General features: G+C 48.7%; 2 protein-coding genes across 3 annotated transcripts in view; one reads left to right on the top strand and one right to left on the bottom strand.

Moving 5' to 3' along the window:
- Nucleotides 1-11,506: 11,506 nt before the first annotated feature.
- On the bottom strand, nucleotides 11,507-57,875 carry IFT43 (intraflagellar transport 43). Of its 2 annotated transcripts, XM_080595634.1 has the most exons (10): nucleotides 56,509-57,875; nucleotides 56,307-56,396; nucleotides 49,869-49,898; nucleotides 40,458-40,525; nucleotides 27,888-27,920; nucleotides 27,444-27,490; nucleotides 14,460-14,532; nucleotides 12,932-13,007; nucleotides 12,529-12,591; nucleotides 11,507-11,756 (listed from the first exon to the last, which is right to left on the bottom strand). In XM_080595634.1, exons 1-10 carry the CDS (start codon nucleotides 56,551-56,553, stop codon nucleotides 11,646-11,648), a joined length of 636 nt encoding a protein of 211 aa, XP_080451760.1. In that variant the 5' UTR covers nucleotides 56,554-57,875; the 3' UTR covers nucleotides 11,507-11,645. The 2 variants fall into 2 exon arrangements, with proteins under 2 accessions (XP_080451760.1, XP_080451761.1); XM_080595635.1 differs by lacking the exon at nucleotides 49,869-49,898 and having other exon boundaries at nucleotides 56,509-56,776.
- A 3,367-nt stretch (nucleotides 57,876-61,242) lies between these two features.
- TGFB3 (transforming growth factor beta 3) overlaps nucleotides 61,243-70,774 on the top strand; it is a 13,884-nt gene continuing 4,352 nt past the window's right edge. Inside the window, exons 1-4 of the mRNA XM_080595611.1 lie at nucleotides 61,243-62,095; nucleotides 67,560-67,723; nucleotides 69,100-69,229; nucleotides 70,749-70,774. The exon at nucleotides 70,749-70,774 is cut by the window's right edge and continues 82 nt beyond it. Of these exons, the coding sequence (XP_080451737.1) occupies nucleotides 61,372-62,095; nucleotides 67,560-67,723; nucleotides 69,100-69,229; nucleotides 70,749-70,774 (1,044 nt within the window). The 5' untranslated portion in view covers nucleotides 61,243-61,371. The remainder of the gene's footprint in view (nucleotides 62,096-67,559; nucleotides 67,724-69,099; nucleotides 69,230-70,748) is intronic.

Raw genomic sequence — 70,774 nt, 5'->3', positions numbered from 1 at the left:
TCAGCACATGCCCTCCGATCCTCAGTGCACAGCCGGACCCACCAAGCAGGAGCCAGCACCTGGGCCTATAAATCCTCAACCTACCCATAAAAACAGAACTTGGGCATCCACTTGGGTGCAGCCTCGAGCAGTAGTCCTCTCCTCCTGGCTGCCAGCGTACGGCACCGGCTTGGCCACACAAGGAGCCCAGGGCCAGCAGCACTGCTGCCACCCGTGCCACCCCAAGGGAGCGGGAGCGGGGCCGCGTCCCCACCGGGCTCCCGGCCTCCGTGGGGAGGCTGCGAGGCAGAGCGCGGGCGAGGAGGGGGAGAGGGCTGCCTCACGTCTCCTCTCCCTTTGTACGTACCTCCCGGTACGATTATTAAACGCAAATTACAAACGATGTGACCCAAGCGATCTTTATTTCTTCTTTCACCAAGTGGTGCCTGCGGGGTCCTGATTCTGAATTCCGTTTCAATTACCGATGCCATTTTAACACAAAGCGGCTTCTGTCTGCAATTACCAGCACCGACGGCAGCGCAGAGACAGCTCGGGTGGCAGAACACAAAAGCCTGGCATCTTCCGCCTGTTTAGAAACTTTCATTTGCTGTGATTAAAGGCAGGAGGCGCGGGAGGTGTCTGTACGCAGCAGCGTGCTGTCGGCTGCAGCGCTCCTTCGCGGTGAAGTCCCTGAGAAACCAACCCTCAGCGCTCACCTCCACCAGTCGCTTGAATTGCTTGCTAGGAAGGACTTCAGCTGATGTTGCAGCCGATGTTATGCAGAGGGACTGGTGGCGTTAACCCCATCGTGCCTTAACTTAGCGAGCAAACTCTCTGCTTTCAATGCTGGTAAAGCCAAGCAGCCTGAGTGGCGGAGCAGAGGCGCCAGTACGGGCTGGGGAGCAGGTCGGTGTAAAGATGAGTATTTTTCCTTTACGCTGGCAATCTCAAGCACTTAACACTTTACAAAACACATTCTCCTCACCTGCACAGGCAATGCAGCCTCCTGTAGGTAGAAGGGTAGGAAATGCCACATATATTCCTGGCACGGATTAGCACAAGCAGAGGTGAAGAGGAACCCCATATCCATTGATACCGGTACCAGAGCCACACACATTTGCTGGAGTTGGCAATTGCTTAAAACAATGGGGATGACCCTGGGACTCAATGGGGCAGGAACCCAGCCTTACATTGTGTTCCAAAACCAGCAGCTCCAGCAGCAGGGCATACCCTGATCCTCAGCAAAATTCAGAGTGGCTGTGGCTTTGACAGCTCAAGTCAGACGGCGGAATTGGAAGCATGCATCCCTGCGTGTGGCTCCCCGCAGCCGCACGAGAGCCCGGCTCTGCCTTGAGCCAGGGCTCCAGCTGAGCGCTGACCCCCAGAGGGCCGCAGCCCCAGGCAGGAGTCAGGTAACTCCTCTCCGTTGCCCCAGTCACCCCGTTTTTGCTGCTGCTTTGGTACCTCTGCCTGTGCCCAGCTCTCCGAGGGGGGACAGTGCCCAGTCAGAGGAGAGGGAGCAGAGGGACCCTCAGGAAGATGCTGTCATGCCCTTCAAAATATTCCCAGAGCATGCATGGAGCAAGTCTTGAGGCTCCTGGACCAAAAACCAGGCTTAGGTAAGCGGTCTGTGGGGTCAGGAAGGCAGCTGGCCCCCGGGTGCCCATTTTCGAGCAGGCTCCCAGCAGGGAGTTGAGTGGGTTGCCCTTAGGTAAGTCACTAGAGAAGGGGAGTTAAGTTCCCCTTCTCTAGAGGTTCATTAGGAGTTGCTAAATCCCACAGCCTCCTGTGAATGCAGCTGGGACAGCCTTTGTCCCATTGACGGCTGGCAACCAAAGACCCCCTGGTTTTCCCCACCCCATGGTGCCGCGCCGTGGGGCAGCAAGCGCCGCCCGAGCCCGGTCCCCGGGAGCCGTCAGGGGGTGAGGAGGGGACAATTTACAGCCCCGGTCGCGGAGCCGTTTGTCACGCCGAGCCCTGGCACCTTGTTCTACCCGTGTTGTGCGTGTTTTATTGGTGTTGAGCAGAGGGAGGCCGGAGCAGAGGGGAGCCTGGGAGGAAAGGCACTCAAGTGAAAAATGAACCAAGGCAAACAGGATTGAGAATGAGAGAGAGGGAGAGAGATGCAGGAGAAGGGGGCGAAGGGGCTAGATTATAAAACACAAGACAAATGTCCTCACTGGCAGCAGGGTTAGGGAAAAGAGGGAGAGGGAAGAAATGAGGGGGGCAGGGGAGGGAAAAGAAAGAGAATAAAGACGGTGCCTTGTGGCCAGCGCTATCCTAGTGGGATCGGGGATGCTCGTGTAGTCAGAAAAATAATTCTCAGGCTAACAAAGCAAGAAGAGGGGGGCGGGAGGGGAGGAAAGCTACAGATCCAAATGGAAAGTGCCCCAGGGTGTCCAATCTGCTGGGTTTAAAAAAATCATTTTGCCTCATCCCCCTCCCTCCCCCACCGCGGAGCCAGCTCCTTCCCCGTCCCCCCGCCGCCGCCACCAAAAGGAGCGGGCCCAGGGAGGGAGCAGAAGGTCTGTTTAGAATTTCACATCCCTTCCATCCTTCTCCCTCAGTGCTAAACTTTCAAGACAAAAATCATAAAACGAGGCGCTTTGTTGGCGAGGCAGATTCAGAGATCTTCCTGTTAGGAACAAGAAAGGGAAGAGAGAGACAGAGAGAAAGACAGAGAGATAGCTAGATGGAGGGCTGGCTTTGTGCTTGCAACAAGCCACTAAAGGTGCATTTTTAATTAAATTTATACAAAATGTGTCAGTTTTATCTCTATGTTTCAAACCTGACTCTTTTCTATCAAAGTAAAGTATTGATCTTCACTGCCCCGAAGCTACCTGACTGAATTAAACAGAATAAATAGAAGAAGGACTGAAAGGGCTTAGAAACAACTGCAGAGAGGCGAATGTTTAATGGCTCCATAGTCATTTGCTGCAATTAAAAAACAAAACCGTTTAGAGGGGCTGTTAACACCTTGAAGTCTGAAAATCCTCACTTCAAAAAAGCCCCAAAACAGCTCCCAGGCAAAACATTTTAATTGCCATAAATACTTCCAGCCTCCGCCATCGCTGGTGCGTGCGCATGTTGTGCAGACAGCCAAACAGAGCCCTGGCCCCAACAGGACAGAAACGTGGAGCTGGCAGGGTACAGGTAGGCTCTGTATGGTGCAGGCACCCCCAGCCAGGGAAAGGAGTGTGCCCAGTGGGACCAGACACACATCCACTCTATGTAAGCAAAAAACACCATTAATTGGGCAAGTTAAAGGTGGATGTTTTAGACCCACACACATATTCCAGGGCCATTTGCCTAATGTGACATTTTTCTCAAAGCTGGCCATACCCAACTGCATATCGTGTGCGTCATGGGTGCCTTACAGGGCCCTCTCTGTGCCTGTCTCATGTCACAAGAAGCTGCCACGGACTTTGTGCCACAACTGGTCCCACTCGGTCAAAAACTGAGCTGGGACTGGGACCCCTGTGACGAGAGCCCCTGGGACAGGCAGGCCCAGCAACTGCATTAAATGCTCTTGATCACCACGCAACTTACGAAAGAAAAAGAAAAAAAGAAAAAAGAAGGAAAAAAAAGAAAGCACATTTATATTTACTTGGTTAATCTTAAGGAATGTGCTACTTACCCAAAAAAGAATTACCAAAGCCTTTCTGAATGGCCTGCGCATCCCTCAGCATGGAGATCTCCCATCCCTGCTCTGTGGTCCTGCTAGGGTTGAGCTCAGCAGAAGAGCTCGATTTGGGGACTTTTTAGAGGGAGACAAGCAGGCTGAAGAGCCCTATTGGCTTTGGGCTTCCAGAGTTTGCACTGGAAGTGTTTGGCACATCAACAACTCATCCTTCTCCCTGGGTATTTCGGGGACAAGAAATGGCGTATGGCAGGCAGCTGTCTTTGCAGGAGGTGAGCGTGGTTTCCTATCTCAGCCAGGGTACCACCAGGTGGGCAGTGTGCTGTGCTGCTCCTGGGGAAGGCATTTTGTTTTGAAGTTTTATTTTGTGTTTGCAATTCTGGAAGGAGCTTCACAGCCCGAAACCAGCTTTTGGTTGAAAATCAAAATAAACAAATGCACCAGCCTTGCACATCCCACAGCTGGCGGAATAAGGTGGCTGAGGCACTGGATGGCAGCTCGGGGGGACTGGCTTCAGCTCCCAGCTGTGTCACAGTCTCACTGTTGGACCCTGAAATTGCATTATTAGTCCATGGCTCTAGTCCCCATGTATGAAATGAAGACCAGCCAGGATCTTAATTCTGAGGCAGCACAGGTTTGAAAGCCATGGAAATGAATAAGAGTATCTCCACGGGGCACAGAGCAATTGAGAGGAGCTACATCAGACCTAGCTTTAAATGAGCCAGCTCAGATCCCTGAGGAAGAGGAGCCACGGCGCTCAGCTGGGCAAGTGCAGGCTGTTCTCATCCCTCTGGGTTAGATGGAGCTTGCTTTCTGTTAGCTGAGGTATGGCTACAACAGCCTGAACTGTTACCACCCGTTTATTCAGTGGGTTGATTCACCGAGCCACCCGCACACATAACCCTGCAGGCCATGGGGCTTAACTCCACTTTGGCTTTGGAGCTCAAAGCGCTGAGAAAGTTGCTTGATTCGGACCAGATCCCCTTGTTAGTCTCCCAGGACACTTTCCTGGCTTCGTGGGCAGTTTCACTGGTCGGGGCGATGATCAAAGCAAGCCTCCGGCCTATCGCACGGACTGGAGGTCCGTCTTTTTCACTGCTTCAGAATGTCCCACAGCACCAAAAAAGGTGTCCCCTGTCATTTCTGTGCCAAAAAGCATCCTGAGAATTTCCCTTACTTGGATCTGGAGCGGGATGACTTTTGCTGGAGGAGCAGGGTCAGATAATAAAAGCTCAGACCAGCTATTAGTGCCTTATTAGTTTAGGCAAGTGAACTCCGCATCTTCTCGTCTTTCAAACATTTTGTTCAGTTCAGTAATTGTCACTCGTTGTCTGCCATCAATAACCGGCTATAAAACAGCCACACTCTGTAGTTTATTTTCCCGACATTTTCTTGGGTGGAAGAAAAGCGAGGGAAAAGATTTCCTGGGAGTAAGAGGACATTTCACCTGGAGGCTACAGCATGACTGTCACCATGCACAGCTCCTGCCTGCCGTTGGTAATGAACCCCGTGTTTTCAAGGCTTAGCCATACACGCGGGTCTGTACTGCTGCAGCTCCTAACCAGCACCTGAGCTGCAGGTGAACGCTCATCGCAGTCAGCTGAGACGCTGAAAAGCAGCAGAAGAGCAGGGACAGAGAGCAGCCCGCTCTGCTTGACAGCATTTCAGAGCTGTGCTCCCACCTGAGCACCAAGTTCTGCCCCATCCCCTTCACAGGCCTGCAGCCTCTCAGGGGTGGAGCAGCCCTACAGATCTGAGCCAGGTGCCATACTCTGTAGCAGAGGGTACATACGCGTTCAGTCAACACCGCGGCGTGTGCATCCCAAACGAACCGTCTGGGAACCAAGGAATGCACGTTCCTAGCGTTAAGGTTGAATGCTCCTGCTGCTCCCAGCCAAGCTCCCGCTGCTGCACTTCAGAGCGTTTTGCTTCGTTACGGCCCCCTGATTAACACTTTCTAAGCATTTCAGCCCACACTCCGGTCACTTTACAGGTTGCAATGAATGCAGATTTGAGTTTATGGGTTCATAAAAGCGTGAATTAAGTCAACAATTTTTCCCCCAGCCTATTTGCACAGCCCTTCCTCGAGTGACCCGGCCCTTCAGACAACACAAATATTTCAGCTCAAGCGAACCGCCCAGCAAGGCATTTTTAAGAGGCCATCCCCAGAGCGGTGCCCAGGAAGCGCTGTGCAGCCCGGTGCTTGCAGCTCTTCCAGCCTCTCCCCCGACATCCCCTATCTTTAGGCTGTGGAAAACGCTGTCACCCAGTAATCTGCCCCTTTTCCTGCTCACCACATATCACTGCTGTGATCAGCCCTATCTCTGCGAGGAGGAGGGGCTGGCTGACCAAATTTCTTTAATTAAAAGAAAAAGGATCAGGTTTATTCCAGATAAGCAGGCAGGATTAAAACAGACAGAAAGAATAGACAAGGGGCAGCTGTCAGCACTCCAGCCGATCCAGCGCGATTATTAATAACGATAAGCAGGAGAAGAGGGCTAATAAAGGGATAATGAAGTGGTCCTGAAAGTGACAGGAGATGCAGCCCGATAAGGGGCCATGTGGCCCGGAGCTGCTCGAGCCCCAGAGAGGTTTGCTGCAGAGCATCCCGTTGGGGCCAGCTCGGGGAGCAGACACCCAGAGGAATGGTTTCAGCCCCCCGGGGACTGCAGCAGAGACATCAGTGGGCTTGGGAGCTCTGGACATCCTTGCTGTGCAGCATTCATACTGAATCCATCAGGATGCTTGCCAGGTGCAGGAAAGACTGGGAGCATCTGGCTGGGCTCAGCGACCCCTGGGCTTTGGAAGGTGCCGCAGACACAGCAAGCTCTTTGTATCTACGAGACCTTCCCAGTGAGGGATTTCTGCTCTCAGCTCTTGCAGTCCCCCCATACTCTCTCAGCACATCCCCAATACGCAGGCTGCCTGTGTCCTAGTTCACACTTGTGGTTGTCCAAAAAGGTGGAGGGATGTGGCTGGAGAAAGAGCGGCCAGTGGAGGTTTGGCTCTGGGTGTCCTTTCCCGAGGGAAAGCACACGTGCAGGGCACAAAGCACAGGCAAAGACTGCTGCAGCATGAAGGCTGCACATGCACCCACCTGTACCAGCTGGATGAAGGTCCTGGCCACGGTGCTGCTGGTTGGAGGGGAAATACGGTGGGCAAAGTTCTTTCCTGGGAGCCATTAAACAGTGAATGAGAGCCTGCTAACAGCAAATCCAGTCTCTGTCCTCTCTGTTGGGGAGGGGCTCAAATCATCTTTTGGGATACCCAGCAGAAATGGGAAACAAGAGGGAGAATGAGGAATCGGCGCCTCACAGCAAGCTGCAGAAGGCCAGATGGCTGGAGAAGGGTGGGCTTGCTCAGGGAGCGCTCTGGGAGGAATTAAGGCTGTTTGGGACAAATTTGGTCTCTCTTCAATTCAAGCATCCCCTTTTCACCCCCAAGCCTAGAGCATCTTCGTCAGAGAGAGGAAGACTCTGGCCATGGGCTGAGCCCCCCCTGCTCCGCCGGGGCTGGTGGGGAGCAAGGCCCCAGCGAGGAGCGGGAATTGGGCTCTGGCTCGCGCCGCCTCGCTCCGCGCTCCTGCCACTCCAGGTCACCGCAGCAGATGCTGGGAGCATATGCCATGAATTAATTCCGCTTTCCCTGAGACGCTCCGGCAAGAGGAACGGCAGCGCCTTTCCAGCTTATTAACATAGGAGCCCCCCCACCTCCCGTCACTTTGTCACACTTAATAAAACAACCAGCCAGAGTCCCTTTAAGAGGCTCCAGGCTGGCAGGCAGGCTCTCTAATGGAAAGTTGCTAGGTCTGGCCTTTTTTCAGCTTTTATTTTCTACACTTTCTTCCAGAGCTGTGTGTGCAGACTGTCCCAACACCCCCTCACCCCTCCCCAACAAACTGTACTCTAGTAAGGCATCTTCACTAAGAAAGTCTATAAATACTGTATCTATTATAAACAAAACCAAAGATTCCTAAATATAAGACCTAGAATTCTTCTTTTTTTTTTATTATTATTTGTACATTTCTTTTGCATTGTCTGTGATGAGGCTAACTGTCTGCCCTGAATAGAGCGCTGAGCTCCAGGCCTTTCAGGGGCTCTCTGGGGGCAGGTACGTACAGCAAACCCCTCGGCACACACCCAGACCAGCTCAGTACGCAGGACTTGCTGTTGATGGTACACTCCGATGGGTTTGCACCACTCCCTCAGCAATGTAGGACCAGAGCAGAACAAAGAGCAAACAGGACACAAGGCCCTCCACAGTGAATTACCACCTTCAGACGGAAGATGGGGAACACTCACCAGGTCTCGGAGAGGCACGTGTGAATTAGGAACTGAAGGGCACACTGCTACACCACACTTCACCCTCCGTGATGCAGGTCTGCGGAGGCTGACAAACTTCACAGGATGGCTCTGCAGCCTTACTCATCAGCACTTGTGAAACACGGAGAATCTCCCTTGATAAAAGTGGTAAAAACCAGGATTACTGCTCTATTCCTCAGCTAGGCACAGCCCAGATGGCTGAGGTGAGCAGGGCACACGGCCCTGCCCTCACTTCACACTATGCCTGAGGATCAACCAGACCTACACCTAGAAAAAAAATTTACACCTGCTATTTCCTCCTCTGCACACTCTTTCCACAGGACTTTTCAGAGATGCTGAGCAGCTTTGTGGCAGCCTGCACACACTGGTGCTTCACCAAGAGCTGGCCTGGGCTCGCAGAGGCACCTCCTTGTTTCTTTCCTGCAAGGAGAGTAGCAGGAGTGGGTTCTCCCCTGACTGCACCAGGACCTGAGAGGGGAGAAGGCACGATCTCCGTCACTTCCCAAGCACTGCAACCAAAACACAACTGCGGAAGGAAGGCAAGAGGGAACGGCTTCCTGGAGAAAGGCGAGGAACCAGACAGCTCACCTCCCTTCCTCCAACTGGGGAAGTAAATGAAAAGACACGGAAACAAGTCTCAGTCTACTGAGTTTATTGAAGGAAATTAAAGAGACAACTTGATCACGGTGCACATAAATACTTGAGCAAGTAGAAAATATCCGACAGCATGGTTTAACTGGGAAGGTGAAAGCATAATCAACTCGGGGAACAGAAGATGAAACAAAAACCGAGTCTAGAAGTAAAGCAGATTTTCAATCACAAGGGCAGTTACCTGCTGGAATAACGAACCAGGGAAGACCTTCAACGATACTGCCTGTCTTTCTAAAAGGCAGGCAAAGCTCGGCCACATCTCACTGGACTCTGCCATGGCCTGTATTATAGCAGGTCAGACTAAATGATCAAAGCCACTCATTTTCCCTTAAAACAGTTGAGGCTGTGGTTTTTTTCAGGCCCCACTCTCAAACTGTGCCCAGGTACGTGTCGGGCTCCCAAGGTCCCAGCCTGGGCACAGCCTGGCCCACGCGCTCTTGTCTCCCTCCCGCCCCGAGGCCCCGAGGCAGGGGGATGCTGACAGGACTCTGCCTCAGGCACACTCCTCTGGGAGATTTTGAGCAGCTTTAGAGCAGCTCCTCCAGCACGAAGTCACCACAGCTCATCAGCAAAGGGCTCGTTAAATCCCCCTACGCTTCTCTTGTGCTCTGTTCTCTCCCGCCTCTTCACCAGCACCTGCTCTGCCCTCACTCCCCTCCAAAAGTTACACAAACTGTGTTGCCAGTCACCCACCCTCCTTACTCCTCTTGCCTCTACCTTTGCTCCAGGCCCCCCCTGCCCACCCCCTGCCTCAGATGGCCCTCCCCATGCCCCCTCACCCTCCTACCTCTCACCAGGAAGATCTCTGGGGGTCCCGTATCCCTCCTGCTCTTGCTTCAAAGGGTGCTTTCCTCTTCCTCTTGATTCCTGAAGGGCCCGTGTGCCCTCCGAGGGGCTGAGCACCGCTGCAGAGCCCAGCTACACTTCTCCTCCCTCCCTCCTGGGGCAGCAGCCCCACAGGGGTGCTCTGCCCGCCCAGGAAGCTCAGAGCAGCTCTCAGAGGCAGAAGGTGAGAGAGGCAGGATGGTTGGTGCCGCACACGGCTGCTGGAGGAGCAATGGGCTTGGCATGACTCCTGCCTGGAGCACTTGTGCTGCCTACATCAGTGGCTGCCGTCCTAAATGCTGCTCAGCTTTCCACTCTTAATGCTCCGAGTGGCCAGCAATGCCACCTCGCCAAGTCCCTAAAGAAAACTCCACAAACAATATGCCACATGTCACAGACCCAGTCTCAGGCTGGACAGCCAGAGAGTTGGATTCGTAGTTCACCCACTCTTGTGACTCAGGCATCAAGAGGATGCCTGGGCATCCTCTCAGCTTTTGTGCTCACTGAAAACTGGCTGATTTGCACTGAATATGGTGAAACCAGGCGAGCAGCTTAGAGGATCAGTGTGGATTAGTGCCTCAGCTCAAGTAGAAGGGAGAGAGCTCACGCTCGATGGTCTGTCATTTAACTGAGAGGAGAGAGACTCTGCTTTCTCTGTTATCCTTGAGATAGGAACTGCACAAATCTACATCCCATTTCTCCCTCTCTTTACCATTCTTTTCCTCTCACACAGGCTTGTAGGGCTTGTCTAATTTACTAAGCTACTTTAGTTTCCTAAGCTTAGTGTTTTGGTTTTTGTTTGTTTGTTTTGTTTTGTTTTCCAGGAATGTAGGAAGAATCCTAAATTCTCTTTGGCCAAGGGCCATGGGTGTCAGAGAAAAAGAGACACTGGCCCAGCTGGGAAGTTTCTATAAATACCAAAACAGATTTCTCTGCTCATAGAAAGATTTCAGGACTATCATCCACAGAGTGGACCCAAAGCATCTTTCTCACCTAATTTTCTAGTTAGAGGGGAGATTTCTTGGTTTTACCAAACTTAGCATCTCCTTGAGACAGATGATCCTTCTATTTTGGTGGCCCCAGACTGAGACCCAGTTGCTTCTCTCTTGCTGGTAGATTTTTTTTGGCCTATCAACTCCGATCTGAAATGTTGCAGAGTACTCAGCTGTCCTGCTCTCAGTGCAAGAATAAGAATGCAGTGCTCCATTCGACCTACCAAACAAGCTAAGAAAAGCAACACAATAAGCCTTCCTCCCAGCACCTGCACTGCCCCCAGAAGTATATAGCGATATCCTCCAGCGGGACAAGGCTCTGAAGGACATTGGCTTAGAAGTAATATTACTGTTTCCTGCAAATAATGACCACAGTTCTGTGGGGACAGGGCATTAACAGCTAAATGGATTTTTTTTTAGGTGACAATGAGAGTGGGTTACTTGGTTCCAAGGAAACACACACCAGGGAGTTACCCTGTTTCAGAGCAGCAGGCTTCGTTCTTTCACGTGTGGAATAAACGGTATTTTCTTTGCAAGCTACCTGCTGCCTGGAGCCATCTCCTTTCAAAACTGCGATCTCATCTGATTGCAAAAGCTAAGCAGGTGAGGCCTGGTCAGCCCTTGGCTGGGATTCCTCAAGGGAAAAAGAGGTGCTAGAAGAAGCAGTGGTGGCAGTTCAATCCGTGATGCTGTTTCCTTCAAGTCAATACAGAGGTGATGTCCCAGGGGAAGGTTAAACTAGCAAGGGATGGCTGGAGGCTGCTGGATGAAATGTAAAGCACATATCCTGACAACTTGTGGCATCTGTTGTGGGCAGATGATAATCTTGATGTCCTAGGCAAACAAATTGTATCAACCTAAGCTCCTCTGATAGCTATCACAGAAAACCACACTCCATTCTGTGGCTTTGTAAGACAGTCCCCCAGAGAGGCTGAAATTTTGGTTGAAGAAAGATTGACTGCTGCAGTTAGCTGCAGAGGTGCTGCAGTGAGGTGGAAGTGACTGCTCATAAGCAGATATTTTGTTGTGTTTGGAATTCTTCATCTCTTTGGAGAACAAAGAGTCTCATTATAAAATATCCACAACTCCTCCCGAGCCAGTTTTCCTATGGAGCAAGCTCCTATTTATTTCCAGTCTGAAATTAATTCTCAAATACAAACACATGAATAGAAAATTAAAGTGATAAAATATTTACAGTGAATGTGTGTATGAGGAGATGTCTGGTGTGCCAATGCTCTAGGGCAGACTGAGGTGGTCCTCTCTCTCAGACTGTCCCAGCTCCCACTCAGTCACTAGTTCTGAGGATACCTCTGTGAAGAGATGGTCCCAATCCCAGCTGACATCATCCTACCAAGAGGAAAAAGATTAAACATGCTGTAATGTTGCTGGTGACTCCCAAACTAGTGACTCGCTCTGAATGATGCCCCTGCCATGGAAGGCAAAGATTTTGTTGGCTAGGATAGGAACCCTAGTGAGAATGAAAGGTGAGTCCATGCTACAATTTAAAGATTCTGACAGAATGATTCATGTTCTCAAATTCAGTAAAGGATATGTTTTTGATATCGTTAAGCTTAGATACTCTCAGGCAGAGTACAAGGAGAAGCCATAGAAATCTTCCACCCTTTTACATGTCTACTTAAGCATCTGCAGTTCTGGGCTGCAGAAATCCTTTGTTTCAAGTTTTTCCCAAGCCTGTCCGTTTGTATTGAGGTTCTTCTGTTCTGCTTTAAAACTGCCCTCTGCACCAACCCTAAATGCCGCCTGCCTGGTTCTTCTGTACCACTCTGAAGAACCACCTGGAGAGCATAGTGGCTACCAAAAGACTATACAACAGAGCACTGTTTCTGTAGGGATCTGTGGCAGTACCAGGCTCTTCACATGCTCCTTATTACCTCTTTAAGACTGAAGGAGGTCAATCACAGTGATGCCATAATCTCACACAGAGATTTTGTCATCTCCTACATACAGACCTACATCAGCTTTAACAAGCTTCTCTTCACAGGCTCCTCCTCACATCTCCCTCCTCCATCGCACCAAAAAAAAACCAAACTAATTTCAGCGTACAATCTGAGACATATAAGAAGCTTTTATCTTACTGGTGTTTCCAGAAAAGTCTCACCTCTCGTAGTTCATGTTCTGGAGCCAAAACTTTGGTGAGAAGCTTCAGGTCAACCTCGCCATCCTATGAAAACACACACAGTCATAGCTTTACAGACACAGAGAAAGCATCATTTCACCAGAGATGGTGTTGCTAGAGATACAGACACAATATTTTGCCCCATAAGTTATATAAGCCTTATCTAGAACAGCACCTCATACCAGGTACCTCATACAAGCAACAGATACTATAACCACACTGTCTGCAGACACTAAGAAACTAAGAGGAAAAGACTTGCAGGCAGACCGGAAGGTGTTTGGATCATTGGCTGTGTATTTTATGCAGCTGAATATCACTGTCAAGGATGAAGGGGAACTGAAGGAGAGGGAGTTGCACTGGTCACCCCACAGCAACAACCACTTACCAGAGTCTGAAAGGCAGCAAACTTCATAAGATCTTTGTCCAGGTCATGGTAGGTCATCACTCGGTTCACCTGCACACTGCAACCAGATATAGGCAAAACACAAGCCTGGGTAAGTGTGGAATCACATCTGAGGAGAATGGTGGCTTCAACAGGAGTCTTGGGGACACCCATCTCAAATTCACCACCCAACATGGACACTTGAGGTCGGTGTCCACAGACGGAAGCACATCTCATTCAGCAAACAAACAGCCATTGACAAATCTGTGCGCTGGGTTGTACACGTGCATAAAAACAGGACGTGGAGCAACCAAGGACTTCTTTGGAGAAGCTGGCATGCCAGAGAGAAAATCCACAAACTAGATGCAAGGGCCAGAAAGAAAATAGGAAGGTAGTGAATATTCAAATATACATACTCAGCACAAAACAGCCAAAATGACTCTCCTAGCTGGGAAGTAAAGCATTCCCTAAGAGCCTCGCCATACAAGCTATAGAACAGTAGGGACTTTGAAATTTCCATGTCTGAGCTGAGTAACAGCTATCAAATACAATTTCTTAAAATGTAGGCTCCAAAGACAGTCAGGGGGTAGGAAGGCAATATACTGGCATGCCATGCTTCCCTTTGCAGGTTATGCAATGCTGAGAAGACCTGTATTAATTTATCTTCTGCTTATGTTTGCCCGTGAAAATTACTTGTCTTCTATTGCAGAGTGACTATGGATACAGGAAGAGCAGATGGGATTATACAAAGAGAAAACAAATAAATGAACTCCGGTGAGAGAAAAAGTAATTTTTGATTCACTACTGTAAAGTGCCACTTAATTATAATAATCATAGAGTCATAATAACAGCTATTTAATTACAATACCCACTCCATACTTGTAAGAGAGGCATATGTTGTCAGGAGTAAGATATCCACCTCTTCCAGACAAAGCTCAACAGAAATCCTAGGCCATGATCTTGGCCATAGGCCCAATAGCAGAAAGAAGAATTTTCTGATACTTTTAAGATAAAAGACCCCAAACTTTTTTTTTTTTTTTTAAACTGACTGGTCTCCTAAGAGCTAATCCCAAGACTACTGTGATAACACCTTCAATAACACCTTCAAACAGGATTGCACTTTGCAAATTAACCAGGCACTTGAGTGAGAAGGATATCCTGTGGAGGGCAAAACAGTGTGTAAACAAAATGTTCGTGAAAATACGTGTGTACCGGAGGCATTTGTTATACATGCAACCTTAAATCAAGCAACTCATAACTTTTCAGTTAGATTTTGCAATATCAAATGTGTTGCTCTAATGTATTTTTTTGTATATATAGAGAGAACATGCAGTAATTTCTATCTCTGTGTAGTAGGAAGCAAGTTTCCCCTGTTCAGCCTGGAGCCCCACCGCCACAACACACAGCATCAGTTGCTGCTGAATGGCACTGCCACCAACACCCACAGCACACGAGATAAAATGGAGTTTAATTTCACCAGCCATTTTGCACTGCAGATGAGAGCCTCCAGAGCACCTGGCAGTGCTTTTACCTGGGGGGAGCTGCCACTTGCATGGCCAGATCTTCCTCCTGGACTTCCTCCAAGTCGGGGATCACAGGAATGTCTGCAACAAGAGAAAGCAGCAGCTGTAAGTGGGAAGTGTTGTGCTCTCCTCTCGCTAGAGACAAAGGCTCCCTTGCTTCACAGATATGAAACAGCCTGTCTCTTATTAGAGGAAAACATGAGGCAGTTATTTAGCAATGATTAAAAATATATTGTTTAATATTAAAGGAAGGTAAAGCTTTAATGCTTGGAGTCAAAAGGAATCTGACAAGAGAAGCAGATTCAGGCTGGGTAGCACTCAATAGCCATGGACTGAATTTGAAGACAACCTTGAAGCTGAAAAAAGCTGGCTGCCTACCTGCCATTGTCCTAAGACTGGCAATAACTTGCCTCCTATGAGATGCGTTATCGTTTGCTTAGCTCAGCCACCAGTTTCCTAGAATCAGTTAGAAATGAGACATGAGGCAGAAACTGGGAGAAGCCATGTGAACCTACATGTTGAAAGAAATGCTGGCTGGGACTCAGACTGTGCAGAGACCTGTGATCTTCATGATAATTGAGGAAGGAAGTGCTGGTGGTCCAGCTGATACAAAGCCTAGGGAAGATGCACCGAGTTGTAATGTCATAAATCTTTTATTTTTTTCCAGTGTGAATCGGGAATAGCTGATAAAGGTCACTAGATATTCCCAGCATGAGGACCATGGCTGCTCCACCAAAAAAGGATGCTAGAAACAAAAGAAGGATGGAGAGCAGGAAAAACTGGGTGCACAGTGAATCCTGCCAAAAGAGCAAGGCTCAGGGAACACTGGATGCTTTTTGGTCTGTCCTGTAAACATTTGGAGATAGAGAGGGCAAAAAAAGAGAGAGGAAGAAAAAGGAAAGTAACTGGAGGAGCAAAGGACAGAATATGCCAGCGCAGAGCTCCTTTCAGGACTGAAGGCTACTAAAGTTCTCCATGGTCCCTGAGCACTCAGACCATGGAGATGCCGGTGGTCAGCTCTGGGAAGAGGTTTCCCTCACACATGGTGGGGACAAAGCTGGCCCCTCCAGCGCTGGGGCAGGCAGGCTGCTCCTGCCTCTGCCAGCAGCGCGGGGCCGTGTTACTGCCGGGCCACAGCAAGCGGCCGGGCCTGACTTTGCCCAGTTCTGCAGCCCAGGCTGAGATGAATATTCAGGAGCTGGAGAGACGTCCCCACCTGTGGCGCTCTGGGCAGGGTCTCTCTGAAGAGCCCCTTGTCCGGCCGCCTGTCAGAGCTCCGCAGGCTCTCAGCTGCCCTCTCCTGCCTGCCGTCCCCTCTCCATCCCCCAGGCTCGCTGGCCGCCGGGGTGGGAGGCAGCCGTGGCCCAGCTGCACGGGCCACGGGTCAGCCTGGGCTTCGTCGCGGCGGCCATTCGGCGCCGGCCACACAGTGGGATTTCTCACTAATTGGCTGCCTGGTGGAAGGGCTGAGCGGGACAGCGGCTGCGGCGAGAGCCAGGCCGAGGCGAACGGCGGTGACAGCTTGGACGATCTCAGCAGAGCTGTGCCTTCGAGCTCCCCAGCCACCCGAGGAACAGGTGCCTGCAAAGCGGCTTTCTGGCTACGGCGAACTTCCCAAAGACGTTTAAAGGAAAACCGCAGCAATAGGCCCGCAGGCTGTCCCTTAGATGGTGCGTGCAAGAAATGCCTCGCCAGCGTGTCCCTGTGCCTTTGCAATAGGTCTGCCCCCCTCTGCATGTAGGGACATACCCAGCAGAAGCTGCTGTCCCGCCGGCTCTTCCCTGCAGGGGCTCCCAGCTCGGGGTAAAACTTGTAACAAAATGCAGTTACAGGATAAAAGTATCTCCATTGTCTGAGAGACTGACCTGTGGAAGAAGCTGCTCAGAGATAATGTGGGAGAAAGTCCCTGTATACAAGCAATAAAGACCAAGGAGGGTGCAGACCGGTGAGGCTGGCCCAAGGGCAGGAAGCAAGCACTGTGCCTACGTGCCCTGCTAGGGGCGGGCAAATGAGCATGGGAGTGAGAAACACCCTAATCTCTCCAGATCTATTTCACCCCTTTCATCGGGAGACTGTGAAGGGTGCTCAGCAAACAAAAGTAAACGAAGAGCAACCTGGGAGCCGAGCTACTCTCAACCACCGGGCAGCATTTCCTGTAAAAGGAGAGGGTCAGATCCTTATCCTCTTTTGGCAGCACAGCTGTGGAAGGTGTTCACAGCAAACTGAATTTCTTCACTCAGTGCTCTTTTTGGGGGCCCTTCTTCCTGTTTTTTTTTTTTTTTCCTTTTGTTGATCTCTTTTTGAACTAGAGAAAACCGTAAAGTTAGTGTGTCCTGATCAGTGATGCACCCTCCATTTTTGCAGGTTCCTGAAGAGTCCTGGATTTGCCAGTGCTGACTTTATCTCATTGCCACTGAATTCCATGGAGAGATTCCCAAACTCTTTGCCCAGTATCCTCTACTCTGTATTACCAAAATGCAGGCAATCACATAGAAATTCTTTCCAAAAGAAATTCAAGGCTCCAATGTTTTATAGACTCTTTGAAAATACTACAGACAGAAAAAGTAGAAATGCTCTGGGGGCTCCTTCCAGCCCCTCCAACAAAGGCAACTGCACGATTGTTCTTACTGCAAAGTGCAGGCGATTTTGTCCATTTCTAGGCTGAGGCAATGCCCTTTAGGACTGACAGAGACTGACAGGAAACAGAACAAAAACATGGCAAATTATAAGAAAATATCAGCTCCATAAGCTAACTGCTATCAATAGCAAATCAGGCCTGAAATATCTGGGTCTTAATTTCACTTGTTACTCATAACCTCCCCTTCCCTCTGCCAATTCCTGTGGTGCCACGTCTCCACAATTCCTCTCCTTTCTCTCTCCTTACAGTTCTCAAAATGTCTCCTTTTTCACTTTATCAACAAGTAGCCAACCTTCCCCCTCACTCAGTCTCCAGCCCCCTGATCGCTCTCGTTACTCTTCTTAGGGTTTACATCTCTTCTTTTTTTTTTTCCAGTAAGCTTTTTCTGGTAATGCAGCCAAGTCATGGCACTATGTCAACTGTACCACATGGGCGACAGTGCTGCAAGAATATAGGTATATTCTTTATTGTAATATTCCCATTAGGTGTAGTGAGACTACTTAAATGTAATAGTAGTACCTACAGAAACGTTCACGGGACCATGTTCTCCCAGTCTTGCAGTGCAGCATGCATTCAGCTGGAAAAGGCTTTAGCTTTTTCCAACAACAAGGCTCCATTACAAACTCCCATTCTGTGTACTTTGCCCTGTTACCCACTGTTCTCCCTCCTGTTGAGTATGTGGGTTTCTGCTCCTTCTCCAAAACACTGACAAGCCTGTGTTTCTGGTGAGGAATCTTACCACATAATTTACTGCCAGGCTCCCGTGCCTGGATTCAGTCCCTGTGTAAGTCCCCATAAGCTTTAGAAATGATTTCACAACATACCTACATGTTAAGGAGCTGCCTGTGTGCAAAAGGGAACACCTTCACGGCTACCACATCACTGCAAGCAAGTGAACAAACGGCCTGGGCATTACGAAAACAAAATGTTTTGAACTTGAAAAGAAGGGATAGCTTCAAAACCTGGAAAGGAAAGGTGATTCTCTGCAGACTAGCTTTAGGATTTTCTTTTTCCTATTTCTTTCTGCGTAATTTGGCTGCATTTGGAGAAGAGAGAAGACCCCATATCATTTTAAACAACTATTTTTTTTTATCAAAACTGTAGGCAAATCTCAGAAACCACATGAAAATCTTACAGCTTCAGCTTTTCTTCTCTCACTTCCACATTCTTTCCTGCAGACTTTGAAATCAGAACAAACTGATATGATAATAATAGTAAGAAACATTAAAATAAAACTTGAGTTACTAGTAAAGAATTTAAAATAGGGAAACAAACTGGGTACAAACCACATTACTGACCTTGGTCTTCCAGCTGGCCTATGAGCCCTGTGCTATAGGGGAATGCTTCATCCTATGCAGCCTCCCTCAGACGGTCTTCCCCGGACAGAACTGTGAATCCCAATTTCATATGGCAGATAACAGAGAGAATGCTCCTAAAAATAGCACTCAACTCCCCCTGAGTATCCTAATTTCATTTTAGTTGAAGGGAGGGGAGAACTGGTGGGCACACCTGCCAGGTAGTGCTTTAGAAGCAGAAGAGATGTGTATGTAATAGAAGGTGAAGGGGGTAACAAAAAACTCAGTGTGTACAGTGACCTTAGAGAGAAATGGATGAGGCTTCTCCTTATTGCTCAAAATGACTGTGAACACAATAAAACAAAGCCTTCCCCCACAGACTTCTCAGCCCAAAAAGAAACAAGATATTAGCTTCAGAAACAGCTCGTGGTAGAGATGTAAAATACTGAGCACCAAATGCTGGATGACCATTGCAGACTCCCCTCTGTCCCCTAGATATGTTGAACAAGAGTAAACTATCAAGAAATGAAACCAAAATCAGTGCATCCACGAAGCGTTATGGTGGGGTAGGAAACACCAGGACCAATTATTGGCTAACAGGGGAGTTGTAATATACTGTCTCCAAACACCTAAATCCCAGGGTATAATTAAAAGTAGTATTTTTATTACAATAGCTAGACTGAGGTAGATCTTACCCAAAAACTTCATGGCTAAGTTACGGCAAGACATTAATAGCATAAGGCAGAAGTGTACAAATGGAAGGAGGAAAAGATGGAGGGAAAAAAGTGAGGGTGATCCATGCTGTAAATGGGTGGCGAAACAATAAACAAGGAATAGCCATTTTTAAAGCCATTTTTAAAGCAGGGCTCTGTGTATTCATGCTAGAGTGCATGCAGTGCCAGCACCATCACCTTTTTGCCCCTTGGCAAACGACTTACTGACAGCCGAGGACAACAACGGCAGGAAGTGATGAGCAGGAGATGGAAGAGCCTGTACCACCTTACAGCCCAGTTGCTCCTGCAGGTTGTGGAGTTGCACTTCCCCTCCCAGGTCAAGCTGATTTTTGGTTTAGTAGCAACACCTGCAGGCTGGGTCCCTCAAAGTGCTGCAAGCTCACGGTAAGATCTGGTCCTAGCCCCACAGAACCGAATTCTTTGTTAGAGACAAAGCGGGGGCAGACGGAATCTGTTCAAGGTCAGGCAATAAATCGGTGTACGTAAAAAGCATGTCCCGGGTCAGGCCTGCAGTTATTCAGCTGTGTGGCTGCCACTTACTTGCTCACCGAGCTGCTTTAAGAGTCACCTGAGCCAAAACCCTGACACACCTCAAAATGCCTCCAAAAGAATGCCTCCATCGCACTTCGTCTGATCCACTTCTTCCAGCCGTGTGCGTCTTCCAGAGGCCAGCTCAGAGCAGGCATTCCTGCAGCGGGGACTGAGCTGTCCTCTCTGTCTGCACATTGCCACCTCCAGAGAACAAAAAGGGCAGCGGCTTCTGGAGCTGGCAGTCCCCTGCCGCTAAGCAGGCATGAGAACGAAACTAACTTTAGTTTAAGTTACTTGCTCCTAAAATGTAAAAACGAGATAATTACAATATCACTGCTGCTGCAAAACTTTGTTTTACTGAACGCTGTTACCTTCTGCATCACGTTTGGGGAATTTTAAACAGGCAAATGGAAGAAGGTCTGATTGAAGATGAAGTTAAGTGAAAGAAATTGGTCTCATTTAGCACATGACAGGATTCATCTGTGTTCTCAAGTCCACTGAGGTAGCATCATGGGCGTTTCATATTCATGAGCTGCTGCGACACTGTGTCCCCTCATTTACAAAGCACCGTGTTCAGCAAATTCTGTCCCTGTGGACACTCCGTGCATTTCATGGTCTTGTCAGAGAGACATCAAACACTTCAGTAACCAAATACCAGAAAATGGCTTTAATTAGCGCATCTCAATGCAATAAATAATTTTTCTCTCTAAGTGGAAAAATGGAGAATTTAAAAAAAAAAAAAGGATTTTTTAAAGAAAAAAGTGAAAAGCAACAGGCAAAAAAATCTTCAAAAAAACATAAGGAACAAGGGACACATACAGCTTCTGCTGAACACACAAACAAGCTTGAAGCCTCTTGGAAGCTTTCTCAAGAGAGCAGCAGGCAAATGGAGAGGATAAAGAATACATCTTTGGACGCTGGGACATTAATTTCACAGGGATACCTTTCCCTGATTGAAACTGCCCTAGCAGCGAGCTGATACTGAATGGTGTACGTGCCTGATCAGCCAGCAGGGAGATGAAAACAGCAGGGTAAAAAAGCAGGCGGTACCACAGCTGCCACGGCGCTGCCTTAAAAGCTGAGACAAGCAGAGGATAACCTGACTGTCCCATGCCCCAAAACACCCTTTTGAGAAGAGAACGGTAACAGCACAACCTAGGCAGCTGAAGGGAAAAGTCACCCAGTGGGCAGTTGTCAGGGGACTCACAGGACGTATGTGGGTCATGCAGTAGATGCAGTGATGACCGTCCAGCCTTGCCTTACAGAGGCATCAAACAAAATCATTTTTAATTCAGCCACAACGCTCTGAGGATATTGCTAGCTAGATGGAGGACTGCCTGGGAGGTCGGGTGGTTCACTGAGACATCCGACTTGCTTTGATAAAGCGCCTTGCTTTCTCAGACTGCTCAGCACAGTATGACTTCTGCCTCATGTGACACTTTGCTGGGACAGGCGGCAGGCACATTTGCTACTGCCACAAAGCCTCTGCTTGGTTTCAGCCCCTGGGAAGCACGGAGAGAGATGCAGAGATACACTGCTGCAATGCCAGGAGCAAACCGAGGAATGGTTCGCTACAATGCAAACCAAGGAGCCGTGGCAGATGAGTCCCTGAGCTCTGTGCTGGGCTTCAACAGGCAGTAGCCTGTGCTGTATTGTGCAAGAAGACCAGGCACTGGCAGCTTTAAAAGACGAGGAACCTCTTAATGCACGGGTTTTTCACCAGCAGCATAGGACAGACGGAGTGGAGGCCAGGCTCAGGACCCAGAGTCCAACATATTCCTGAGGTTATCAGCATCTGCAGTGCCCAGACACCGCCTAGCCTTACCAACAGCCCACTGACAGAGTACTGTCCCTGCCCTCCTTTCCAGTAACATCTGCTTTCCTCTTTTCAAAGCTGTTCCCAGCTCCTTTGCAGTATTCCCCCACTGGAACACACTTAGGAGGTGGTGGGGCAGCAGATGAGAAGGCATGAGGTACCGAGGGAGGGTCTGGTGGACTCAGGAGCACAAAATCCTCCCCAGTAACACTGGAGATGAGTGATTTTGTGTTAGAGCATTAGTGTGGCAGAGAAAGAAGCTTCTCAAATGCTCCCGTGGAAGTATGTTCAGGAGCAGCCGTATCTGATTCTATTTCATCCTCTTCATGTAACGCTGGAAAAACAAGACAAACTACATTTCTTTTATGCTAAATCCTTAGGTTTTTTTTATTTTTTCTTATATATATTTATTAAAAAATGCCTCTTTGATCGGCAGCACCCATGACATTTCCACATCCAGCAACTCCTCAGAAGCCTCCCTCCCTCCACAGAAGGCCACCGCTGCTGACAGCCAGCTGGGTTTGATCAGAGCCACTCAGAATCGGATTTTCATAAGACAGATGAGGAATCTTACTGCTGCTCTCTCTCATATCAGATGAGAAACTAAGGGGGAGGGGGAACGGGTCCTGAGGGAACGACACTACAATCAAGGGCTACGCGGTTCTCTCTCTGTCCCTCCACTGCTGCAATTTTCAAAGAAGTTTGCCCTAGGCAGTTTTAAATGATGGTGTCTCAATTCTGTAATCATCTTTCAAGAGGTTTTTCTTAAAGGGTGTTTTAGGTAAACCTAGTCCGTCAACTACACTTATGGACTCAGCAATCACAGGACCAATATGGCTCTGTATCTACCATGTCGCAAAATTAGTGGTGGAAGATGCTCACCCAGACCACCTTTTTCAGCCCCAAACAAGCTGTGCTTGCTCCCTTGCAATTAAACTGCCCACTGCCCCCTGACAAGTGGTTAGCCACTCCAAACAGCACTTCAGCCACATCTCTTGGGATATGTTATCTGCTCCACCCCATCCACTGTGCCTGCCAAGGCAGAGACTTCCCCAAACACCAGAGGCTCTAGATCCCAATGTTGTCAGCAGTCCCTGGAGGAGTTCAGGCTGGCCTGGACGAGCAGCAGAGGGGAAACCTTCAGGTTGGTCTGAGTTTGCCCTTCACTGCCCTTGCACAGAGATTCAGGGCAGTGCTGTACGGGAGCAGCCAAGGGGAGGGTGCTGGTGTGCTGACAGCGCCACACACAGAGTCACAGTGCAGAATCCAAGAAACCCAGCAGTTTCTGTCACCCTGCCCCAGGCTCCTCTCAGCCCACTCATACAACGTCCCAAACACCTTGTTTTCCTCTCGGTCTCCATTGCACTGATGCACAGTGCTTTGAGTCCATTTAGCTCTGCTCAAACTGTTCCCAGTGCTGTCTCCCGAGCGTCTGAAGCTCCCACTCACCATCTCCCTGACAGTTCCTGCAGTTCCTCTTACCCTTCTGCCTAATGCTTGGCCAGTAGAGCTGCTTTCTCTGTCACAAACTCCTTGCAGTCACAGTCCCTGGAATCCACCAGCACTTGGTGCGTTCTGTAAAAACAGCAGCTCTCCGGGGAAGCAACCAGCAAACTTTGTCAGGAATGATGCAGGCAGCAATAACCCACACCCTGCTCTTACTCTCAGCTCTGTTTGGAGCAATTTCATCATTGGTGCATACCTGCATGCAGTTTGTGAGGTGTTTGGTGTTTTATGGCTCTATTTATTCCAAGTGCCAGATATCCCGTAAGGGCTGCCTCCCACCTGACAGGCAGATGTCACTCCCCAGGAGGATGCAGGGACCATGGCATGTGCCCATTTCTTTCTCTCTCTCTCCCTCTCTCTCTCTCTCTCTTCCTTTTTTTTTTTTTTTCATTCTGTTCAAATGCAAAGGAGCTACTGCCACATGCTAGAAGGGTAAGAAGTCCTTCTAAAAGTTTGACATTGTATAGAGAGGTCTCACCGTTAGCTCTGCTTCCTTGAGGAGGCTTCCCAGCAGGCAGGAAGGGGTTTTGCCTTGAGGGCACAGATCTAGTGACTGTCTCCCTGCAGCTTTCCTCACCTGCAGGTCAGGTTCAGGTTGTCTGCATAGCATAGTCAGGCTTTCATTTCAATCAGCTCTCTCATTCACACACACTATCAGCTTTAAAATAACAAGCCGTTGTTCCCACAGACAGAATCGCATGTGTCACAGCCCAGTCCTCCGAGAGAAGCCCTGTACTAGGAGCTGTGCATCCCCTGAGTAACAGACAGAAAAGGGGAAGGGACTTCTGAAGACGGGGAAACAGTCTGTGCAGGAAGGAGAGCTTGCAGAGAGGTGCCGATCTCAGCTAACAAGCCCCCACTGCAGTGCTGAGGGGAAAAGTCCAAGGGCAATGTATTGAAGATACAGGCATTGGGGGAGTGCAACCCAGCAGTGCAGAACAGGTGGACAAGAAAGGAACAAAGGGGAAGCTTTTAGCCAGCATGATGACGTAGCTGGCGGAGAGGCAGAGAGAAATGCCAGTACTTCTCACCCCAACAGGAAACAGCCCGTTGTAGCTGCATGTCAGAATGAGACACACAAACCGAGTAAAGCCAAATGAAATGCCCAAGCAAAGCAGAAGCAGAGACTCTACTGTCCTGTTGGAGAAAGGAGCAAAGGAAAGGGAAAGCCCTTCAACGTGAACTCAATTGTCTGTTCTCCCACTTTATGACAAACAGTCTGTACTGGGGAGAAGCAGATCTTGAATGCTGCAGAGAAGGAAATGGCGCTCTGCAGACAGCACTTCTTAAACTCTGCTGATAGTCTCCCATCTCCCATCTCACGCAGTTTCCCTGCTGCGCAGCGCTCAGTCACTGCTGCCCATTTTCCCTGTTGACATGGACAGAAAATTGAGCAATTACCCTTAAACTCCTCTCTCTCAGATTGCCCAGATTGCTACATACATAGCATTAAGCCCCCAATTGCCCCTGGCCAAAAGTGACTCAACTAGGCCTGTCCTCTAGGAATTAAACACCTTTTTGTTGCTTATGAAGGTTTATTATTCCTCAAGTTGTGCTGCATTAAATCCTGTTAAAGCAGGAGCCCATGGTGCCGAGGAGCTGGGCCCCACCATGCCAGGGTTCAGTTGGACACGCATCAGCCTAGCAAAAATATGTTGTCCATTTTCTATGCCTATGTACTAACAGGTCCCAGTGTCTGTTCAGGAGGATGGGCGCTGAGCTCAGAGCAGGTGCTGTAGGAAACCCAAAAACCCGTCAACTGGACACACCAGAACTATTGCTGGAGAGACTTTTTCAAATCAGTCTTTCCAGCTTGGAGTTTTACAGGAGCAAATGGTGCTTTTAGTAAAACACATTTATTTGCTTCCTATAAACTCAAAACTGGCTCCTTTTTAAAATGGCTCTCTTGGCCTGGATAAGAAGAATTCCTATATGAATTCCTATCTTCCTATGTGAAGAAAAAATATGGATTAAAGAAAATGAATTCTGAGCAAAGCCTGAGCCAAAGTACTTACTGCACTTGTAGGATTTTGACAGTCTGTATTGTGCATTATGGATGACTTGCACCTTCTGGGTTTCCCTGTGCACCTGCAAGGAGTGGCTAGAACTGCTGATGGTTCCATGCACGTCCCTGTCTGGACCACCCACTTACGACCTTCCAGGTTATTTTGGTCTTTCCTCAGCCTTCCCACAGTCTGTGAAGCAACTGTCCTCTCCCAAAATCCCATGGAGATGAGTAATCAGATGCTATTTCATGCACAGTACGAATGGTAGTGAGAGAATTCTAGTTTTACTTCTGAAACTACAAGGCGTAATAAAACCTAATGTCTCCACTTGGTTGTGACACCTTCCCTCCGTTCTCCACATGCCGAACTGTAGGCTCTGTCCAGGGCCTATGCTTTTTTAATGCTTCCTCCAATAGACTCCAAATTCTGAGCCTCTGGTCATTTGTGCCATACAAATGATCAAAACTGAGCACACTTCAGATACATAGCGCTATCATTTTAAGCGCACACAGTTTTGTCTTTCATTCTTTCAATAAAAGGTTGGACGGGGGACAAGCAATGTTAATGGAATGGTAGAGCTAACCTTTCTAACAGGTTAAAGGAAGGCAATCCAAACGTCTTGGTTGACAGCAGCAATCAGCAGGCAACCACACCTGTTCATATTAAGGCGTACAAGCTAACACATTATGCAGCACAAAATAACCATGACCCATCCTTGAGGACCCCCACACCAGGAAGGTCTGCGTGAAGGCAGGCCTATATGGCTCAATTTACAGCACAACTGCGCAGTGCTGCTCCCTGCCTTCTACACTGGGCAATTATTTATATCTCTCAGCTTATTCACAAAATTAATTTTAATTAGGTTCTGGAGTTTGTTTGTACATCAGTTTTCTTGACTGCAATTACTAAGCCCACACAGAAAGCAGCTCTCCCAGAATTAGCCTGTTTGCACTCCCTGTAGAAATAGGACCGCAAGCATGCAATGCACTGATCGTTTAGAGATTTTCCATCTGGAAATTAGATCTACAACCCAGCGTACCTGACTGTACTAGAAACTGCCTGGGTAGGAACCACAGCAAGATTAGCAGGATCCTTCTAACACATACATATAATCTAAAAATGAATTCTGAATAGCAAACAATCCAAAATCAACTATTAACCATAGGTTATGTACAGATAAATAAGTGTATTATGACTTACCATGTCTTCATGGCACATTCTGTATCAATTCTAGTCTGTACTTATTACCTGAGGTGTGGGAGCACTAAAAGTCACATGCTGCTAACATGTGGCAAGCATTTTTACACTTAGTTAGCAAAGAAAGTTATACTCTGCATATAAGCCCAAGTTTCAGTGAGAAGGACAGCACATATGCAAACAGTCAAATACCTATTCGGAACAGGCTATCAGCCTCACTGATGTATGCTGAAGTCTATGAAGCCCAAGAAACTTCCCAGAGGGGAAATTAAGTCTATTCTGATGATGCCAGTGTTGTGAAGGTGCCACTTCTGGCAGTCATATGTTGTAATGCTTAATTTGTCTGGAAGACCCAAATAAGCCTTCTACTCAGTCTCATTAACCATACTGATGTCTGATCCTTTGTGACTCCTACTAATTCTTCAAATACTTGAAGATATTTTACAGATGCAACATTTTATACACAGTATAAAATTCTTAGCCCTTGAAAATTTAGGAAGCTCCTAGAGACTTTAAAGAATTTCTATGTCCATAGTCTTATAGTACTTCATACTGTGGATTTTTCCTGAGCATTTTCTTGGTTTATCCAGTGCTAGAAGAGTAAGTGATATAAACTATAAAGAAAACTAGTGGTAAGTCAGGAGTCCAGTAGATTACACAGCAGCCTGTAGAGGGATGGGGTGGGATAACCTACCAGTACATATGTTTAGCTTATGCCCTCAGATATTGCATTTGGCAAGTGGATTCTTTAAATGAAGAATTCTTTCATGACAGAGGCCCCAAGAGAACTGTGCAGGCACTCGTCCTGACTGGCACAAGACTGGGGTGTTATCATAAAACACAAGAGGGGCTTTAAGTAGAGCCTGCTCTCACCTAAACTAGGGGACAGCAGTGCTTTCTATGCCTGCTCTTACCCTTTTATTGGTCTTTTAGCTCTCTTCTTACCCCAGTGCACTATTCTCCATATGGAAGTAATCACAGAGAAAAGTGTCCCCTTGACGCTTTCCTTCTTCCCCAAGGCTTTTTGTTATTCTGTTTTAATGAAGAGCCAGACTTAGACTGCAGGCTCACTTCCTCCTCCTCCTCTCTATCTCCTTTGCTCTCTCTCCCCATTTCAGCAGCTGGGAAACTTAAGCAGCTACCACATTTGTTTCCCTCCAGGGTGGTTCATTCCCTTGCCATTTCTAACCAGATGCCTCTGATCACTTTACTGGAGAACCCCCAGACATGCATGAAGGCAATTCTTGCAGTCAAGTAGGTAATCCTTACCTCCTCCATCACTTGATACCTCCAGGCTCTGCTGTCTGAGACGATGGCTGCAGCAAAACACAAGAAGGAAATAATTTCAAATGCAAGGCCAGAAAAGCATCCTGTGACCCCTTTTTCCCCACAAGCCTTGTACCTGAGACAAATCCCTAGGTTATCACAATGGCTTAGACAGCAGTGGCTGGTGTGAATCTGCTGGGAAAGCAGATGCTTCTCCCTCTTTCCATTATATGGGAGTGACAGAGCCGTCATCTTACTCCACACCCAGGGAACTACAGAGTGACCAGTCCTGACCCATACTGGGACACACGACATGAATTCATGCCAGGTTCTGCATCCTTCCCATGTTCCAGATCTTGGTGTACATGAATTTAGAGTTGCATGCCCCTTCTCCATGAAAACAGATATAAAGTTGTAAAAGAAGTCTTAGCAACAAGGGGAACTTACTCTTCTACTTCTTCCACATGCTTTTTTCCTGACCTGTAAGACAAGGAAAGGCTTATGTTTAGAAAAGGCTAGAAAAACTTTTTAAAAAAGCACACCTTTCCCTATATCACTCTTAATGTGCAAAACAGTTCCTGCACCTGGGTCTGATACCACACAATGCTCCTTTAAAAAGTAGTTCTGAGTAATCACTGAACCAAAGTCCCTGAATGCATCAGGTTAAAGCTGAATCATTTAGATCCCAAAGACAGCCAGACACGGGTACAGTGAGAGCAACACACACTGTTTTTTTGTTGTCTTTTTATTTTTTTTTTTTGAGTTTCTCAGATCCTTTTTCATCCTCTCTGCCATCAGCTGTGGGTAAAGCTTGCCTTACCTGAGTACGGAGGTCAGCATATTAGGAGTGAAGAAGAAGGCATACTTTGTCTATCTACCCCCGAGAGATCGACAGGTTCTTCCTGCCCCTGGTTGTGCTTAAAGATTATCTGGTTGCCTTTGCAGGTTAGGAGCCCCACTTGAGCTGGCCAAGTTCAGGTCAGACACGCTGTCGCTGCAGTAAATCAGGGTTGATCCAGCTGAGTTAACAGGAGTTCATAATAATAACGTTGAGGGGGGAAGGCACTGGCAAATGGCAGCTCCCTTGCTCTCCACCCCAGCAAGCCCAGAAGTAATTCAGTTCCGATTAGGGACGCTTGTTCAATATTCAAAATGTAAAACATGGAGGTTGCTGAACCAGCACTTTGAAAAGTTAATTAAATGCCAGGTTTCTTTTTAGCAGATACTCCATCACTCGCTGATTGCTTTGGCCATTTTGCAGAGTGAAGTTTCATCTCTATGTGTTGGGAATAAATATTCTCCCCTCCCTTAAGTCAGGGCACCATGACAAGGGATACATGGGGCTCTCCCCTACCACATGCACTGTCCCAAGACACACCAAGATGCAAGAGAAGCTGCTTCATTGCCTTGCACAGCTCCTTTCAAAGCAGTTGCGTGATATGGGGCAGACTTTTTATCAGTTCTCTGTTCTGGCAGGCCACCATCCTCATCTAGTTCCCCTGTGAACAGTCTGCTCTTGTAAGAGCAAGGAGCAGGATACAGAGGATATCTAGCTATGAGAAGGAGAAAGCCCTTTGTCTCCACTGCTCTCCTTGGAGCTTGCAGTCTGTGAGAAGCTAAAAATGAGACCAAATCAGTGATCTGAGCTCTATAACATCCACTGCTATGGTCAGAACTGCAGCCATATAAGTGACATCTGCACCCAAGCTTTCAGCTACATCTGCACCCTTCGGTTCATGACAAAGCAGAAGTACAATGGAGTTGGGGAATTCAGGAGCGTTCTTTCAGTGAGGAGCAATTGTCCAGTTGCATCCTTTTCCCCAGTTTTGTGAAGCCCCTGATACTATGGAAACAGGAAGGAATGGCTCTAGAGAGCCCACTGCCAGCTCATGCTGGTGTATGGTATCTGAAAAGACAGATATGAAAAGATGATGCAAGATTTATCTTATCTCTCCCCCTTCTGCCTTCACAGAACTGCTTCCCACACCCTGTCTTCGGACCCTTGCCCTCACAGTGGGATCATTTCCTGGAGGTTCAATCTAGCCTCTTCTTAGCATGATCCCATACTCTTGATAATTGTCCAGCCCCAAATAACCCTTTTCTTTCCATCAGTACTCACACTTCTTACATCCTTGCTCATTGCCTGTCCCCAGGCAAGAGTGCAACACTCCAGATGCTTCTACTTCCCAAGAGAGGGCCTTGCTATCCCCATAAGCAATTTCTGTTTCTTTTTCCTGAGCTCCCTGTCATGGCAGAAATCCAGGTGGCCCAATGGGAAGGCAGTTGTAAGTTAGTCCTAGAGGCAGAGACTATTACGCTCATTCTCAGACTTAAAATGTTCCCAGCTTTTCCTGGTTATGTTAGAAAAGGATTCATCGAGGGCAATAGGCAAACATACACAGTAAGAATTCACCTTACTGTTCGAGATGACTCCAAATCTGGGCAGCTTTGCTGCAGGTCCCAATGCCCTTGCTTAGGTTTAATCTTCTGCTCTCACTCACATTTTCATATTTTGTACAATACACTCAGACTTCTACACATTTCAAGTAGTGTAGTTTCAGCATTCCCAAAACTATCTGCAGATTTGCCAGATAGCTTTACTTCATTATGAGATAGCTGCACTGTACTGGAGAAAATGGTAATTTGGGGAATAAAGTCATAAGCAAGGAGAGGACAAGAGTACTGCCCACTTTAATGCTAGAGTCTGGGTGTTAGGACTCTCTCCCATCAAACAGGACAGTTCTCTCCTGGGCACGCTAAAGCCCCACTGTCAGCCCCTCCAGGGGAATACCCCAGCCCCCATGCTTCAGGGCACAAAGGTGGCAGTGGATGATGCCAGCCTCTCGTGTTGACAGTACCATGGTTTACACAGAGCACTTAACTGCCAGGGGAAGTAGAGCAGGAGCTAGAAATGACTGCTGTTCTGTTTAGGAGAGACATCTGCTTTCGGTCACCTGCACTACAGAGGTTTGTTAATATATGACTTGGAACAGCATCAATTGATGAAACTGGCATTTCAAACCAGCTCACAGGTAGAGAACTATCTGGGATTTATGGTATGAAATTTCTGGAGTGCCAGCAGAAATTGCAGGAAACCCTATGTGGCCTTGATGACCAAGCTACTAGGTAAAGAAGATACCAACCAGCTTACTATTTCCTTTTTTTTTTTTTTTTTATGGAGCCTTAAACACAGAGTCTTCCTTTTGTTTTGTTTAATGACATGTTACTATTTAATTCCTTGTTTCAGGCTGGAAAACAATTACAAAATATTTTTGATTTGTTCCTGACTAATGTTTTGCTTTTTTGGCCCTACTGCATTATCTAAATCTACCTAACAAAGTGACCCTGAGAGAAAACACAAGCTTTGCCCCATGTCTTAAAGTTAAAAACCTTCAAGGCAGCAAGGAAAGAAAGGTGTTAACAGACCCTTAAAATGTGCTCTGCCTCCAACCCTGTGGACTTCATAAGCTTAGCTGAGGGCTAAGCAATAGATGGAGATACTGTTCTGGCAGAACCAGCCACCTGCCTGTCCCTTTGGTCTCCAGGTGCTGTTGAAAGCCCTGCAGGCATTCTTTGTGAAGTTCCCATGCTGCTTTAAGTATAGTGGGGTACCCAGTCCTGAGAAGTGTCTCAGCTTATCAATGCCAACTGCAACATGCTGAGACCAACATTTCATCCTGTAGGAATACCATGCCTGGCTACACAGCATCCTCCCCATCCACCACAAGGGCACAGCTTTCTAGTGATGAGTGGAAGCAGGCACTGAAGAATCCAGACTGTAAACTCAAGCCAATATCGATAGATTTCCTACCTTTTTCTTGTGCTCTCAGCAGCAAGTGCGCTTGCCCTGGTCTGTTTTCTCCAGCAGGAGGCACAGCACAGGGAAGGCAGCAACAAGCATCCACAAAATGAACAATTGTGTAAGAACTATAGAATACAACACAATACAACAGTTCCGCTGGAAGGGACCTCCAGAGATCATTGAGTCCAACTGCCTGACCACTTCAGGGCTAACCAAAGTTAAAGCAGATTATTAAGGGCATTCTCCAAGTGCCTCTTGAACACTGACAGGCATGGGGCATCAACCACCTCACTAGGCAGCCTGTCCAGTGTTTGACCACCCTTATGGTAACAATTTTTTTCTTACATCCAGCCTGAACCTCCCATGGCAGGGCTTTGTGTGTATAGATACATCCATTCACGTAAGGATGAAGCAATCTTGCGAGCAGTGCTCAGAAATGCATTGTCCGGTATATATTATATACCAACGACCATCAGTTTTTGCGAGAGTGATACCTCTGTTTCTCTCATTCCTTCTGATAGGCCCACTGCTTCTGGATGGCCAAAGAACATGGACTGACCCTGTCATCTTTAAACTTTGTTTCATTTCAAGGCTGTCCGTGCTCCCAAACAGAACCAAAATCCTAGAGTATTCCCTCAGGCTTTGGCCAGCTGCTGATCCCCTCTCTGTTTCAGGGTGTCGGACGGCTGAGAAACTGGGCAGAAGACCCCCGACAGACCCCAGTTCACCTTGCTATACAACTCCTACTACGCAGCACCTATTTCTCTCCAAGCTGTGTGCTGCGGCAGAAGATACAAATCCGATCTCACTCTTGAGCGCTGAGTTAGCTCAGTTGTGGCCAGCAGGAATCCTCCCTCCGTGTTAATGCCAGGGGGCTGAGTCTCAAAAACGAGGCTTTCCCCCAGCGGCACCCCAGCACCCAGCTCAGCCGGCTGGGAGCTTCCTAGAGCCGTGCTGAAGGGTGAAAGGCAGGTCTAATGTAGACATGATCTCCGTTAAACTGTTTCTTTCTCATTTAATGGCCTACCACGGAGATCTAAATGGAGATAAAGTAGCAGGGCTCAGAGAACAGCCAGGATGCTATCTTTATGCGGCATGACAATGTGCAGTGCTTAATTACACACCGTTAACCTATTTTAAGCAGGGGACATAACTGGGATGAATGGGGGGAAACGTCCTTGAAACCTCCTAATGCCCACAGCTCGCGGGGGCCGCGGCTGGCTGAGGGGGGCCGGAGACCGGCACCTCACCGCATAGGGTTCCCCCCAGCTCCGCCCCGGGGCCTGGAGGCAGCGGGGCCCCGGGGAGGGGGGGAGAACCGGGCCGCGGCCGCTCGGGGCTGAGCCCCGTGAGGCGGCGGGGGGCGGCGGAGGCCTCAGGCGGGCCGCGGCCGCCCTCTGCCGGGCGTCGGCGGCGGCTGCCGGGGCCGTGAGGGGACTTGTTGCCGTGGGGCGGGCGCGCCGAGGGCGGAGGGTGCGGGTGTTTCACAGGGCCTGGCGTGTCTGAACCGCTTCTCGGCGTGAATCACGCGGAGCCAGAAAAGTGCTTCAAGCTGCCCTCTTGCTAAAAGGAAAAAAAAAAAGGGGGCGGGGGGGGGGGGAATGTCCTGGTGTTGGAGATGTGTCCTGTTTTGAGAGAGCAGGGCGATCAAAGGGAGAGCAGAGAGGGGCTGTGTTCTGGGCAGCGTTCTGCCTGCGTGCTTCCGTCCCAAACCATACCCACTGGTATGGCTTGGCTCGGTCTGCAGGGAGACACGAAGCCTTTTGCCTCTGGGGCACTGACTCTAATTCAGGTCTAGGCCTGAGGGAGGGGAAAAACATGATTAAAAAAAAAAAAAAAAAGGACATTGTACGCTCTTGCTCAAGTATTTTTTTAGTGCCCATCACCGCAGCGAGTGGGTGGTGAGCCACGAGTTGCAGCTTGTTCAATAGCCTAAGGCACAGCTAGTTACACATCCACAGTGACGCACAGGCGTGAACTGATCGGCTCTCCCAGCTCTCCAAGTGTGGGCCTCGGCCACTGCTTGTTTGCTGAGGCACAGGGAGTGAAAAACACTCATCAGAGCTGTACAGGACCACAGCCCATGCTGGAAAGGAATACCACAGCCCGTCTTCTCCCCTATTCCATTTCACCTTCCTTGGGGCTCCCTTCAGTTGTTCAAGTTTCTACCCCCTCTCCTGTGGCAGCCTGGAAAAGGCAGGTTTGTCATGATAAAATCAGGGAGTTAAATCTCTACATCTCCTAAAATCAAGGCAGGCTTTGCCGTCAATTTCAGCAGAGCCAGGACTACAAGGAGCCTTTATTTCTGTCACTGCGTGGCACCTCACAGCCCTCTGCTTCCAGACACTGGGACACACGGATGCATGTCTGCATCTCCTCAGTGGGGTTTTGGGCAGACACACGTGTGTGGAACCTGCAACGGTCCCACAGATGACTTTCCAGCACCTCACAGGCTCCCTGGGGTGTCTGGCCCACATGTTGAGCACACTGCCCAGAGCACTGCATGGGAGGAAGAAGGACCCGATAGATGCTGTGGCTAACCAGCTCCAGCTGAAACGAGCTTATGAGGCACTCATTATTCAAACTGTAACAAAAAATGTTCTTTCTCCTCATGTCCTAATACACAGGCTTGCTTAACAGAAGCAAGTAAGGAGGAAAGCTCTGGCAAGCAGGACTTTAGGAACTGGCACAAGGGAACAAGCGGACAGACGGAGTTCACAGGGGTCACTGAACCTCAGCCTACTCAGTGCAGCGGCCCCGTAACAGATGTTCCCAGGGCTCCCCAACTCACTCACTGGTAAAGAGCTGACCAGCAGAGCTGCTCAGAGCTCCCACCGAGCAACAGAAAAAACAACAACACTCAATACAAATTCCTGCTGTGTGGGAAAACAGCGCTGCAGTTTCTGGAGGTATCCACCACACATCTTCGTTCCCTGAGAACAGGGGCTCCTGTCCAAGAGATCACGTCTTCGGTCTCCAGTAACCACCAGGGCCAACTCTCACACCAAATGGCTCCTGAGGTTACAGGAGCATTGCAGTTTCCATTTAAAGGGAAACATACACTGCTGATCCCCATGGTTACACAGAAAAACTGACTGCTAAAGGGGACAGAACTAGAAAGGAAAGTAAAAGAACCCAAGCTTGCTTGCCTTTTTTTTTTTTTTTTCCAAATCCCACAACAGAAAACAAACTCTTCAGTCTGTAGGACCTGGCCAAAGTCCTTTTATTTGTGATTGGCCTCACTGAAAACATTTAAATTAAAAAAAAATCCAAAGAACTAGGCATTTGTTACCAAGTGCCACCTTGTGCTATCATCTGAGAGCCACAGTTCTGAAAGAAGGCATTTTAAGAACTTGGGTTAAGGACTTCAGAATAGTAGAGGGGTGATATGGGGATAGGGGAGGACAGAGAGGGAAATAGGGTCAAAGCAGCAGATCAGATCATCTTAGGTCTCTTTCCACAGGTACACTGCATTAAGTCAGACTTCACAGTCAATTTAGAGGTGACCTACAAAGGCCAAACAAGTTTTTAGCCTTGGCTTTGATGTATACAAAAGGGTTGGTTGCAAGTTGTCTTCAAGAGGATTTTGTTTTTTTAAACTCAAAATATTTGGGAGAGCAAGAATGGTCTCCCGTGGATGTGCTGGTAAATTCCTTGGAGATGCAAAGAACTAAGGAAGGAAAATCAGAGAGACTTCACTGTGAGCACACTTTGCCACCTCAGCAGCTTACCTGGACTGTTACCAAAATGTCAGACTCCCAGTTTTGTCATGCAAATTCCATTGTCTAGGGTAGGTAGACTTTACAACCTTATTAGTTCTTCAGCTGCTTAGTATCTTTCAGGAAAAAGCCAAAGAAAACTTCACTAATAAAGAAAAACATCAGCAGAAATATAGCTTAAAAAAAAAAAGAAGAAAAAAGCCCAACTCTTTTTCGAGGTTCCTCTGAGCACTGCAAAGACACAAGTATGGGCATAAGCCTAGCATTTTCCCTTTGCAGGAAACCCTTGCAAGTCACACTGTGCAGGATTAAAAGGAAAAAAAATCCCCCATCACAGCCATGCTACTGAGGGATTCTCAGGTGACTCTTTTGTCTTTTAGGGAGTTTCATTTTTCTGCCAGTTATCTTTACTGAGTCTAAACAGAAACACCAAGGAGAGCTCACCCCAGCAATGACATGGAGGGACAAGAGGACAAGAGCCTGTTAGCATTCCTGGAACATCCAGCTTATTAAAAAAAAAAAAAAAAAAAAAAAGGAGGGAGAGAGAAGGAGAGGAAAAAACCCACCCTGGGCCTGCACACTGCAGCTTACCGCCATCTTGATGTCCTTGATGCGTGCCGATGGTGTGGAGGCGGCTGGCACCAGAACAGCCCAAGAGAAGGAATGAGAGGCCAATGGAGATTTATGTGAGGAGAGTGAGATGGACAAGGTAAAATTGTCAGGAGGAGTTGTTAGAAAGTAAAATATATTGTGACAATTCCACTCCTGCCGTTCATCAATAAACTGACAGATCATTTAGTGTCAATTAGGAGTGATAGATGGACAAGTCCCCATGATCCTGGGCCAAAATTAATGGCTGGGAGGGAGAGGGTGATTGAAAATGACGGCTGACATTGAGAGGAAAGTCCTGAAGGTCCCCAAGGGGCCATTACTTGCCTCATTCCCTTGCAGATCAATGCAGGGACAAACCCAAAAACAGACACTTCAAGACAAAACTTAATCAGACTTCCTTTTCTTTCGTCTCCTTCTAAGTTGTGCCCCCTCACTTGGTAGCCTCAGTCCTTTGTACCTCTACTGTGCTCATCTCTGAGGACATCCACAGATGGCTGCAGGATGCAGAGGGAAGCTGCTGTCTTCCCCACAGCCAGAAGCCTGGCTCTGCTCCTAACATGGCAGCGTCACAAGGAAGCCCAGCCTGAGATTTATCTCAACATTGCTGGACTGGGAGTAGAGGGCAGACACAATGACACGAGCTTTCCTCTGCCATGCCAGATAGAGAAACTCATGAGCACTTTACTACTCCCACTTGCAAGACAGGGATGGCCAGAGGTTCTATAAACCAGACACTCTTGAGGATCATTTCATATAGATACAACTCAGGATAGTTTAAGCCCATCTTTTTGAAACAGGAGGTTTTTAACTTTAGCTACCTCTAGAGACCTTGAATCATAAAAAACCTTAATCTCTTAAATAACTTTCCTCCAGCTCCAGGGTGCAATCTCACCACTGCCCACCCTCCAGAGCCCTAAATTATGTCTACACATTGCTTGGGTTACCAAAACTGTTCCGCTCTAAAGGTCACCCCAACTGCATCCACTTCCTTCTGACAGGGCCTTGATATCCTGTGAAATGCATTCCTGGACACTGTACCAACACACGTTCCAAATTGTTCTGGTCATTCTCCTAAACAAGCCTTGATTATTCCAACTCGGTATGACCTACCCCTCAGAAAGGAGAGATTTCAGCTGTGGCTGGAGCACCTGTTGCTAAAATGCCAGGATCCCTATAGAAGAGAGGAGATACACGTGCAGGCGCTGGAAGGGATTTCCTCCTGAAAGCAGCACTTGCTTTTTGCTTGGAGGGCCACCTGAAATGAGCTGTGTTTATTCCACAACAACCCCAGCTGCTGCCTGGAGAACTGCATGAAATTTAAGGGGCTCACCACAGGGAGGTTTCAAGACCAAAGGGAACAAGGACCCAGGTAAACTGGAAGTGTCCCTAGAAGAAAAGAAAGAAGAAAAAAAAAAAAGAAAAGAAAAAGAAAAGAAAGAAACATACTAACAGGGACAAAAATGGAAGAAATTCTGCAAGGATAATCAGCTATAAGTAAAGTCTGATAGATGAGATCAGCACAAGCTGGAATTAAACGGATCTTGGAAGCACCTCTCCTTTGTCAAATCCTCACTAGTGTGCAAAACTGAGTTCCCATTTCCTTTTCCCATTGGCAGGCACTTTGTGTTTCTTCCTTCTGATGCAGGAGATAACTCGACAATAAAACCTCTGCTTTGCTTGTCACAAGTGTCAACACTGATGTCATTAAGGACATCAGCACAGCCTTCAGAATGGCACTTGGGCTCCATCCAGTGGTTGGAGAGCTGCTTCTCTAGAAAAAATCTGATGTAATTACTGTTATTTATATAATCTCAGCAGGGTACTAGGACCCAAGTGGCTGCCTAGGTTCTTGGCTGGTCCCCTTTCCTGTAACACTGCGGCTACAATACTGCTGGGGCAGCAAGGGGACTGCCTCTTCTCACAGAGAGCTGTTGTCTCTCTGTACAAATTAAAATAAGTACAGCAGCTTCAGTTGCAGAGGGCCCTCTCAGCAAGGAATAAAAATTCTTCTGTCACTATTTTGCACCATTTATTTGCTGATAGCAGAGGCCAAGTCTGAGGGTTTGCTCAGACGCTTATCTGCAGCACTCATTATTACCCATATTTACAAAATGGAACTCCTAGTAATGACAGATGTTTTACAGAGGTTCTGGAAGTTCAAAGAAATCTCTCCATGCTTGACTTTTGAAAATTTATCCAAAAAAAAAAAATAAGACACCATTTCAATAGTTCAATAGTTGGGAATTTAAATATCTGACACTATGCTATGGGGACTTGTGATAAAATTACTTTATCCTACTTCCACACAATCTGTGCAAATTAATTTTAAAACCAGTTACAGGCTGGAAAAGTTTAAGGGGTCTCCTCCTCTTCTTATCTTGGAATAGTCTGAGACAGCACTAGTCTGATGGAAGGAACCAGCAAGATGGTGAGAATATCTGCAAGTTTACCTAGGTATGACAAGATCTGGGCAGGTAGGGGACTAGAAAGGAGCAGCAAAGGTAGAAAAAACAGAAAACCACATTGCAAATGAAATTCTACTCTAACACGTCCCAAATGGAAATACAATTTCAAATCATCATTTCACACTGATAAGACTTTGAACTAGAAATACAGCAGAAAAGAGTTTAAGTATCCCTGCAGGGAAAGCAACAAGTATGCAGTTGCAACTGGCTGAATCTGTCAGAAACAGAACTAAAAGCTTAGACCTCAAATAGGGAAGAGAACACACAGACAGTGACAAGAGTACTTCACAAGTGGCTGCAGTATCCCATCTGACCTACAACATATTCACACAACATAGAAAATTGAACTGCAGCCACTCTGCTCACCCTTTCTTTCTAAGCAAAAGATCACGGATTTCAATACTGTCAGTTTGAAATTACTTAAAATTACTGAAAGCAGTATGCTTCCCAAGCGTAGGCTCAGTTACACTGGCACAGGAGTCCTTATAGCTGCACCAGATATATCCAAAGAAGCATGTTATTCTAGTGTAATTACATCTCCCCTAGTGAAATTGGAGCAAGTCAACACGATGGGCTTCCAAACTGAGTCAAATTGGTAGAAAAGCTGTGGGGAGATAAAGCCTGAGAAAACAGAAACAAGAAAGCTGCAGCAACATTGGTATGACATCAGCCGATGACTCAGACTTTTCACATGAGGGCTTTACTCTGGGATATGTCACAAAGACAGCCGCACAGGCCAGCATCTCAGACTTTTCTGAGGAAGAGAAGGAGAGAGGGAGAGAGATCACCCTGTTGAGAATCCGCCGCTGAAGGAAAGAACTGTCAGGGAAATGGTTGTACAAGTCTCATCCCTCCTATGCCTAAAGAAAGTCAGAACAAGACTTGCCATCATAAAATGCATTCCATAAAAGCTCTTAATACAAAGGAAGAGAATGCTGTCAGATAAGGCATGATACTGTATGCGTGAAAGAGCAAGGGGCACGTCTTCATCTCACATCCCACTGGGCAGGGTCATACAGGTAGAAAGGTCTGCAGCCCCCTAGCTCCTGTTCTGCTTCTTCAGCTGAATTGTGTCCAACCTCGTAGGAGCGTTTACTCCAAGCACCTGCTGTATCTATAAACCGTGCAATTGGGATGCTAGAGAGGTATCACTGACAGCTACTGCAATCTATCAGATCAGGCTGAAGTTAAACCATGGAAAACATCCTAGAGTAGCACACAGCACAGTGCCATTACATTAGGAACCCACACACTGTCCTTCAGGGCACATTAGGCTCAGTCTTGAATAACTATATTAGCTCCTATCCAGTCCCTCACGTAGCCACCAATTACATGATTTATTTTTCCTAAGCAATGCAATTCACCCTTGTTCTCTGCTATCACATTTCCATAAAGCTTCTACTTGGTTCTACAAAGAGCTGATTTATTCTTCGGAGACAAACAAAGAGCGATCATTTTCCCAGAAAAGTACTGTTTTCCAGAATATCGACAACCTTTCTCACCTCCTAAGAAATACCGACTACGTAACAGGTCTCTGGATGCTCTGTCCCATTCTCAGGGTTCCAGGAAAGAAAATATATGACTTTTCCAGAAATCTGAGTGCCTCCAAAGCACATGTCCAGACATATACACTCTTACTATAGGCCTTAATGTATACAGGCGATCTCATACCGCTCCATGGCAGAGGCCTTCAGTTCAGTGAATAGAAAATATAACACCAGCATAACTTCACAGCTTAAAAAATAATTAATAGATTGAAATCTCCTCCTAGTCTGAACTATCTTTTGGTTTTAATACCCATTCTATTAGCATGTCTGAATATTTCCTTTCTATTAGATGTCCTTCATAAGCATCAGGCTTCTCAACATACATTACACCATTTGTACAGTTTTTTCTTTCATCTCTTCTCTCTGACCATCTCCATCCATCTCCATTATAGCACAACCCCATACACACATACACATTGACAAATTTGACCTTTACTGTCAAGGCTAATCACTAAATCCCGAACTGTTCATTGCACGCTTGTCAGTGGGACACTGTCATGTGTCACTCTCCTGGAAAGGATGCAGGCAGTCAAATCCCACCCCACCAGCTCCTGTATTTAACATGCTCATTATGTTCTTGGGCTCCTTTCAGTTACTACACCAGGTGAGGAACACACCAACTCTCACAGACATAGGCGTGTACACACTTCTGAGCCCAGCCAGAAGTGTCAAATTATAAAGAGCATTTGCTAGTGGAACCGTGCAAGAGCAACACTTCAAATGGTTTCAAGGAGTTACAAGGATAGCGGAGATACAGGCCATCTGCAAGATTCAGAATATTTTTTTCCAATGCCTGCGGCAGTAAAGCCCAACCAGTGATGTTCAGTTAATCCATGCCTAAGCTCTTAATAAAAAAAGAGGTGAGTACTCACTTGGTAGGTGCCAGTACAGGATCATCTGCCCAGCCTCCTTGCCGGCGTGGGGGTTTGGGTGGTGGATCCTTTAAAAGAGGAGAGACACGTTACAGCCAGCTCCAGTCAAGCCGAAGTCAAGCCATTTCTGACACCAGGTTCGCACATACTAAAGTAACAACTTACCAAACTGAGAGACAATGTTTAAGATGCTGTTTAATCATAAATAAAAGGAAGAGATATATTGCAGGACAGTTTTTTAAGTGTCTTTGTAAGCAAAAGATGTACCACTTGTCAACATCTTGACAAGTTGCAGGTCTGTGTGTCTTTGACTTGCCCAAGACACAAAGGAGATTTGATCCGCAGAGGACGCGCTGTTCAAGGCACGTTTCATGGGGAACACCTTCATTACCTACACTCACATTTCAGCTAGGAGCATCGCATTTTACATGTTTGCTAGGGCACAGGTCAGTCAGCACACCTTTTAGACAACTCATTTTAGATGAGGAATCGTTCCCTCAAAGCGTCTGCTTTTCTCCATGGGCTAGAATAGGAAGTTAGACGACAAGTTCAGATACGGACAGACACACCAAAGACCTCTAAAATTAGGGGAGACGAACCCTAACACCACCACCACTTCTGAAACACTAAAGGGAAAGTTCATTTGGAGCTTAAAGACACTCCCTGCTATGTTCTTGCACTGTCTTGTGTGGCACTCCGCCACATGGCAAGAGAAGACAAGCATTCAGCTTGGGGCTTACGATGGGAATTTTCAAAGACTGGGCGCACCGTGTGGGAGCTGCCCATCGTCTTCTGTAGTCTGGGGCTCAGCCCCCTGCCTGAAGCACCTCGTACAGCAGTGTCTTCAGTGGTTTGTGTGGCAGGCAGTGGTGAAAGCAGGGGAGCAAGGTGAACCCCGTGGATGAACTTAAGTTTATGTAGCTTCCAGTTGATGGTGCCCAGCTGCACAGACCTGTGAAAGGACCATTGGAAGAAGGGATAATTGGGTAAAAGTGATGTCTGAAAGTGAGGAAAACATGGTCAATGCAAAGGTGTCTAAGCTAGAGAAATGGAGAGGGGACATGTGGCTCCCACAGCTTTTAAGAAAGGGAACAGACTGGGTGACTCCTGAGGGTTTCTGACTTCACAGAGGGGAGCTTGCATGTGTGGTGGGGTCAGCCCCGAGCCAAAGCCAAATTGTCTCTTGCCACAGATGAGGAAGGGGCTGAGCTAACCCCTGATGGTAGGGGTCTCCCGTGTTTATTTCTTGAAGCAGAAGCATTGTTTGTGAGTGTGGGAAATGAAGAGAGCCTGCCAGGGGCAGCCGCTGCCTGCTGCAGGGAAGGGGCACGACCCTGCATAGCTCCCTGATAGGAGCAAAAATAGTCATTCTCCAAAAATAAACAGGGAGCAGGAATGAGGCAGGAGCCGCAGTCCCAAAATACCAGCTTTCTTCGGCAAAGGGAGCACAGGAGGGCAGAGGGACAGGCAGGGAGCGTGAAACGCAGGAAACAGCCTCCTTATATGGGCTCATCCGCAGGGGACAGAGCTCAGCCGACTGGAATGGCCATGTCACAGAATGTGAAGCCTTCGGGGGCCCAAGTGAATGGAGTTTTCTGATCTTTAAATGATTCCCCCAGATTCTTAAGATGCCAAACCAGAGAAGAGGCTGCAGTGCCAAAAAAGGAGCATTTTGAATTCGGTTGATCTGGACACACCCAGAGCCCAGGAAAAAGGGGAAAAACACACCACATATGGGCGTGCGTGCCCACATAAACATCCCTATTCCCATTACACACACCCCTACCTCAAAAACACACTCCCTCCCACGCTGATCCTTCCCATGCAAACAACCCTTCTCCCTCCTCCCAGCACGCCATCCCCCAGATCAGCAGCGGCCCACGTTCCCTTACAACTCCTCGCAAAGGCACACCGAGGTACACACGTGCTGCCAAAGAGCTTGGGCGGAAGGCTGAGGGAAAACAGCATCTCCAGAGCATTCCCATGTACTTGCAAATTCAAAAACCCCATCCCCAAAACTAGTCTTTAACTCCAAGATAAGTCAAGCTGGGCACTCCAGATGAAAGGGTGCTGAGAATGACTGCCCCAGTGCTTGCACAGGACATGGCTCCATTGTGATTAGGGGCTTGATTCCAACATCCTCCCAATTTTATAAAGTTTTCCCATCGATCATACGCATCAGGCAACCGCGAATGTCTGTCAGACCCTGACAAACAGCTCACATATACCTACAGGCCTTCTATTCCTCTTGCAATAAATCAGGCAATTCTTTTCGAACTGCCCACAGGAGCACTAGCAACAGGAAAGGCAATGTTAACTGTCAGCCGAGGATAAATAGTTTTTCTTCGTCAGTTGCCTGTAAAGTGCCATAATAAGGTCACACGCCACATGCACTTTTGTCAAGTAAATAAACTTACCTTCATATGCCTTCCCATTTCTAAAATGTAATTTACAATTGAGAATGCTACGTCGTGCATGGCGATAATGTGGTCATGGTTAGGGACCTTGCAGCTGCAAGCAAGAGCTTGAGGGAGAAAGTGAGAAGAATGTCAAGCCCAGAGGGAGCAGGGCAGAAATGGCAGATGTAGTTCTTCTGTAATGGAGCAAACAGGCTCCTGAACACACTTTTCTGATGAAAAAGACTGTGGGCTTTAAATGATTAGCACCTGTTGGTACTATGTGCTATATCTTGGGCAAGAGTTTTATTATATAAAGCTATGAACCCAAAGCAATTTAGCATTCAAAACACTGAGACTCCACCAGCTCCTGACAACAGTGTCCTCTCATGTCCTCTCTCAACCACACCACTAACTAACCACTTGTTTGCTGTGGTTTGCTTTTCTGCTTAAGTTTTCCAGTTATCTCCAGAAGATTTTCCGTACCTTAGTTTCTGCAGATTGTCTGCTTGTATGGGCATGTTGCCATGGTCTTATTTTATTTCTTCTCAGAAATTCAGTTCAGTGCCATTTTCATGAAGGCAGGATTTCCCAAGCCTTCTTCCCAACACTTTCATACTACCACCATAATCAGGATTTTATCTCTTCCTTTGAAAAATGACTGGCCTTGCTCGGTGAGCCTGAATTCCATCTCTCTTGCATTAATGCAGAAACGCTACCTTCTTCTTTATCTGTAGTCAGGCCCCTTCTTATCAGACAGGTGTTCGATTCTAATTTGGCTTCCTCATTAAGACAGAAATTTCCAACATACTTGTCAGATCATGTCTGCTGTTTTGAAGGTGCTAGTTGGATATTGCTTCCCTCACGGAAGCAACTAACCCGTGTCTCTGTGGGTCCTGAGGATCCAGCAAAGTTTCTGTTAAGACCCACCACAACGCAGGCAGATTACGGACACGTTGGGTCCCTCAGATTCTCAGGAGGGTCTGGAAATGTGAATTAATTTACCTTCATCAACATGACAACTCCTTTGTAACAGCAAGCACCCTGTGCAGGGAAGCAGGGACTCAAATGACATTGACAGTATGCAACAGAGGACATACAATCTTTCTGTCATGCTGTACATCTCCTTAAAATGTGTAGGATCTGTGGTCTGCCCCATATGAAAACATGGTGAGATTTGTGTGTGGTTTGTGTCCTGTTTTCACCTAGTCATGACCATGGAGCAGAAAGAAAGAAAGGAGTATGTCCAGACTAGAGCTTCCTTTTCTCCAGTAGGTTGCCAGAGTTTCCCCTGACTGAGGAAAAGCAAATGTTCACAAACAAGCCTGATTAATTAGTTTTGACTGTTGCCAGTTAAGGAGCTGTAAGTCAAATAGCTTCTAAGCAGCTACATAACACTCACAATCCACACAGATCTCAGAGCACAAATGATATCAAAAAGGGTTCAATTTCCAGATCTAGGCAAGCCCAGTTTTTTTTGCAAAGAGCAGCCCATCTCTGCTAGCCCTCTTTATCACTTCCATAGACAGTAGAAATAACACATCTGATTGTGATGAATCCCCTCCAAGGACTTCTGCATGTCTTAAATGCCTAGTAGAAAAGACTGGATTTTCATTTCTTTCATGATGTGTCATTCTTCATAGTCACTGACCTTCCTTTATAAGGGAAACTGCTACTGAGACGGAAACATTTCTTGGGGGGGCTTCAAATATTCTCCATTATCCACCACAGCACGTAATGGAGGAGCTCATTGTTAAACAGTTGTCAAGAGTTTCTTCCCTAAAACAATGGTCAGCTCCATCTAACTAGTCCTTTTACGTGTGTACCTGCTGAGAAGTTGGCACATTGCAACATCCGACACCTTAACCTGCCGCAAGAGTTATTGCTCTTTCGTGCATGAAACCACCACAGCATCACACAACAACCTGATTCCGTGAGCAGGGCATTACCAGGTGGAAATCCCTCAAAACCCACGGTTACAGGGCTATGCCCCTTCTATCCCCCCTAGATGTAAACATCTCTCACCCAATTTGCTCCTACCTTGTGCTACCTACTAACAGAAGCGTTCCCATCCATCTACACCACTTCTACAGTTCTTTTACTTCCTTCAGTTGGGTCTGGGAGAATTCAAAGCATGAAATAGATGTGTGGAAAGAAAAGGAAAAGCTTTCAATAAAATTATTTCCTATGCGAGTGTCAGGGTCTGTCCCTAATCCACATCAAGGTAGCCAAGCAGGAAGGACACGACTAGAAAGGCTGGGAAACACAGCTGACCAGAAATGCTATTTCAGTAGATGTCATCAGAAGGCTAGCAGATAACCTCAGAAAGCTGAAAATAACTGCCCTGCCTGCCAGCCACTTGGGGTGCACGGGAGAGAGGCAGCGCGAGGCCTTGGGGAGCTCCGGGCCACACAGTGCTGGGGCTCACACTGGGGAAGTTGGCCTAATTAGGGAACAAAAGTTCAGCTGCATTTTTGAGATTCCTCCTGGAGAATCTGGCCAACTTCCAGCTGAGCGGTCCCCGGGAACAGGCTCGGAGTCCGGCATTTCTACAAGCAACCAGAAGACCACTGGAAAAAAAAATGAAAAAGAAAAGACGCAATCCCTATAAAAAGTAAGCAGGTAAAAAAGCCAGTGCTTCCTTGGATGCCGGTTCCCATCAGTGGAGGGTGTTTATTAACAGAATCCAAACAGAGGACGGAGACTCTTGGACACAGAGGGACAAATTCAGCCGAGCCCAGGACAAACACACAAAAATGGCATTCAAAACGTGCACCAGCTACAGCAAAATCTGCCTCAGAGAGCCCTCCCAGGTTCCCAGAAAGGCCTGTCACTTCAAGAGCTACCTACTGCCAGTCCACCCCACTCCCAACTGCATGCCTAAGAAGGCAAACCCTGGCAACAAACCATACAGAGAAAGTAGCTATTCCCTGGTGAGAGCTGTTCCACAAGCTGAAGATCACAAGAGAGAACAGGATGCTAGAGAAAACACAGTAAGACCGCAATGTCTTTGGGATGTGAACTATTTGTCCACCATTCCCTAGATCTTACTGCCACGCAAGCTATAGATCCCAAAAGGGCTACAAGAGACTGTGTTATTATTATACAGGTCCTTTTAGGTCTTCTTAGGTAACGAACTCTCTAACTAGAGTGGCTGGACAGTGCCTATTTTGGCCTAAATAATGTCCCCCAGTGAACACACAGCTGAGTGCATCCAGTGTCGGGTTCCTCCGTCCCACGTCTCCGAGCCACAGGCAGGAAACGTGGGGAAGATCACCTGGGGAGTGGCTGCTAGGCAGATTGAGACCAGACCAGACAAAGCAATGAGAGTTTGGAGCTGGGTGCCAACCGCTGTGCGAGGGTAAGAACTGGGTCAGGAAAATACCGCTCTGATTAAAGGCCCTGATCATACAAAGCCCAAGGCCATGTCTACACCACAGGTGCAGACACACCTGCAAGCAGGATCCCTGTGAGTCAGCTCGAGTCTGGAAAGGCTCTGGCTTGAGTTGCTTCTGGTAACCACGCTTGTACCACCCCACAGCACTGCCCAGCTGGTGCAGGTTGCTTCTCACCGGGGGATCCGTGTCATCTACCCTGTGTTTTACAATGCAAACACACAAACCTCGCCAAATAAGCCCACCACTGGCTTCACATTTCAGGGACTTAAACATCTGATAACTGTTCTTCCAACAACCACTCACTGAAAGCATTTGCTCCTGACATGTCTTCTTAACCTAAAAAGCAACCACTGGGACCTAGAGCTCCAGAAGGACTTCACTGCCCCTCTGGAAAGGTCAGATCCTCAAATTCTCCTTGCAATTGTCACTTTAAAGCATGTCATCGCTCAAACTTTGAGTGATAAAGAGGCATAGATGTCAGCATCCACCTAGTTACGGGGCAGAAATCAGGTGTTCTCCCTGCTATAGCCCATGAAACACCTCAAGGCTACCTATGGCATGCCTGCCAGAAAAGAACTATAGAGCAAAGTCCCAGCTGGATTCACTAGGACTAAACCAGATGTCTTCCTGCTCAAATGTTGTTATCTTGAGATAAGAAAGTCCTTCCCTGCGGCCCAGAACTTCTTTCAGTTCCCTTCTGCAAAGCAGAGCAGCTTCAAGAGAAGGGACTGAGAGTCTTCTCAGACCAGAACAGCTCACAGGTTTGTCATTAGACATAATATTCTCTAGGGAAGTGGGAAACATGACTTGATACATCTGTCAGGAGGAGAAAGAGGGGAATAAAATCAGTATCTTCCAGCCTGGAAAGGAGATGGTGGGTTTGATCTTTGAGTTTATGCATAAAACATGTGGCTTCAATGTCAAAATCAACACCTCCATCCCTGGTGCTCCCTGAAGAAAAAGGTCCTGCTCCACTGCTGATGGCTACAAAGCACCAGGATGGGGACCAGGATCCCTCCTTGCTAGTGCAAGGACTTGCTCTCCTACAGCTCTCACAGAGATGCCAGGACTCCGCAGAAGAGCAGGGTTTCAGCCACACTGCAGTCCCCAGTCACTCTTTACCACCTTAACAGATCCATGGTCCCATCCTGATAGTCTACATACCACACAGTTTGGGGACCTAAACGGGATAAAATAGTGGATCTTGCTGTTAGGGTAAGGGATCTAAATCCCTCCGTGGATCTGTGTTTAGGGAATCCCCACTGTTTTCCTGCACCAAGTTCTATCCCTCCTTTCAGGCAGGAGCTAAAGTAAACTGGAGAAAGGACTTCTCCAAGGCCCCAGAGCAAATCTGTGGCAAAGCCAGGAAGAGAACCCAGCAAAAATCTTGGCTCCCAGCCACGTTCATACTCCTCCTGCTTATTCTGCCTCTGCAAATTAACTGAGATATTAGGATACTCCCTTTATTATACCATTGATCAGCCTTACAGCCTTTGGAAGGTGCAGCCAAATGAGTGATTCAGCTGGCAAAAATTCAGATGCAAGATGAGTGGTTTGCCAGGGGATGCAAAATGAGTCTCAGAGCAGGCAGATGGCTGGAGGGCAGGACTTCAGCAGGTACGTTCACATCAACAGCACAGATGGGGCTGCGTGCTACTATTCGGGCAGCCACAAACTATCTGCACAGCAGCAAGAGGAAAGGGACCAAATCCAGGAAGAGTTCAGATTGTAACACTCAGCACAGCCCAAAGGGAGTTCAGAAAAGGGTTGCATGAGCCATCAGGGGGACAGAGGGGCCAACCTCGGACAGATGATTCAAGAAGCCAAGTATTTCAGCTTGGCCAGGCAATGACTAAGGGAGGGATATACTGCAACTAAACAAGTTTTGGATCACACTTTTTATTATAAAGTTCCACTAATAATTGGTTCAGAAGGGGCTTGCGATACAATTAATAGAAGTTAGGAAGCATTTTAAAGTCATAAGTATTAAAAGTTACAAGTCAGATTTCTCAGTGTTCCATTAACCATTTTGTTACCCTTCACAGGCATGTCCAAGTGGAAAAATACTTTCAAGGGTGACTATGCTGCTTAAGAGCATAAGCCTGAATAAAGGGTGCAGGAATTATTCAGACAGGAGGGGTTTCAAAGAGGAGATCACTTCATACCAAGGAAAATCTCCTTCCCAGGGACCATTGCACAACATCCGTGAAGCAACAACAATTGCTCATGCAGAAGTCACATCAGTTTAATTGTTTTGAAGAAATTCAGCAGCCAGGAGCAAGAAGACACCTGCAACATGTGACCAGCCACCACTCAGTACAGCAGACTTTGGGAATCAAAGAATTAGGACAAGGCAAGGAGGTGGAATGAGTTCCAATGAAATGACTGTAAGGACTGGTTACAGCGAGGTAAAAAAATAAAAAAATAAAAAAGAAGGCTTAGGTCAAAATTAGGAAAAAATGAGGAAAAAAATCTGTTGGGTGACCAGTCCCCCAACTAGACCCATCCACAGATCTGTTTGTCTGATAAATGGAAAAGTGCGCTAGATATAGTTGTGAACCATCCGTCACTGATTAATAAACTCAGTGGATCTTTCTTACAGTATCATCTCCGGCACTACCGAGAGAAAACTGAGCGTATCTGAATAGTCTTAACTCCTTGTGATAAGTATACCCCACCAAGGCCAGAAATAATGAGATGGTCGATACAGGTTTCTTTTCTGGGCTTTGAACTTCACAAATGGACCTAGTACGCTACCACTACAGGGCTGGTGCTTCAGCAGAACGAATCAGTGTGTGGGAAAGGATGTTTTAATTATCTAACTTATACAGAGAGCTACTCCAGCCAGGAAAAGTCAGCAACACCAATTCCATCCCTCAGAAGAGTGCAAGACTACTAGCACAGAGACTTTAACAGAAACAGGCACTAGTTCGTAGTTTGTTCTGAACAGCACCACCTTGTCTCCTAATGCCAAATGAATGCCGAGATGTATTTTAGCTTTGCGGCATGACGAGAAAGGATAAGTGTATTCCTTTCCTCTGTGTAGCGGGAGGTAGTAAGAAGCACTATGCCATCCCGTTAACCACAGGTATAAGCATTCCAGAGCAGGTACAGTAAAGAGGAAGGGCTCACAGGAAACAGACAAGCACACATCCCTATTACTACCAGCTGGCCTTCTCTTCTGGGGCACCAGCAGGACTCCATAATCCCTTAAGACAAGTTTTCACGTTATGGGAGCGAGCTAAACATAGTGGACAGGGCATCTAGGTAGGCTCAGATAGGTTCTGTACTTCATTAGCTAATTGTTGCCCTGACTTTTAAAATGAAAATAGAACATCTTTCCAGTGGCCACGTGTAGGTCTGTGACCCCAGTACAAGATGCAGCAGCTGATAACAGCAGCTGTTAGAAAGACAATTAAAAACAAAAACAACAACAACAAAACTGTCAATAATAGGAACAGAGGATGCAGGAGAGGTACTGCATCTCAGGCATGATTTTTTCTTATTCTCCAGTGCTAGAGTCCCCTCCTAAGGTAGTCTCCAGACACATGGATAGGTTGGTCCTACTAGTCCCCTTCAGAGGAGCCAGCATCTATCTAGAAAGCCTCTAGTCTTACATGGTCAACCTTTTCCTCAGGGTCTTCATCCTAGAAGGATAAGGAGGGAAAAAGAGAGAAAGAAGTTAAAAGGAAAAGCTACAGAACTCTATGCAAAATAGCGTGGAAGATCGATGTGAATGGCTGTTCCTCAGCACACACTTAGCAACCTTCATCGCTTGAACGAAGTACAAAGTTGATCCCATTGTTGTAAGATTTTATATCCACAGTCATCTATGCGTATACAAACTGTAATACTACAAAGCATGCCTGTTTGACTGCAGAGGCAGGAAAGTCTGCCAGCAGTCATATCCTTGAAAGGAATACTAACAGGAAAAAAAAAAAAACACAACTACAAATGAAAGTGAGAGGAGAATAAACTTAGTTCTAGTAGCATGAGAAAACCCAGATTTTTCAGTCACATAGGATGCTAGAAAGGTTTGAACGGACAGACACTGCAACCGTGCCAGAGCCCACAAAGGATGCCAGACCAGTCATGCTGGGGGTTATACACCATAGCAGGTTGCACCTCTATTTTCAGAAGCCACTGTTTCTCAGACCAAATTCAGATCCTCCACTGGGAGCAGGAGCTGTAGCCGCTAGCATAAGTTAGCCTTAGCTGACGATAGTGTTGTGTAAGTGCACGAACTTCAGTTAACCCCATTGTATAAGGGAGCAGCTTAGTTATGGGGCAGATGAGTAACTGCAGTAAAGCAGCCTCTTAATCACTGCGAAACTTGTGAGCTGGTTGAGAACCTTCTGATGAGCAGACTGCCAGAACCAGCAGCAACCACTTGTTAGGCACCAAATACGAGGAGGAGGCAATTAAGAATCTGGTAATCTCTACACAGTCCTAGAATAACAGCATTCACATCATTCAGGGAGAGACTATAATGTATCCCACAACCCTGCACCAGAACTAAGCACAGCACGGCTGGAACCACTATGCTAACCTACCTTTCTTCTGGACTGCATCTTCTCTCCTCTGGAACAGGGAAGTCATGTAATTTACAAATTCCTTGTATCTCTGATTAAAGTGTTTTGGTATTTGAGTTCACCTGGTCTCTGTGCTGTCATTTGGCCTTATGGTCTTACTGTGACAAGAACAGAGGGAGGCTACATGCAGGTTAGGGCAGCAGGGGTACGGAAGCGTCTGTATCAGTGAGCAGTGTAAATGAAATCGGATTCACCTAACTGGTAAAATCTGTCAGAACTGTGTATCTGTCAACCAGGGGCCCCTCGTTCTCCCACCTGAGAGCAAAAAGGCTTCTGCAGGGCCCAACGTGACCTAAACTTCTCTGGGTGGACAGATCCCAGGCAGTACAGGACTCACAGTCACACTGGAGGAAATCCTGCTGGACAACACGTGTTGAAAAAGCATTTAAATAAAAGCATTTAAATAACCTCCTCTTTGAGCAATCTTCCATCTGGATTTCACCCTCAGCAACTGCTGTGCAGTTGTTTGTTCACTTGGGTTAGATAACCAGAGTAACATTTAAATGCAGCTTGGATGTCAGCCTCAGGAACGTGGCCAAAAGTCACTACCATGAGTGTCTGTAAGCTGGGTGGTACAAATCCAAATAGCTGCTCTGCAAAAGCTACCTGCGGGAACATCCTTCCAACGTGCAGTGGAATCACCTCGAGCTTTTGTCTGTCTGCACGAACCTTGCCTATATTTTTGCAGCAAAGAAATAATCATTTTTAAGTATCACCCATGGACCAGAACTGTATAAGCAGGCTTATAGATATTAGGTAGGACAATAAGCGAAGAACATACTTTCAGAAGTGAGAGCACAGAGACTCTCCGCAGGCCTTGGTGAAACGTGGAAGAAGCCCATCAGGGATCTTAAATGATTTTGAACAAACCATGACATTAAGTGAAAGAGACCCTCTCCTACCTGTATGGAGATATCCTCAGCATAGCCTGGAAAACCCTCATCCTTTAGGCTGATACATTGCCGGTTAAAAGCAGAGGATCTACAAAGTGCTGCCAGAGGGACATCAACAACACCATGTTGAATTCATAAGAGGCAGAAACCCAACGAAGTCTTGGACAAAGTCCCAAGAGAATCCTGTCACTGTAGGATAAAAAGAAAACTGACTGGAAGCAGAATAACATGAAAATCCTTTTGCATACTAATTTCTTATGGAACAACAAATAGTTCACTCTTGCTGAGAGGAGACACAGAAAAGGAAAAAACTGCTGATATATCTAAATGAAAGGGTTTTCCACTCAGCTTTCCAAATTAATCCCATCAAGAGCTCCAAACCTGGCTGAACAACTTCTTTTGGTGGATGTCATCAAGCCAGCATCCAGGCTGTTGGACATAGCAATGCTAGAGCCAGGAAAAAGGTTTGACTTTTATTCTAGACAAGCGTCCAGAAGTCCTGGTAGAATGCGAGAGCAAAGATCTTCAATAGATCTCATTATGTGATCTGCCCCTCCCATTATACAAATAACATGGCCAGCTTGAGTCTGTCTGATTTTGTCAGAAACCTGATAGCATCAAGATGAGTGAAAAGTAACACAGCAAGCCAAGGGATGGGAAAGGCCTCCCAATGGAAAAATGGCTATATTACCCCTCTGAAAATGAATGTTTGAAATGCAGAGTTCTGGCATGCTGCTAGCAGATTTATCTCTAGGAATTCCCATTTACGGCATATTCCCCAGGGTGCCCGAGAAGTGCCTGCTAATTTGCCAAGGAGCTCTAAAGGCCAGGAACGCACACAGCCATTGTTGCAGAAGGATGCTGACTGCACCAATTACAGCAAATAATCATGTTCCTTCTTGCCTCTTGAAATAATACATAGCTGCAATGTTGTTTGTTAGTACTTGTACTTCTGAAAAGGCAGGAATGCTCTGCGTGTCAATGGCAGGCTACGAGCTTTTTGACACTGAGCTCTTTGAGGAGCCAGAGGTCTGAATTTGAAGGTAATGCAGATGCTTTCACACAGGAATGGGAATAGAGTTAAGGAATTTATTGTGGGAGAGTGAACACCATATATATACAACAGACACTCAAAAGACACTAAAATACTATATTTTTATAGAGCTTGAGGGACATATAGCCTGCTACAAGGCACAAGAGATTGCAGCTGTGCCCTAGGAAAAAGGTTTTCACAACACAATTGTGAAAGAAGACAGACAGGTGATGAGATGTACCATTGTTTGGGGTCTCTTTTGGAAGACAGAGTCCAGGTCAACAAGAAATCAGCAGTAATCTGATAAGATCTACGCTCCAAGTCAGAAGATTTGCATATCGACTTGAAAACAAAGATCTTTTTAATTATGTTAAATGAGTTGTTCACATCTCAAAGTGATTTCCTTGTAATAAGCCCAAATGTTGAAACACAGACAGACAGACAGGTACTTTCTGCTTCCTTCAAGCAAGCTGCTCTGACTAGAAAACACATCCAGGATGGTTCTCACTGTCAAGAAAAGACCAGAACATTAAGACAAATGAGATGTTCACATCAAAAGCTTGAGCTAAGTGGAAGCTGAGTGGATTGACATGGAAATATAAAAAAATAAGAAGTCAAGATGAATCTTAAAATAGTTTTAAAACCCTGAGGAACAACCAAGAACTGAATCATAACCCTGAATGTGAAACTGCCCATGAAGGTGTCAATAGGCAAAGGTTTAGGACAAATCTCTTTGTCTTCAAAATCACTAGTAGGAATAAACCCTCTTGTGATGAAATTAATTACTGGCCACTATGGCCATTTCTAGTAAAAGTATGGTTTTTATTTAGTTATTTTATTTTGAGTTTCTTTGGGGAAGGTTCCTTGAAAGGGTTTCAGGATGACCAGATGGTTGCATGAGACATCCATTGTAACAGCTGACCCCACCATGGAGGCAAGCCAAGGCCAAGCTTCCAGAAAAGTAAAAGGTGGCTGCCAACCCATGGTGAAGGAAAATGCAAGCTTAGATCTATTAAATGCTCATTTTGGTATCAAATATGACCGTGTATGAAAGGCCTCTGATTCTGAAGCAAAGGAAAAGGCTGAGGCTTATACATAGTAGATTTTGTCTCTTCTCCAGTAGCTCCAAGGTTTCCAGTTAACAGCAACACTTAGCAACAAAGAACTGTCTGAAGGGAGAATATTGACACAAACATTTCTTCCTGGTGGTTAAGATCCAGTAATAACATATTTGAATCGTTTAAGGCGTGGAAGGCCTCACCCTTCTGCTGCTGAAAAGCTCACTGCCTTCAGTCAGAAGATTCTAACTATTTCTTAGGCCTCTCCAGGGATGCCCAAGGACTGGAACCTTTATGATCTCTTCACAGCTATTAGGATGGCTGTGATGTGAGACACACGAAGTACAACTGCAGTAAGGTACAGTCAGTCGGTACCCCTACAACATGCTTTGGTCACTTTCTAACCAGGGAATCGGTCCGTAAATGAGGATGGGCAGTTCCAGCAGAGAACAATCTGACAGTGAGCTGCCTTCATCTGGAGGTTAACCAAGGTTAACACCCACGTGCAGCACCGGCTGTTTTTTTCAAGGCTTTCTTTACCTATGGGCCCCACTGTTAATTTGATTGCTTAAATTACAAAAGATCCTACTACTGGATGTGGATAAAGAGCTCCATTTGCTTTGCACAGACCTGGTATTTCCTATCAGGTCTTTCCAGTGCTGCAAGGACGGATGGAAGAAAGCAAAGGCAAAACCATCTGATGTCAGTGTCCCTGTGTCCCTTGCTTCACAGGAGTTTCACAGGGCTCACTGATGAGGCACAGAGCCAGCCTGGGGGATCACCTCAGATCTCCTGAACTTCTTCAAATGTATATTCAACTTCTTACTATGCAGGAGCTAAAATTTCAGTATAATTTCTGCCAGTCACATTAAACAGGCTGGGCATCACATCTAGGCAAGTATCAGTTACTCCACTTACTGTAAATGCTCTTCCTCATTCTCTAGTACCCACAACTGTGCCAAAAGGAGTTGGTTTGATTTGCCTGTAGAAAGGGATTTAACCCTAGAGACCAGAGCACTCCATTTTGGCTAACGTGGCAGAGAAGTACTGCTACATCAAAGAGGATGAACCCTGCAGAGTTTAGGTGACCTCTGAGCATGGGCCTTTCGCTCCTTCCAGAAACTCCCTCACAGGATTCCTCCTGAGCTCCTAATATAACCGGGGAAGGAAGAGTGCATAGGTGGGAGGAGATGATTCTCTGTTATGCCTATTAAAAGAGAAAACAGCATACTCTCTCCAGTGGGGAATAAAAAAAAAGCTACATGAAGTGTAATTGTAACAGGAGCTGTAACAGTGTGTTTTCAACAGCATAGCAGGGACTCCAGGGAAACAACCCCTAGAAACACATTTTGGCACAGATGACTGGGACACAGCTACTCCATGTGAGAGTTTTGTCATGACAGAGAGTATCAGAGAAGTAGCCACTCCTCAGACAGACCGTCCCACGGCTGGGAGCACAGAAGCTTCAAGTACAGTTGGTGCCAGGGTAGTCAGCAGGGCAAAGCGGTTTTGCAGTTCAAAGAAACCAAGAACGCAATATGTTGGAGAACGCTACTGGTATTGCAAAAAGCTAAGTATTATCTCATATAAACAAATGCCACTGTCAACGTGCTGGAAGTCTGATGACCCTTTTATCCATTTGAAGGTGTAAGGAAGAACTGTCTGTATGTCATTTCCTGACAGATAGATGCTCCTTTCAGCAGGAGATGCCTGTGGGGAGCAACAGAGAGCAAACCTCCAGGATTTCAGGATTCTGCAGCAGTAAGCAAGAGAGTGAATCTAAAGGGTTCAGATCTTATCTTTCTGGGTATTCCGGGATGTTGCTTCACCCTCCTGTGAAAGAGGGGTTCTATACAGTCTTCTGTATTTCAAAGAGGTACCGACAGAACAGAACCTGAACAAAAGTCTTTCTCCAGAGCCAAGTGGGAACTGAGTTTGCACATGACTGCCCATGAGACAGAGTCTCATGCTGCGAAGTTGGCTCCTAGCATGACCTTTGTGGCTGTGCGTGGACGAAAGGAAAAGTAATGTTGCTGCACAAACCTGATACTGACCACCAGAAGCTGTACTCTGGCTCTAACAAAAGCAAAGTTCAAAGGAAAGGCATCTGCTTACCTGTACTCTGCCTCGCTACCATGGATGGTGGCAAAACTGGCAACAAAATGATGACCCTGTTCATATTTGATACCCATGGGAGATACGCATGTATGGGAGGGAGAGGCCCCAAGGCTGCTTGATACAAATCTCCATGGATCTGAGAAACCACAGCCGCAGGGAAGAGCCTGTGTGAAAACCACACATCCTGCGGAAGGCAACACGGGGAAAGGGGCAGGGCAGCCACTTGGGTACTGGCTCTTAGGACAGACTTCAACAGGAAAAGCCCCCCGTGAGGGAACAGCTCTCGGCCGGCACGGGGACCCTCCCGGGGGGACAGGAGCAGGACCGCAGACGCCTCCGGTTCCCCCGGGAGGACACCCACCTCTCCGGCAGACGCAGAAGAGGAGCTCTTCCTGCTGACATTCTCGTCCTGAAGGAGGTCCTGGCGTGCCCGGCGGCCCATCCTCGGCACCTGTGGCGGAGCGGGAGGAGCACACGGTTACCGACAGGGACAGCTTCGGGAGCCGGGCACGGGACGAAGGGGCGGCCGCTCCCCTCCCGCGGCCGCTCCCGGCCCCGCTCACCCCCGCCCGGCGCGGCGCCGCCGCCCGCTGCCGCTCGGCCTCCATCCGCCGCCGCCGCCGCCGGTGCTTCCGGCACACGGCCCGCCCCGCCGGCCTCCAACCGGCCTCCAACCGGCACCGGGCCGCGGCCGGAGCCCCGGAGCCGGGCTCCCTGCCCGGAGTTTCGCTGCCGGGGCGGGGAGGAGGCGGCCCGCGGCCGCCGCTCCCCGCGGGCAGGGCTGCTCCTGGCTGTACTGTGTTAGCAGCGACAAAGAGCGACGGCGTAGCCCTACAGCTTTAAGCCCTGCAGGAATACTTCGTGCTGGAGGCAATGCAACGCGCCCCGTACACCTGCTCAGCTTCAGCTGGGGCTCGTGGTCTGGCCGAAGAATTTAAGAAGTCGGAACAAATTGTGACAAATAATTCTCCCCTTTTCCATTCCTCACCGGCATTTTCAAGTAGTCATGCGGTGACTGTGATGATCTAAGGATTAAGTGAAGTAAGATTTGTAGGCAGAGGCAGTAACTTTTTATTAGATATAACCAGGGAAAAAACATACAAGAAGTGTTTCTGTGCCTGAAAGCTTGTCTGTTTTTTCCAGCTGTATCAATTGGTCTAATAAAAGATATTATCTCTCTTTACAAAGCTTGACATGTTCAAAGAATTCAATAAGTGAGAGGTTATTTTCCTTTTTTGAAGCCAGGCTGGTTAGGCTCTGTGAAGTCATCATCTTCCAGATATTTGGCTCTTCTCTTTTGATTACGGATTCAGGTACCCATCAGGTAGAGCGGGCACTTCTCACCCAGCCCCGTGTTCCACCAGGCAGGAATATGGCCCTGCACTTCCCATCCACTCCTCTGACGAGCTGCGGCTGTGCAGACACAAGGAGAGGGAAGGGACTGCAGCCCCCGGGTTGCATTAGCGACTGCAGGATGTCTGAGTACAAGTGTGCCATCACAACTGGCTTCTTGCTCAGAAAATGGCACCCGAAGAGGAGTGTGACTGTATCCATAGCAATATCTGCTTAAGTGGCATTCCCTGGGCAGTTGTGACCCCAAACAAGTAGCTGGTGGGGTGTTGCTACTGGAGGAAGGGCAGGAACAGTAAAGGGTGCCACCTCGAGCTGACAGATCACAAAACAGCAGGACCCATGGGTTCGCTCATCCTGAATTGTCCCTTCCCAGCCCTCTCCTCGCGATCTCTCCCTGGTCCTCACCCCAGGCACGACCCCACCAGTACATCCCAGCCCTTCCCAGAGACGTGGGGTGCTGCCCACTGCAGGGGCACCAGTCTCAGGCTGACTGAAGGAGGTGATGGAAGCAGTCCACACGCGGGAAAGAAAACAGTTGAGCAGTTGCGGAACTGAGCCTTGCCCCAGAACTTTGACTTGTGACTTCAGAAATTCTCCCTGGGAGAGAAGAGCAGATATGTAGAAAGAATGAAGCCTAAAATCTGTCCTGCCCTGCTTCTCTCTGTGTTCCCACACAGACGCATCCACTCCTCAGAATGGGCTTTGTCACCCGCGCTGATATGTTTTTGCCTGCTTGGGGGAGACAACAGAGGAGAAAGAGTTTTCATCCCTCGTTCTGTGTTGTGGTTAAAATGTATCTTGCTTGCTTTAAACGTCGGTGTCACTCATTCTGAACAGCGTAATTCTCCTCTGTGTTTGATCCTGGACCTAGACCAGCCCCTACTCAACCAAGAAGGAGAAAGAATGAACAGGACAAACTTCTGTTCCTTCTGTGGCTGTCTAAAACCGCCTTCTGCACTTGCTTTTTGTTCAGCTTAGGTCTGTGGTGGCTGGGTTTCTCTTTTCCAGTGTATTCTCAACTCTCACCCTGCCTTACTTGTTCGGTTTTGTCCCCACTATAAATCAAAGTACTGCCACCCCCTCTCCTCTGAACAGCAAGTAAGAACTACGTAAGCATTCCTTTCACACACAAGTTCTCACACCTAAGCATGGACTCCATCCATCTGGTTTCAACCCAAATCCAATCACACAGAATAGGACTAACAGAGTCCCCCGCTAGCACTGTTTGCTGTTGATTACTTCTTGACTGGGCCTATGAATAGAGCTTGTGTCTAGTCCTCCTTCTGCCTAAGAGAAAGCCTGGAGAGTCTGGGAAAGCAATCACGCTTGAGCATTCCCACATGCTTCTGGTCCTAGACCACCTTTAAAGCAAGTGCACACACATGCAGTTAAAGCTAGAGCCATGGTGGAAAGCTCACATGGTAGCACTGCAGTGGGAGAGAACAATGACAACCTTATTCAGAGCAGCTAAAGGTTTTGTCGAGCAGCTCACAGTCAGCTGCAGAATTTATGGGACGTGGGGCACCTCCAGTAGCAAGCAGTGACACAGAGCGCTGCACCTTTCTTCCTCACCCCTCGCATGAGGCAGCCAGCCAGACTCCTGATTTTGGCACAGGACAGTTCACTGTAAATGTTAAGCTCCCACTGGGAAGCAAAGCGCCGAGCAAACGGTAGCTGCCAGACCTGCTCCACCCTAGCACCGCCCTAGCAGCTCCAAGCACCTCACTTTGATTTTTTTTGCAATTTTTTCTCCAAGCACTTGAAAATACGTGCTCCATCTCTAAGGGTTTTTGGTGGAGGAGAAAAACTACAAATATTGTTATTCACAGAGGTTCTGGGCCAGTACCTCCTAACCATTGTGAAGCTTCAAACACAAGATTCCTCCCTCTGAAAGGAGGCAGGGCCTTTGGTAGAGAGAAAAGGCCCACGCTTTCGCCTGTCTTGATCTCCACGAGAACAGCCGCTGTTCGAGTTACATCAGCCCCAGCTCAGACCGACAAAACCCAGGCAGGGTTGCCAAGTGTGAAATATTTCCTCCAATACTCACATGCTCGGTAGCCCTGTCAGGCTCTCCCTCAGACCAGCTGGATTCCAGCACATCCAAGATGTGCAACCTGTTAGCGATTGCTGTTTGCAGCCACCAGCAGCGGTTCCAGCGCGTGTCAGACCATGGAGCTTCTTCTCCTCCTCTTTACAACCTAGACAGAGCAACATGCCGAGCGGGAAGTGAGCGGCCCGATACTGCAACCGGCACCGTTCCCACATCCTTCTCCTGTGCTACTACTCCCAAGCGCTAAGACCCCACTGTCCATTCGCAACAGCAAAGTCAGCTCGCAGCCATTAGCAGCAAAATCGCGCATTTTCTGCTATTGAATTTCATCCCATTTTTTCCATCTCAGCCATCAGAATTACCCACCCCCTCCTATAGGACATCGCAGTCCTCCCCTGTATTGACAAAGCCTCCCGACTTTGGACAAGCAGCCAATTTCATTAGCACATTCATTTCAGCATGCCAAGATCATTAATGAAAACTGGGCCCAGGACCAGCCATTGGGGAACTCATTTCATAATCTTTTATAATTCCTGCACTTATCTCCATCTTAACTAATAACTCACCATGTGGCTCTGGAGCAAATGGATTACTGCAGTCCAAAGCAATCAGTTCTACCGCATTTAGCAATGTAACGCGTTGCTTAGAGGAGTTCCCAGAGTGGAAAAGGATCCAGAATTCATCTCAGAAGCACCTCATGAGCATTAGAAACATCCGTCCCCATCCCCATCCCGCAGACAGTTAACAGCAGTACTCAGAATTTGCAGTCTTAGTTTGCCTGAAGTCATCTTAGAGCCACCAGACCTTGTTCCACCTTTGTCTGCGCAGCCTTCTGAGGAACCATCTTCCCAAAGTGCTCTTCCCAAGCAAAGCACACACAAGCTGTGGCCAGCTCACCCTTTGGTCTCCTCTCTGAAGGGTCACACAGCCTGTGTTCCCCGGGGAGCGCTGCTTGCGTCCAACGCTCCCAGCTGCCCCGTGGACTTCCACTGCACCTCTTCCACACTCGGCGTCTTCACCGGGAGCTGGCTGTGCTCACCCCACAGCAGGACCCCAGGCATGCCCTGGTGTTTCCAGCCCCGCACCTTCGCAACTCACCCCCCAGTTTCTTTGGGAAGGCGGCCAGCGGGCACGAAGCCCCCAGCCCACCCCAATTCTCCAGGACCCTCTCCAGCTGCCCCCAGCATGTCCGCAGAGCAAGGCCCGGCGGGGGGCTCGGGGCACGTCCCACCTCCCGGAGAGGCCCCGTGGAGCCGTGGCAGGAGCGGGGTGCGGGCAGGGGACGGGCGCTGACTCCGGGCAGCCCCAGGCAGCTCCGGGCGGGCCGGGGGCCGACATTTTGTCTCCTGGCCCCCTTCGGAGGGCGGCGGGCGGAGCGGGGCAGGTGCTGGGGGCTGCCACCGCCGGGGCCCCGCGGCCACCTTCCCCCTTGGGCCAGACGCCGCACCGGGGGGCTCCGCGGGGCGCTTTCGGCCGCTTTTACCGCGGTCCGGCAGCGGTTACCGGGCGGGGCGCCCCCGCGGACCACCGCGAAGGGTCCGGCCCGGCCCTGCCGCTGCCCGCCCGGCTCCAGCGGGGGGCGCCCGAGCTCCGCCGCCGCGGAGGCTGCGGCGGCCACGTCGGAGGGCGCCCGGTGCCGCCCCGCCGCCGGGGGGCCCGGCCGCGGGGCTCGGGGGGTGCCCGGTGCCGCCGGCCGTGCGGGGGGCGGCGGCGGCGGGACCCGGCGGGTGGTGGTGGCGGGGGGGGGGTGGCGGAGGGCGGGCGGGCGGCGACCGCAGTAGCCGCGGTGCTGCGGGCGAAGGCCGGGCTTGGAGCTCCCCCCCCGGTGCCGTCCCCCCCCGGCCGAGCCCCGTCCCGGGGACGTCATGGGAGGGAGGTATAAAATCGCGGCGGCGAGGCCGGCGGAGGGGCAGTGCGCGGCGGAGGGCAGGCCGGGGGACAGCGGGGCAGCCCGGCTGCAGCTGCTGCTGGTGCCGGTGCCGCCGGCGGCGGCGGGGCGATGCCGGTGGCGGCGGGGGCATGAATGGTGCAGCGAGAGGGGCGGGCGCCGCGCTCCCCCCGCGGCGGCGGCGGCGGGGCGGCGCGGCCCGCTGCTGACACGTGCGGCGGCGCGGCGCGGCGGGGCGCTCCCGGCTCCGCGGGGCGCGGGGCGGCGCATGGGGAAGGAGCCCGGCGCGGCGAGGCACGGCGCCCGCCGCCGCTTCTCCCCGCGGAGCGCTGCCAGCTCTTCCTGGAAGTCGTGAGCGGCGCGCGGCGCGGTGAGTTCATGCACCTCCTCGCCAAGCCTCAGCCCGCGGGATCTGGGGAGGCTGCCGCCGGAGCACCGCCCGGTCCCCCGCGCCCGCTCGCCGCTGCCCGGGGGGCTCTCCCGGGGGCCTCCGCCGCCCCCTCGCACATGAAGATGTACGTGCAAAGGGCTCTGGTGCTGCTCTCGCTGCTGAGCTTCGCCACCGTGAGCCTCGCGCTGTCCTCCTGCACCACCTTGGACCTCGACCACATCAAGAAGAAGCGGGTGGAAGCCATTCGGGGGCAGATCCTGAGCAAGCTGCGGCTCACCAGCCCCCCGGAGACCGTGGGGCCGGCTCATGTGCCCTACCAGATCCTGGCCCTCTACAACAGCACCCGGGAGCTGCTGGAGGAGATGGAGGAGGAGAAGGAGGAGAGCTGCTCGCAGGACAACACCGAGTCCGAATACTATGCCAAAGAGATCCATAAATTTGACATGATCCAGGGCCTCCCCGAGCACAGTAAGTGCCGGGCTCCCGTGCGCGCCGGCCCGGCGCGGGGTGCCGCACCCGGGGGCAGCCTGCCCGCCGCACCGGGAGCCGAGGAGCGGCGGCCGCCGGGGATCGGGGAGCTCGGGGCCGGGGCCGGGATCCCGGCGGGGCTGGGGGGCGTCCCCGCCCGGCTGCGCGCTGGGGTGCGGGGCTGAAAGGGGCCGGGGGGCGCGGGGCTCGGCCCCCCGCAGGTGGAGGAGGCTGGGCGCTGGCAGCAGGCGGGGCAGCCAGAGGGGTCCCCGGCCGGGGAGCTGCAAGGGAAGGCCGGGAGGGGAGGGAGGGCGAGGTGGGGAGGCGGCAGGAGGGGATGCAGAGGGGGCTTGGGGTGTGTGCGGCGCATGGGGTTAGGGAAAAGAGGCCGGTCCCTGGTGCCGGGCAGGTGGCCGGGCTCGTCCCTGCCGCAGATCCAGGCAACCTGTTCGGTCAGCCGGCACCCGAGCCGGCTCCAGAGAGGGTGGCGAGGCACTCGCTGGGAAGGCTCCCGCATGGAGGACGCCGTGGAGGATGTTACGCTGACAGCGGCGAGGGATCGGAGAGCGAGAAGATAGCAGGGAGGCTGAGCAGGTGCAAAGCAGACAGTGATGCACAGGGGACCCCCTAGGGAACACAGGCACTGAGGAAACGTGACAGATGTTGAGCAGGTGCAGAGCAGATGATGAGCAGGCCCAGATGCAGACACTAAGCAGATTCAGGTGCAGAAGCTGAGCAGATGCAGATGCAAAGACAGAGTGAGCAGACATGAACCCCGAGTAGACTGCAGATGCTGAGCAGATGTAGGCACAAGCAATGCTTTCGGTCTGTGCTTTGGATTCTTTAGGGTTGGAAGATGTTGGTGGGCATGCAGTCATACCCCCATCCAGGGTGTCCTCCCGTGATGTAGTGCGGTGTTGGGGACACTGCTTGAACGCCTGCAGTTCTGGGGAGGAGCTGTGACTCGGTGCAGGCAGCCTCAGAATGCAGTTACTCTGCCAGGTTTATGTTAATCTTGACATATGATGAGCTGGAATAAGAGCTACAATGTGGTAATGCAACAAATTTCACTTAATCTCTAGCAGACGGCACTCCATATGGTTATATGATTAGCTCTTAGTTCAGGAGGCACCAAGACTCGAGGAACAGAAAGTGCACAGAGTACTAGCAGCTTACCCAGATTTCAACATTTTTGACCTACTAAAGTGAAATTCTAAAAATATGTGGGGAAACCAAGTGTCTGTGCAAAATAATACGGCCGCACTACGAACTGGTGTGTTTTGGAGAAGGATACTGGGAAAGCATAACAGTGGGAAATGAAGTCGGAGGAGTGGATTTGGATAAAGTGGAGGGGTAAGGTGAAGGAAGATGCGCTTGGGAAGGAGCGGGGAGGCAGTGGGGAGGGTCTGTGAGTGAGTGCAAGGAGAGCTCGGGGCAATAGAAGTGGGTGCTGCAGGTGGGCACGGACATTGCCATAAGGAAAGTCCCACAGGCTCAGCCACTGTCCACCACGTGCAGAGTAACATCTCCATGCCTATGGAAATGAACGAACCTGCCCCATGTCCCTCTAGGACACCACAGCAAGACCAAGCTGTGCTGAGATTAAATTCCTGGGAGTGGGCAGAGGAAAGAGAAAGGGGGAACTTTGGAGTTGGGTCCCAGCAGGAGAGAAGAGCTGCAGACGGGCTGTGGTGTCAAGAGACATGCTCCTTTTCAGACCTGGGGAGTTTCATCTCGTACACCATGGCTGAATTTGGCCCCGTGTCTTCAAAAGTGGCTGATGTTCAACTTTCCCATGACTCTGTCACTGTGCCAGGCGGTGATCTCAGAGCACGTTCAGAGCCAAAGCCCGTCTCCTCCGGGGGGGAAGGGGAGCACGGCTCCATTGAGGGAACTGTGAAGATGATACAGGCAAGGCTGAAATGTGCGCGCGCGCACACAAACTGTTCTAGATCCAAAGTATTAGTCGAGCAGTTTGTTGGCTCAGAGAAGTCATCCTTCTCCAAGACTTAAGGCCCAACAGTGAGGAAAGTTGAGGAGCAAAAATAGCAGCAGGGAGAGCCTGATCCTTCTAGGAAGGAAGGATTTTCAGGAGCAGGTCCCTGTCCCCACCCTGAGCTGTTTGGTGATTCAGAGAATGGTCCTCATGCTGCTGTGCCTCTCAGGCACGTTGTCTAAATTATAAGGAATATTCTTTGAGAGAATAGCTCCCTCTTGATCAACCATTCACTTCAAGGATCTCCTAAAACTCATGGGGGTTCAGGTCCCCTTGAGCACTGATTGCTGGTTAGATTCAAGCTCAGAAAGCATCTGCAACGGTCCTGCAAAAAGCTTTGCTTTCCTTCCCAAGGAAAACCATGCCATTTTCCAAGCCAGCAGGAGAGACAAGGCAATTAAAGCAATGGGTCTTTGGGCCAAGCACCCCTTCCCTCTAAACCTACCACCTGCAGAGTTCCAGAAGGATTTTTTTTTTCTGAGTTCTGCAGCTTTGACATTAAGCAGCTTGAAGTACAGTGCTATGATACTGGATACTGATACAGCTGGAACCACACAGTGATCAGCTGCCTCGAGGCTGGCCAGAAACAGTAGCTGTGTGGGATTGGTGGCACATGGAGAACCTGCACCTTGCTGAGAGCAGTTGTAGGAAGAGGGGATTTCCCAAAGAACACGCTCCCTGCATCCTACCCTGCGCTCCAGGAGGCTGCTGGTCTCATCGTTTGTTCTGTCAACAGCTCTGAGGCTGGCTGGGCTACACAGTAATAGCAGGGCCCGATCGTGAGGATGCATCCTGTCGTGTCAGACACAGAGTGGCATGGGTACACAGGTGTCACGGATTCCCTGCCTCTAGGCTTTGTTACAGCCACTGACTGTTGTAGACTTGCAGGCATATTGCTTCTAGGCTTTGTTCCTTGCTGGTATCTGGACAAGTCGAGATTCCAGCACGGTTAACGCACCACGAGCTGGGACTGGACCAAATTCCCTGAAAACATCACCTAGCTGCACTTGCCTGTGACCTCTTAAAATGAAGACTTTTCCCCAAAGCAGACAGCTTTCTAGGAGTGAGACCTGTGTTCTGGACGTCCGACTGTGAGAAGCAGGCTCCAACCTTGCAGTGCTGAGAATGAAACAGAATGCAGCTCTACTGCCCCATTGCAGAGTGCTGGTTCCCAGGGTATGAAGGCAACAGGCAGCTTCTCCTTAGGAAAGGCAAGATAGCCGTTATCGTTTCCACTAGGAAGGTCTCCACAAACACCTCTGCCTTACTGGTGAAGGAAGTAGGTAGGTGGCAGTGTGGAGATAGCAGGGAAGTGCACGAGATGGCCATCTGTTACCAGCACAGCTGCCTCACCTCTTAGCCAAAACATTTTAAGGAGTTGATGAACAATAAATCATTTTGTCTCTCATCTGCACTGTGCTGTAGGACCACATTTGCAGTCTCTAAGTAGATTATCAGATAAAAGTGCCAATGTTGTAAAAAGATCATGGGCTAGCCTGACCACCGGTCTGATCTAGAAAGGCATTTTGATGGTTACTGGGACACCCCTCCTGGACAGGCAGGCGGCTCTGCAATGGAAGGGCAGGCTGTCAGCAGCACTATTAATAGGGCTAGGATTACAAAACAGCTTAAGGGGGTATTAAAACGCAGTATCCACCTAGCTCTATGACTCAGAACAGTTATGAGTGTTAGGCTTCAGCTACGAAGATGCTTTGGGGCATTTAATGAGATCAGAGCTTGCTGATCTGTGCTTTTCTGTGGCACAAAACCTAGAAGTGGTCACAGTGGTGGAGTCCCCACAGTGGGTGTCCTCTCGTGGCTCGGTGCACTCTCTGTGCTGCAGGGCTGTTGGGCTGAGCATACCAGCTTGCAGCTGCAATGGGGTCCAGTCTCCTGGGGCTACCAAATATTCATGTCTTTAATAGCAGGCAGAGATGTTCCTGTACAGAAATGCTGTTCCATTCAACAGTAGAAATGGCAAAAAAACCCTCCAATCAAACCTCAATGGGAGCATCTGGTCATTAGCTTATTGAGTAGAATTTTTGCAGCCTAAGAACACATCTTTGTAAACTGTCAGGCTCCTGCTTGCCAAATCTGGGTGTAGCACGAGAGGAAGACGTTCATCTTCATGTAGATGACTCCAGAAGTGCATCAGCATTGCTCAAAGCAGAATTTGGCACAGGAAGTGAACTTCTGCTCTCAGGCACTGTTCCACACTAGTCCATCTTCAGAATCTATTTCCCTTGGGAGACAGTGGTGCTGTGAAGAGAGGGGCCAACTCCAGGAATATAACTTCAAGGTTACCAGGACTTCCAGCCTATTTGTCACGGAGTGGAACTGTGGCTGGGAACAGGTGATAGTTTTTCTTTTTTCTTTTTTAATATAAAACAAGAAAGGAAAAGAAAAACCACAAATATCAGCTGACATGAGAGCCTCGTGTTGCCTTGGACAACAGCCAGAGGTCATATGAGAAGCTTTGTAGAACTGCAAACAGATCTGCATGTGGGTGTAGAGCAGGAGTTGCTGTGCCTTATCTGCAGGAAACCTTAAAGCCTTAATGATGCTGAGCCTTGAAGGCTAACAGGTCAACAGGAGAGGAGCAACAGGAATCACAGCCTTCTCCATGGGACCAAAATGGTCCCAATGAAGTTTTTTTTTTTTTTTTTTGAGAACTCTTTTGGACTTTGTGTTTTTTACCCACTGTCTTTCTGGGCATCTGCAAAGTGGATTTCTCTGCTCAGCAGGCACACATCCAGGCAGAGACTTGCTGTGCTATTTCCTGCCCATGTGTCTGATCTCCGCAGGCCTCTCAGCACTCTGTCCTTGAAGAACTCTGTATCTGGTACTATCCATGAATTCCTCCTCCAGGTCATGGGTGAGAACTGACCTTAAGACCCAGTTCTTTTAGTACGCACTGAACAGTCACTGCTCCCAAGAAGTCTTCCACACCTCATGCTTTGTGGACACTTGTCTGGCTTTCATTTTAGGAGACAATGTCAAGGTTTGTAACAGGATCACCTTCAATGTACCTTCATCTCTCCAGCATGAGCACAGGGTCAGAGTGACGCCACCATGACGACTGAGAATGGGTCCTACTAGCTGCAAATGAGGCTGCCCCGTTGCCTTCGCTGGGATTGTTGCTTTGAATGCAGGAGACTTAGGAGTACCAGCAATGTGCAATGAACACTTAGAAGAGAATTAAAAATACTGTTGATCTCCACTGATTCTCCAGCTTGCAGCATTGAAATAATGGTGGCAGTAGTGGGAAGATTTTGCAAAATACTCCAAATGTAGAGCAAATTTGAGTGAATTCATCCTGTCTTACCTCTAACCATATAATCATACTTTAAAGGTGGTGAGATGTTTGAGTGGCAGGCCTCAGCTGGGAAGCTCTTTCTCAGTCTGTTTATTTGAGATCCCTCACCTCTGGCCTGAAGTTCTCAGTCTTTCCCTCTTTCTTTCTCCTAGATGAGTTGGGCATTTGCCCCAAAGGTGTCACCTCCAACGTGTTCCGCTTTAACGTGTCCTCGGCAGAGAAGAACAGCACCAACCTGTTCCGGGCCGAGTTCCGGGTGCTGCGTGTGCCCAACCCAAGCTCCAAACGCAGTGAGCAGCGCATTGAGCTCTTCCAGGTGGGTATCCTCCTCACCTTCCCCAGTGCCTGAGGCTCCTTAATCACTGCCTCAATTGACATGTGCAAGGCCACAGAAGAGAGAGAGAAGAAATCCCATGCCTTGCCCTCGGCTTCTTCCAGCACACGCGGTGATACAGTCACCTTTCCTCCCTGTTACAGTGTGGTGCTGTCCTTTTTCACACTCACGTTGCCCAGCTGCTCTGAGCACCCCGGTGTGGTGCTCGCTGCAGCTCTTTGCTGCACTGAGAAGGGGGTTGGAAGAGGCACCCCTCACCAGTGGAGGATCCCTGACCCTCCTGTCACATCTGCACGCGTAGGTCCCTTGGCAGTTTTGTTCCCCTGACTATCGCAGCACAATGCAGTTGGTGCTAATCCAACGGGTGGAGCTCTCTGACTTGTCACAGGCTTACCGGAAAAGAAACGCTCACTTTCGATGTTCCTTTCACCAGCAGTTGGGGGCACAATTCCTGGCACCTTTAGTGTAGATGCTTATCTCAAGTTTGGTTTGAACTCTTGGGCTCCCCTGGCACAATAAGGCCTGGCTCAGGTTTGGAAGTGGTCTCAGGCCAAGCCAAACTACCCAGCTAACGGTAGTTTAGCATCCAGGCAGCACATTCCCACAGGCTGCTGTCTGTCCACTTTGTAGGAGGAATACAGCTAAAATTGTCTTTGGCTGTTAGCTCTTCAGGTCTTCCTGGAACTGAGCTTTAAAAGTCAGAGCAGTTCTCCACCAGATGAGACTGCTGACAAGAAGGCAAGCCCCAAGCTTCTCCATGGGTTCAGTGTCCTGTGGAATGAACCCAGGGTGCTGCAGCAAGGTGCACCTTGCACAGACTGTGGTTGCCTGTCTGGAAATGGCAGGGGATATCAGAGCAGGGGGGGAGTTCTCCAAACCTTATCAGCCCTGGTGTGTTTTGGTAGAAGCTGAAGAGTGGAGGACACATGAAAACACCACTTTGTAGGACTCAACAGGCTTGCTGGGCAAGGGACCCATGGCAAGGTGTTCTGTTACCCACAGCTGGGTCTACTTTGAAATCCAGACCCACATCCCACACATTAATACAAAAATAAAACCACCCGTTACATCTGTTGCTGTATGCTTCTGCCTCTGGATATGTATCCCGAAGCACGGATGGGCTGGAAGAGGTGAGCTGCTTAGGACACAGAAATAGATGCTGTGTAGATCTCTGGAGTTCAGGTTGGTTGTGAAGCACGTTCCTCTCACATGTGCCAGGGTATTCCTGCTGTCTCATGTGTTGGGCCCCACCTTCTGAATTTGTTTGTAGCAAGCTGTGGAAGAAAAAAAAGACACAAGGCTGTTCCTTCCTCGTGCATGGCATTGGCTGATTCTCTCTACCACTCCTTCTAACGCAGATCCTTCGGCCGGATGAGCACATAGCAAAGCAGCGCTACCTCAGTGGCAGGAATGTGCAGACACGGGGCTCCCCTGAGTGGCTGTCCTTCGATGTCACCGAGACTGTGCGCGAGTGGCTCCTGCACAGAGGTAGGGGTCTTACCTCGACTGGGTGTCAAGACGTCCATAGAAACATGGATCAGTGTTGGCAGGAGCATATATTTGCTCCTAGTTTTGCAGGAGCACTGCTCAAATAGAGAGCAGCTTCTTTCAGCTTGAGAACAAACCTTCCCCTGGAGAGCCACCTCAGTGTGTGTGACATTTGCTAGCCTCCTAGCTCTGGCCTGGAGTCCCCGCTGTGCAGCTCTGTGGGCTGAGTCGGAATAAGGTTTCATCCTGTGGAGGAGGAAATTGTTTTCACTGAGAGATGCTGGAACTTCTTTTGTTTCTTTGATTCTAAGCCCAGGGGGACCTCTCCGCTGGTCTAATCTATCGTCTGCAATTCATAGAAAATGAGGATTGCTCTGGTTTAACTTTCTTGTGAGCTAGAGCACATCTAGTAGGAAAAACAGCATGGATCCCGATTTCTTTAGCTGTTTACAGCTTGGCAGGTATAAAGGTGAGGAAATACCAGAGGCTGACACACCTAGACAGAACATACCTCTGCCACCACTGGGCAGCCCTACAGATAGTTACGGGGCAGCTCCCAGCAAGAACACTGACCCCATTCACAGCTGGAGCATAGGCACCGTGACTCACAGCTGGATTGGCCTCACAGATAGAAGCTAGGTGCCACTGAAAACTGGAATGCAGGCACTGGCAAGCAGCCGCTCCCTGGAAGGATAAGCTGTGAGCTTGTAGGCTCCTCCTTTTTGAAGCGCTCCCAGTTGTGTCCCGATGGCTGGAGTTCAGCGCTGGAACTGCGGCGAGCTCTGGGCAGGCACGCTGGCTGACAGACATCACAGAGTATGCTGTGCTTAGGAAAAAAGGTGCTAGGCACCTTGTCAATGCCCCAGGGAGCCAGATGTTTCAATTCATGACACAACATAGAAAAAAAGAGCTTTCATAAGAGTCTTATGTTCCCTGGGTCAGGCCCACACAGCATGACTGGTCCAGGAAGTTATTATGAAAATAGACTTGCCTCTGGAAAGTCTGTGTGAATGAGACCGCTAGCGGCTCAACAAAACAGGAGGCTGCAGCTGCTGAGAAAAACGCTTCCAGTGAAATTACTTGTCCATATCCAACTCGCTTATTTTCAGGTCTCTCCTTCAGACACTAACCAGAAGCCAGATAGCAGACAGGTACTGAGGGCGGCAAAACTAATTCAACACAGACACCACAGGCCAACTCTTTAAAATACTTATTTTCCAGTGGAGCTCTTCAAAGCTCACAAATGTTTTTGGGTGCTGAATAGACTAAAAAACGTGACCAGGAACACCAGGTTATCAGGAGCATGGCTTTTGGCACAAGTGAGGCCACAAGATTCTGCTTCCCATTCTCCTTTCCAAGTCAGCTCCTGTGCCCCAGCTCTGATAGCATCCCTCACTTTGAGACGGACCCACAGCCTAGGAGTTCAGCACAGTCCTTGTCCCCCGTGGAGCTTCCCTGTGACAGGAACTGCCCCAGCCGAGGAAAGCTGTTTCTTACAGAGTCCTCTCTTTCTTTGCAGAGTCCAACCTTGGCCTGGAAATTAGC

This window comes from Anser brachyrhynchus (genome assembly GCF_964034855.1).
Source record: "Anser brachyrhynchus genome assembly, chromosome: 5".
Classification (NCBI taxonomy): domain Eukaryota; kingdom Metazoa; phylum Chordata; class Aves; order Anseriformes; family Anatidae; genus Anser; species Anser brachyrhynchus.
The sequence above is the reverse complement of the archived record's forward strand: the minus strand, read 5'-3'. Positions and strand labels throughout refer to the sequence as shown.

What these genes read in the sequence shown, in the direction of transcription:
- IFT43 (XM_080595634.1), bottom strand. Translation starts at nt 56,553, where the DNA reads ATGGAGGCCGAGCGGCAGCGGGCGGCGGCGCCGCGCCGGGCGGGG. An exon ending in GGTATCAAGTGATGGAGGAG is followed by an intron (nt 14,533 to 27,443) that starts GTAAGGATTACC and finishes CTCTTGTTGCAG; the next exon opens with ACATTCCTGTGATCCCCGAC. An exon ending in CAAGTGGCAGCTCCCCCCAG is followed by an intron (nt 13,008 to 14,459) that starts GTAAAAGCACTG and finishes ATCTGGTTGCAG; the next exon opens with TGTGCAGGTGAACCGAGTGA.